Raw genomic sequence first — 72,089 nt, forward strand, 5'->3', positions numbered from 1 at the left:
GATTAAAATCAGTAGTCCAATTAATTTGTTCCAAAGTTGACTTCTCTGCACCGGCGGCTGATCATTCCGCGTTGCAAGCGGCACCCATACAGTGCAACCCTTTGGGACACACTGTGATACCTCGCTCCGATCTACTAACCTACATCAGCAGTGGCGTTTGTCCAGTCAAGGTCACGTGCTATTCAATCGGAGTGATATTTTTGTTTATTGGAACTTTTCAAGTTCGCGAAAGCCCAAACCCTGTCTGACAGTCATACTTTAAACAGCCTCTATCGTGTGTCGCTGTTATACACTCACTCATCCGAATACATAATGAATCGGTACCACTGTATGGGAGGCACGTTCCGCCGACTCGAAATGCCGATGATGAATAGCGCTTTCGCATGCTACACACCCAATCAAGCATTTGACTTGATTTTGCCTTTTTGTCGCTCGAAAGTATTAAAGGCTACTCTCTAGAGCTTTTTACCTCTGTATTAAGTCAACACAAGAGTTTTGGTGGCGCACCCGACGCAGAACTATGTGGTCTTTATGGGTTCTCTTTTCTCAGTGATTGAGCGGGATGTCACTACGCCCTCCTCTAAATTGTTTGTATGGTGCTTGAAATCCGGGCAGGATCATTCATTTATGTCGTGATGTTATGTGAGCTACGTGTTTCGGAATATTAGTGTAATGTAATGATCTACATGGATACTTTTTTTTAATGCGTAATTACGTGTTTCTACACAAGATGTTATAAGTGAAAGAAGCTCTTTAAAATCTTGACTCGTGTGTGTATGAGTGTTTTTATGTATGTACAAAGTATTGGTATCTTTATAGTCCAATATATACAGAACACAATTATACTATTATGTACTATTCTCTTCCAGGTGAATATTCTAGTCTGTGCGCTAATAGATAGATAGATAGATAGATAGATAGATAGATAGATAGATAGATAGATAGATAGATAGATGGATGGATGGATGGATAGATAGATAAACAGGTATAGATAGATAGATAGATAGATAGATAGATAGATAGATAGATAGATAGATTGGGAGATAGATATAGATCGAGATCGAGATAGACAAATAGATAGACAAATATAAAAGATAGATAGATAGAGAGAGAGAGAGAGAGAGACAGACAGACAGACAGACAGACAGACAGATTGTATAGAGAGAGAGGGAAATTGGGGGAGAAATTATACACTTCAACTTGCTCTCAAAGTTTTTAAGGCAATTGGAAACCTACTTGAACTTATCTCTTTAAGAAATGACAAGCTGACATTACAACTTAAAGTAGATTGGAAGAATAATGTATATGTATGTGCGCAAAAAAATATTTGCAATCACATAGCCGTGTCCGTAGGAGTAGTATAGTGGTAGTAGCTGGCGGTACATTATTATCAAGGATTATGATGGGAGGAGTGGTAAGAGGCCTGAAATGATACAATAATTGATAATCGACCTGTGGAACTTTACTGTTTTGCTTTAATTGTTTCTAAATCTCCTCTATCATGCTTGTGTTTATAGCGGTCTTCTCATTAAAAAAAAGTAAGAAATGATATGTCAGTACCAACAAAACAAGGGAATCTGGCGTGAAAAACAGTCAATTTCGCAGTTCCCCAATGTGGATATAATATAATCACGTGCAGTTCTGCTCGAGGTTCCGTGGCGTCGTTGTTGTTGTATTTTTGTTAAGCAAGTTACCAGATGCATTCTAGCTAACTCGTCACTTATTGTGTACCAGCATACATATATATGTATATATATATATATATATATATATATATATATATATATATATATGTGTGTGTGTGTGTGTGTGTGTGTGTGTGTGTGTGTGTGTGTGTGTGTGTGTGTGTGTGTGTGTGTGTGTGTGTGTATGTTGCATCAGCTTGGATCATAACGAGCATTGATAGTTTTCCAGTGAACATGTCATTGGTAAAGTCCGGGAAATTAAAATATTAAATATACTTTGCATTTATTTTTTTGTTGTTGTTTTAGATACATTGAATTTCCTTGATCCTAACGATGTCAATCTTTCTCCAACATTCAGGATCAAAGACTTTTACGATGATTAGTGGCTATTGAAATTCAGTGTCAAATACGAGCTCTCAATCCATGATTCAGTGAGCAAACACAAACGCGATATCAGATACAACAATTTATTACTGATGAATAAAATCTTAACAAATACTAGTAATGATTACTGAGCGGAGATATCACGACACAAATAGCTATCTAATGGTGGGTGGGTACCATTTCTTTATTATGTAGTGTCAATACGAGCTCTCAATACATTCGTCGAAGGCAAACAAACATCCCGAAAGCAAAGTCACTGAGGAAAATCATCTTTATAATTACCACTCTAAGATTTATCACAGCAAAATAAAGTAAACATAACAATACATCACGAAAAGCTAGTTCTCTGTGGCAAAGGACTTACTCTTTGTTGTTGTTATTGTTGTTGTTGTTCTTGTTGTTGTTGTTGTTATTGTTGTTGCTTTCGCTTTCATGTTGGATGAGCATGGATCAGGAATGCGCGTTTTCAAACATTGCAATGTGAAGTTCATTTCGCTCATTCTCCCGCTATTACACAGGTATGATTTAAGGTATGATTTATAGACAGCACGATTGTAGATTCGCAATGAAAATGCTATTCCCATTTAGTTCTAGAAATGTATGAGCTACGTAACTCATGCAGGATGCAATGAAAGCAGTTTCCATGGCAACGATTTAAATGCTCGCAGCTGTTTGGTTGTTGCGTGGAAGCTGCCATGGTAACTAGTGTACAATATTCAGGGGCGGATACAGGAATTCTGTAAAGGGGGGCGCATCTAATATTTCTGGTGCCGCTTCCGGGTTTCATTTCAATTTTTTTTTCGTTTTATTTCTTCTGTTTTTGACAAAAATAAAAAGGGGGGCGTGCGCCGGTTGTGCCCCCTCTGGATCCGCCACTGATATTATTGCAGTTATCAAAAGGTGGCCTGTAGAAGCGGCCCCATAATGGTGTTGTTTTCCTCGAGTAGCTGGTTGGCGGTTTTCACAGTCACAAAGTCAACAGCCAAGCAGACGAGCCACGCCCATCCCTGGTGCTCATTCAGAATAGAATTTATGGGCGTTCACTCTGACGCGGCTGGACCAAGAAGGGGTAGGTGCACTTGATGAACCGAAGAGTGGCGGTTATGGATTTATGTCGTCACGTGCCGAAACCACAGGAATGTGACGTCATGATTCGTAAACATGGAAGGTGCTGCATTATGACATAGCTTGCCTCCAGGAGAGTACCGAATCTTGTGAAAAAAGAGTAACAAGAAATAAAGAAACAAAAAGACAAAGGTGATATCATTAATATGATAGTTGTACACACACACACACTATATATATATATATATATAAAAAAATATATATATAGAGAGAGAGAGGGAGAGAGAGAGAGAGAGAGAGATGGTAAACAATGGCATCTTCCTATTAGTGACCTTCAAAAATGTTGCAGGACAGAAATATACGCTATATCCACTTTTGTCACAAAATCGGAAAACATGTAAGTGAAAAAAAAAATTGAGCAAAGAAAATGGGATTCCATCGGGATTCGGAAACCGAGAATAGGAAAACAGTACCCTACGTTTATATGCCACAATATGTTTATAGTTGAATAGATAAGTGTTAATTTATAGTGGATAAGTAGATAGATACATGTAAATGAGAGAGAGAGAAGGACTACGTACTGGTGGGGAGGGACATGTACAGTGGAGAGATGTACATACCGATTTCTTCTATAAATAGAAACAAACAAAGCTCTTCAGACGCCCGCGTTGTAGGCTGAATTCCTATACAAAGCGGGACAAGGTAAACAGGGTCGCCAAGTCCGACTTTGGGCCGGGCTTTTTTGGCTATGCTCAGACCGGGGGGGGGGGGGGGGGGTGGATTCCGCCCCCCCCCCCCCCCCCCGAGATCTCGGCCATCGGTGGTGCGATCGCGATGAAATTTTGCATGCGTGAGACCCGCGTCATAATCTACAAAATTATGTCATAAGATTTTTTGAAACAATCAATTTCTAATTTTAATTAATTAACTATGCAAATTAAGCTCAAGGTGATATTTTAGCCTAATTAAAAGCAATGAGAGTCTAAATTTTAATTTGCAAATCTGTTTTAGCATATTCAACAATTGTACATCACAAAAACTTCCAAAACTCATTTCAATTATTATGTATTCTATTGTTTTCACAATTTCTTATGTATTTCTTTGTTTTTCAACTTTTTTTTTCTTTTTTTTTTCATTGGAAATTGTCACTGACCACTTTTCTACCATAATTAGCACAAAATTGATCAATGAAAGTGATTAATTGTAAAAATAATCAGGTTTTTATGACTTTCATGACAGAGCACTGTTTTCCATAGGAAATGTACACAAAACCACAAAATTGTGCCCGTTTTGGGGCGACATTCCGTTACAAAAATGGGCATGGCTTCGCAAAAGTATGTGCGGACGTTGCAAATTTGGTCTCAAAAGTTGCGCGAGACTTGAATGAAGAAAGTCAAGAAGCCTCGCGACGAGGCCTTCTCGCGTTACAGAATTATAGCGCGAAACGTTGAGGGGGGGGGGCGGATTCCGCCCCCCCCCCCTCCGGCCCTTTTAGGGTTAAATACTCCCTCACAGTGACTGTCTGATTGAATGGACTGCCGAGTGAGATTCAGTCTTGCATGACATTATTACAGTATATATGTATATCTGTCTGCCTCCGTGTCGTGACTGGTAAGGGGAGAGCGCCTTGGTGCGGCGGATAAAGGCACAGGGCCCTTGGATGGAAGGTCCCTGGTTCGCGTCCCGCGAGGAGCGTAAATCCCTAAGCCCTGGACGAGATGGTGGGTTACCCCGGACCGCCAACGTCTGCAGACCAAAATACGTATTTATTCATTTTATTTATTTATTCATTTTTTTGTTAAAACACTTTGGTCCAAAGATTATACAGTGGACTCCCGTTATGACGAAGTCGTCGAAACCGGCAGTTTTCTATTATTATTAAAGGCATAATTTACCATTTGCAGATGAAACAAAAACACAGCATTAGTGCTTTAAAATATTTCTCAAAATGTGAGTTAGGGATAGAAACAACCACTGTAAAAATTTGAATCCATATAATTGATGTTAATTATTTTTGAATACACAAAATGTGAACAATAGTTATAATAAAAATGTTTCCAGACTAAACCGTCTAGTTATGGTTTATTGAGAAAAATACTGATATCTCCTTATATTTTGAGCTTTATTGCGGAAATTTTATGTGGTAGGAAGTTTTGTGACACAACAGACCTACACATAAGAATCAAATGTAATATCTTGAAAAAAAAATAAATCACTGATCCCAAAGGTAAACAGGACCTTTAAAAGTTAACCGAAAAAATAAACAATGGAAAAGATAGAGTGGATAATGTTGCGGCCTGATTTTTTTTCCCTTGTAACCGGAATTTCCTTATAATTGTGTTCGTTATAACGGGAGTGCACTGTATTGTGCAAGAGTGAATCCACCCCGATTGGTAACCCATATTATCTGGTACTTCTTTGACGTAGGTTCACAAAGCCTGAAGCAATAATCGATGATGGCAAATTTTCAGGAGCAGACTACCCATGCTAACAAAACAATACCATCACTATGAACGTGATGATCACTTTTCATCGAGTGCATGAATAATAATAATGATAATAATAATAATAATAATAATAATAATAATAATAATAATAATAATAATAATAATAATAATGATAATAATAATAATAATAATGATAATAATAATAATGATAATAATAATAATAATAATAATAATAATAATAATAATAATAATAATAATAATAATAATAATAATAATAATAAATCAATTTATAAAGCGCAAAGCCGACAGACATATTCTTCTGCGCTGCAAAAGCTTCCGATGTACTTCACGATAATAAACGTGTGTTTTGAGTCGTGATGCAAAGACTGCTACAGTCGGGGACTTCCTGATTTCTAATGGTAGGTCATTCCAGAGTTTGGGAGCTGCACAGGCAAATGCTCTGTCTTCCAATGTTATTTTTGTTTTGCGTGTTGGAGTTTGTAAGAGAAGAGTGTCCTTGAAACTGCACAAATTATGAATGTGTTTATGAGATTTAAGCACTTATAATCCAGATTACATGATATGTAACTGGGGGCTTGACCGATGAGTGACTTAATATACAATCAACAAAATCTTTAAACAATATTCGTTTATGATTTATCGGGATAATTCTGCACGTACATTTTGATGTCTTGTTTTATGTCTAAATACAACACAACACAACACAACACACATACAGACATACACGTACACATCCACATGCATACATATACATGTATACAAATATGGAGATAGGTAAATAAGATATCACAAGCCAAGTACTGTTCTTAAACATACAAACAACATATGATTTCACTCATATTTATCAATAATAGATATATTTATTGCTTACCATGAACAAGCACAAGATCATACTCAATGCAAGGTGTACAGGTTCACAAATTACACCGGCTTCCTGTGTACTAAGGTCACAATGCAGGTTATCATCGACATAATAATACGAATATCACTTTCCATCCATTGAACACAAATGTATATATAACTCATTTTGAGAATCAGATTCAATTCAAAATCAAATGCCCCGACTTTTGGCATCACAGGACGAGAAGCACGGCCTAGAATGTGCGTTACTGTTTTACCATGGAGTCCGACAGGTTGGCATTTCACTACCCTTGTACCTCCACACACTGGCACAAGTTCACTAAAAACTTTGACACGCGTTCTCTGTGAGATTAATGAGAAATCATGCCCCAAGTTCTTAATGCACTCTGCCTTGCTTGTTTTTTGTTTTTTTTTAAGGTTTGTCAGCCATTCTGACTACCACTTCAAAACAAACCATGCACAATCAACCCTGCAAATGTTACTGCCACAGGCTGTACTCACGAGATCCATTTTTTCATCTTTTAAACTGCAAGAGAGCAAGAAAAAAAAACTTAGTATGCACTGTAGCATATCAGTCACCTTGGATGGATGCATAGTACATTTCATTTTCTGTTTGTGGCAACACATTATACTCACACTTCCACACTTACTCATATGATACAGCGTATATGCTTTTTTGTTCATTTCTGATAATTTACTTGAGTACCTCACAAATAAGAAGGCATGAGTACAGTGCAAACATATTATCCATTTGATAAACACAATACGTTTCACATTGCTATAACCAGAGGATGATATTGAAACATATTTTGCACAGGGTCGTTGACATTTTTCAACCATCAACATTGGGAGACTTTTCTTTACGTAATATCTTCTATAATAATAGTCTAGACATGATGACACATTAAAGTTTCTAGGAAGCCTCCAGCAGATATCGAGGGAACTTGGAAGCTCTATACAGAATCAATAGCTGACCAAAAAGAGAGACAAAAAGGTCTAGTTTCGAAGACCTGCTCTTCCAAGATAAATATATAATATCTACTACATTGAAGCTTACCTGGCACTGTCGTTCAGACCTTCCATACAACTTTTATGGTGCCAAAAAGTTCAGTACAAACAAAAAGGAAACTACATTAAAGACCCACAAAAAGAACACATCAAAACAAAACCTACCTCCAATGCAATATCAATTCTCCAGTGCACTAAATTATTAAGTCTTCTTACTGACTATAACCCTGTCCACAGGCAGTTAGTACTGGTCCTCCTTGCACAATTTACACCAAAATTTGGAATACCCATGGAATCACAAATATCATGTCGTCACCGATCTGTTGGTTCGAGGTCAAATGGTTCATGGAAATTACCGCAAATACCTGGTAGATTTACGTCAGAAGAAATCACACACGGTTGAGTGGGATGTAATCAAAAAAAAATATCTTCTGGTACGACAGCTACTCTATACTCAACAAAGATGTAGTTGCTGCTACTTCTACTACTGACACCATAACTACATGGCCAAGAAGCTAATCTGTTTTTGTCTAACCCGGGTAATCAATAGTTGCTTTTCACAAAATTCATAGAGACACAAACATAATGAGTATTTCTTACTCAAATTTGGGATTACCACCTATACATAGAGTATCTGATAGAATCAATAACTCTGGTCATTTTTGTCCAATGACAATGAGCAATGCATTTACACCACAAATTTAGCCGTACATCAAACCTTTATCAACACAAGATTGGAACATATTCACAATGTAAACACAAATACAATGTACAACTCATACATCACTTTGTGACACCACCTCCTCTTATTACTATGAAATATATAGTATATATGATCTAGACTGGAACCTCTATATATTCCAACACAAAGCCACAAGGACCACACAATATAAATGGGCAGCATATGGATCACACTTGGTAGACCTGTAATAATACATGTTTGTTTGTTTGTATGTTTTTAGATAGTTTGGAATCATTAGAAACAAAGCAGAGAGTACTTGATGATAGAGATAAAAAAATGTGTGATTCACTTTTGAATGATGTATAAGGATGTGCAGTACTAAAAGATTAACAGATGACAGTCTTATCACAATGATGGCTAACCCTTTTTGTGCCAGAGACTTTGAGCAAAGTGTACAACACTACAGGGTTTCCTGTATCAGTCGTCACGCAAAACACACAAAGGCTTAAAATTTCATCTGTTGCTGTTTTGTTTGGCAACCATGGTAACACATACCAATAGAGCCTTAAAAATACTTTGTGTATGTGTGTTAGTTATGTGTGTTCGAAAGATAAAGCTTTTTCTGTAACTGTTCATTTCCTTGTAACATTATTAACAAAACAGATAATATATCTGGTATATGGTACATACAACATTTAAAAAAATGGACTCAGCCACACTAAAGCCTAGATCTCATGATCCACATATTTCAAACTCAGCCCCTCTAGTATTTCAAGTTTCAAAAAAATAAAGTCCCTCAAGGTACGCAAGTCAGAATTTCTCAAGCACTGCACATACGTTCTGCATATGCTTCTCAGACACTTTAAATTCTTAGTCATGATTTAGAAAAAAAAGGCTATGGTTAGGTTCTTAAAAGGTTACAAGTTTCCAAATCAAGGTTATCTTATGACCTAAATAATGGCTGTAATGCTACATACTTCACAAAGTTCACACAAGGGGCTTTTCCTACTCTAATCATACTTGGTAGATTTTATCCAATGTCCTGATATACATATAATACTGGAAAATAAAAAAAATAATTTCAATTTCTGTATTTCTTGACAGCCTCAGCACCATGCAAGAAACAGGCCACATAATACCTTGGATAAAAACTTGAAATCCATTGCAATAAATGAAATGAAAATAGAGATGTTTGAGGCACAGTCTCAGTAAAGAAAAAAGTCACTCTTGGAGTTTTTCTAATGATGGCTCGGTTCAAATGTTATATAATCATCGAACCGCATTCACTCGTAGCTGCATCTTCCAAATCAAGAGACCAAATGACATCCAACAGATGTCACTAGTGTAGATCAAGAACAGAGAGACTTCTCACATACCGATGTAAACCAACATCATGCAGAACACAAAGGTCCTGACCGGAGGGAGACGGAACATTTCAAGACCTCCAAATTGTCACTACTGGAACCAGGGAATTGGCGTGCAGGACGGGGCTAGGTGTCTGTTTGGGAGTATTAGTGCCCAGTTTTGCTGCTTTTTAACACTATTACAAGGGACATTCACACTGCAATTGAAACATTGCAATGTTTCAAAAGAAAAAAAAAGCAACAACAAACAAACACACACATCAGTTTGGTGAAAGTTGCTGGCAAAGGGTGTGAATAATATCAAGACAACCCAAACATCCCTGTTGAAACTGCTGACTGAAGTGCAAAGTTTCCTGGGATAATTTGCAATGAGATCGCTCACTAAAATGAAACAGAAAATTGAAATGTTTTGTCACACAACATCAACTCTGCATTTGGATTCCTCCTTGCAGCCACATGCATACCTGTAGGCTAGCCACAAGACTATGATTCTGTCACAGAATTAGTTGCATACAGAGGACTACTGAGCTTGTTGAGCTCAGGCTGAGTACAGTAGCAAAATACTCATAACATTTCTAATGTTGCCTCTTGACAGCAGTGGCAGTGGGAAGCTAAGATGTCACAGTTTATGTTCCAAGTTTCCCAACTGAGATTGGAAAAAAAATGGCACAAAACAAACCTCTTTCATATTGCAAAATATACAATTCCTTGTGCAGTATGTTGAAGTTCAGACCATGCAGCTAAACTTGAACTTGACCAGGACGTGCCCATAATCCCCGAGGCACAATACTGCATTGGTTTGGATTTTCGTTTGTTTGTTCTTTTGCTCTGCGCAAAGCTGCATCTGCACTCTGTCGGCCACACCCTATGGCATAGCACTGGAAAACCAGGAAACTCGGCTCATATAAGACACAGAAAACAGCAAACCTTCACTGAGCATATTTCAGAGTGGACTGTAATTTTCATTTTTTTAAAGAGTTGCACTGCCTTGAGATTCAGTGTGATTATGTCTACAATGGTTCTGTTGAGCAAAATATAAAAGTCTCTGAAATTCAGCACATATCACGAGCACCATCACTTTGGCCAATGAATTGAAATCAAAAACAAAAACACCACCAACAACAACAAACTGTTAATATATTGCTTCATGACATTGTGCAATGTCCACGCATTACTGTTGCTCTATCATATACAGTCAATGAACGTTGTCACTTTCAAAATCAGACTTGCAACCACGGGAACATACACTTTTCACAGAGCAAGAGCCCAGAAGCTCTGTAACTGTCATCATTTTTAGCTGATAGCACCATCCAAACGCTCAACTCCTGCCCTGCCCTTTGCACGCTGTTAGAAACCTGCCCATCAGCAAACAATGCCACTTGCTAGACTTTTCTTTGCATGGCTACAACCATCATTCTGTTTACTTCATACTAGACTTTTGGGTGTGGGTGTGTGCTTGTGTGTGTGGTTTTTTTTTTTTAATGGGATGAGCATTGAGGTTTGTTTGTTTTTTGGTTTCCTTTAGCACTACATTTTCATGTGGTTAGCAAGTGTTAAAACAAGAGGCCTTAACCAGTTGAGGACGTGCTGATTAAAACATGCCCTTCCCCACAGACACCTGTCCAAGTTTATTCAGGGCTAGTCTTCAGTGGGTTAATAATCAGTATTTTCCATGAGGGGGAAAGCATTTGAACTACAGGTGTGGCTTCTCCTTGGCCCATTCTACCAGCTTGGCATCACCCACTTCCCCAACTAACATAATACCCAATCACCCATTGCATTCCCAAAGAGTCCATTCTTTTTCCCCGAAATCCTCATTCGATGTCCACAAGGAGGTCATCACCTTCCACCGGCGTTCCCTTCTTGACCGATATGGACTTCACCACACCCGAGATGGGGGCACTGACCACCATCTCCATCTTCATGGCACTCAGGACCACGAGGGGCACGCCCTTCTCCACTTTGTCCCCCTCCTGGACGCGGACGTCGATGACCTCTCCCGGCATCGGGGCGCCGACCGATCCCTTGACCGACCTCTGGGCCTTGGGGTGGACGTGCATCTCCTGAAGAGCGTCAAAAGAGAATTGGGTTGATATGTCAATGATTTTGTATTTCACATCATTGCCTGTTAAAATGAACCTGCAAACATACATGTATATATGATTCAGCAGACCAAAATCCCAGGCACCATCATGCCCAAGTTTACGACCTTCTGTAATGGAATCTTGTGTCCTTACGATGTAGAGTTACACACTGCTATCATGACAGCCAAACTTTAGAAATCCACAATAACTATCCCATAGCATACTCATCAGTGTTATGACATGTTTGATCAAATAACAATAATAATAATTGATTTTGTTTTATTGTTATTTCTAAAAATGTTATTAAAATTTGAAAAGTAATTTAGAAAGAAACCATTTCAATCCACACACATGGCCCATAATTACTCATTTTCGTCTGTGGACTGATAATGCATAGTGCAGTGGTACTGATCATGCTGCTGCTGAGTGCTGCTGTTGAGCTGCACATGCATGCACTGCCTACACAACTACTAAAGTGGCAAGGCGTTAGCATTATGATATATGATACTGTCATCAGAGAGAAGGAGAAAAAAAAAATAGATGAGGGATTTATGGTACTATCATTCATTAAGTTGATGTGATTACTAACACCAAATCTTCTTGCATAAAGCATTAAATATTACTATCACAACAAAATCTTCTTGCATATACGAAGCACTAAACATTACTATCACATTATAACACATTTTTGCTAACCAAGGGTAACCCCCTCCCCCCTCCCCCCCCCCCCCCCAAAAAAAAGTAATCATTTATCAAAATGGAGCACTTTTGTTTGGTTCTTTGGGATACCGAATACCACATCATGTGTCTCAATGAGAAAAAGAGTTTAATAGAGGAGGACAAACAAGAAGAGAAAGGGAAAAGAGGAGGAGAGGAAGATAATAAGAAGAGGTTGAGGAGCAAGGAGAACAGGAGAAAGAACAAGAGCTAAAGGAAAAGTGGAGAAAGGAAAAAGGAGAAAGATGAAGAGAAGAGGAGGAGCAGAGGTTCATTTCATGAAAGTCTTATGAAAAAGTTACTAGAGACAAATGTATGAGAGACTTCATGAAATGGATTTCACTTCTCTTTGAAAGACTCTCATAGCTACATATGAGTGACTGTGGCCTTTCTGAGATTGATGTAAAGACTTTTATGTGATGACTTCATGAAATGGACCCATGGAGGAGGAAGAATAAGAAAATGTCATCTCCTGACATCTCTTACCTTCATAGCGGCCTTGTCCTTGACCAGCACGGACCTGAGCTGACCGTTGAGCTCGAAGAAGACCTCCCTCTCTCCGGTCTTCTTGTTGAGGTCACCCATCGCCAGCAGGGTGATGTGGAGGGTCTTGCCCTTCTCAATCTCCACCTAGGAAGACAGCAGCACCAGGGGGTAGTACTCATGTTACATTTGTGACGGTCCACCTCGAAACCCACAAAAAGCAGGCCAAAATGAATTTCCACTTTTCCACATGCTTTAAAAGAGTAAGCTCTACAATTAAAAAAGATACATAACTTGCTGAAATTGGACCATTCTAACCTATTCAAAAAGTGGTTGAAATACGAGATATATACAAGGGGAAGTTTCACAGAAAAGGGAGAAAAGAGGATTTAAAGATGAGGGTCACTAAGGCTTGCTGTGCAGAAGTATTAATGAAAACATGTTTTATTTCCAAGAGAAAGCAGCACCTTTCAGAAATCTAGATATATCGCTACAGCGACTGATATGCCTCCGCCATAATGCATGGTTCTCCTAATAGGTCTATAGTACAATGTCTTGACAATGTGTGATGACAGTTTCACACAATTGGCAAAATATTAAAATGACAGGTTTGACACAAATGTGCTGAATGTTCACTTTCCTAGAACTAGGTTCAATTGGATGAATGATTAAAATGTCAGAGTGCAGGTATTTGGGGAACTGATGATTTTTACTTGACTTTGGTGACCCTTTTATAAGTTTATGCATTGAGTAATTTTCAAGGTATTGAGAAAAAGTATAATTTCAGTATCAAATGGGAAAATAGCATTATCTAAACCTGGCCTTTGACCTTTGACCTCACAGTTCCAAAGAGAATCACTGTTAGGTTGAACATGCATAAATATGTAAGTTTCATGATGATACCTTGAGTTACTTTTGAGATATGGAGGAAAAAGTGCAATTCAGTACTTTCACTTGACCTTTTAACCTTTTGACCTTTGACATTTTGGCAAGAAACTTCCCACAGAATATATATTGGGTAATACATGTATACATCAAGTTAAAAAAAACCTTCAGGCATTGCATAAATATAAGGAAAGTAGTGATATTTTGAGGAGTTGACCTTGACCTTTGACCCCCTGACCTTTGAACCATGACCCCCAACTTCCCTAGATAATCACTGCCCATTGGAACAAGCATATACTAAGTTCCATGAAGATACCTTGAACCATTTGCGAGATATGGAGAAAATCATGAAATTTCAACCTTTTTTCTCACAAAATAATCTGTGACCTTTGACCTTTGACCCCGTGACCCTAAAATCCAAACAAAGTATTATCCCCCCAGGATATACCCTCATACCAAGTTTGATGTAAAACCACCACACGGTTCTTGAGATATCGACAAAAACAAAACGGGACGGACGGACGGACGGACGACCCGAAAACATAATGCCTCTGGCCACTTCGTTGGCGGAGGCATAAAAACTATGGTCCACAAAAACTGCTAATATCTCTATTTTGGTTTCCTTTCACGCCCAAAATTTTAACAGCAGGGAGAGAAAAGATTACTCTCCCATATAAGACAAACCTTAAAAACTTGAATAGGTCAACCCAAAGGACTATTTGGTACGTAACAGAGAATCCTTATCTGTGACTTTTGGTAGGTTGTGAGCTGAAAGGTCACATTTACAACCATTCCCTCCTATCATCCACATTTAAAGTTTGTAGATCTCTTGATGCAAGAACTTTCTATCAACACCGAAGCCATGTGTCAATCTACCCAAATGTTTCAGCAATACGAAATAAAGGCGTTCCCCTTTTCCACATTTATTACAACTCTCCCCTCATATCTTACCAGTAACTTGCCTATTTCATTCATTTCCATAATTAGTGAAAATATGACAGATCCTTTTTTCAGCTATCATCCAAGTGAAATTAAAACAAAAAATCTGACCAAACAACCAGTTAGCCAACTGGACACACAGCAGACATATTACAATGCCTCTAACAATCGAAGTACCAACAATAAAAGTTGGTGAAGAAATCAAATAGCACACTCTATCTGGAGGTACAGTGACAACTTAATGGGCGAGAACCTTACATTGAATTCTTCTGCAATGTTCGGTCCAACCAAGAATATCTTGGTGTCCAGGCAGTCGACGGGGCCAAAGTCTTTCTTGAAGTTGGCAAAGTCGTCAAAGACCTTGGGGTAGAGGGCGGAGCTGACGACATCGACGTCCCGTATCCTGGGGCCGTGCCTCTCCACCAGCTCCTTCTTGTGAGTGTCGAAGTCAAAGGGGGACAGTGTCTCCCCCGGTCGGCCGTCGATGCGCACCTTGTCCTTAAGAACCTAGTCAAGGCATGAGGATACAGTTTTCCAACATAAACCATAGCCAAAAAAAAAATAAAAATGCAGCCAAGCCCTAACTTTGTACTTAAACAATGTATACATTGAGACCTATTTAAATGAACAGGTAAACGGAACTTCTTCAAACTGAATTATAATATTACATGATCAGCTAAAGCAGATGATTCTGAAAACATTAACCGACAAGTTCTTTTGCCAATTTGAAGATGGTAAATTACTATATACACATTTTTTTTAGGGAGTCTAATTTTTGTGAATCTGGACTTCCCAACAATTTCGCAAGTGGTTAAATTCACAATTGTGGAGTAAAGTACTGAATGAAGAAATATATGCGTGGACGACTCATTCATATTGGGATGAGAATTTATATTTTGGGGTGTTTTAATTTCACGAATAGCAACCGAATCGCGAAATTCGCGAAAAAAGACAACCTAGCAAAATATCTGACATATACAGTATTCTCCTCGAGACACTGCACGATGGGAGGAAATTGACGGAGAACTTATCATGAAAATACATCATGAAGTGGGGCTATGTACATACATACCGTAATAAACTTTGAATCAACATGACTGGTGGTTGATTTTGTCAATTACCAGCATTGCTCTTCTCTCTACTTTACCACCTCACTAGATCTCTCTCATCTTCGAAAGAGGAAAATATCACATAGATGCCTACATAGATGCTAGATCTAACCTTTGACCTTAGAGGTTCCGGGAAGCCCTGGTAGGGTTGTCCCAGGTATCCCTGCAGGAACTCCACCACAGACGACGGGAAGGAGAGCTCATCCGCTTTCTCCTCCACCTGCTCGGCTGTCAGGTTGTTCTGGACCATGAACTGGGCGAGGTCTCCCACCACCTTGGAGGATGGTGTTACCTTGACAACGAGACAACGCAACATCACAGGAGAGTGAAGACTTTTGTTGTATTCAATACGAGCAGGTAATGATCTCATTGTCAAACATCATTTTTGGCATGGCGATCATGAAGCTGAAATTCTGAGATGAGGTAAGGGCCTTTTCAAGAATTAACCCATTGAAGACGAGTCCCGAGTATACTCGGGCAAGTGTCTATGGGAAATGCGTGTTGCAGCAAAATCAGCCCGTCCCCAACGGGTTAAGATTACCCTTGAAATAAACTACTAATTCCTCGCTTTTGACATTGTCATCTTCATCTAAGCCATTATCTTACATGTAAGTATCTTACAGAACAATCTACAAATGACACAAGCAACCGAACATGATTTTAAAGACTTTGAATACATTCTTACTCTACTGTCGTTGTTGTTTTGTTCTTCCCAAGAGCACCTGTGTGTATTGGCAGGTGATGAAGTATTCACCTGGGATGATTACACACTTTGTCACTTGTACAAGCCTGTTGCATTAGGGTTCTTTTTATTTCAAGCATTTACCATAACTACATATATATCACATCATTGAATCCACAACCAGTCTCATAACACATAAATAAATAGGACAATTACCCCAGACCCTTCCCCTGACCTTAACCCTCATCCCAATCCTGAACCTAATCCAAATTCTAATTCTAAACTTAACCCTAACTCTAATCTTTACTCTCAACCTATCACTAACCAGTATTTAGTGGGGGGGGGGGGGGGGGGTTAATTGCCCTTTGGGGTAATTGTCTTCGGGGGTAATTGCCCTGATACGATTGGAGCCTCCAGCCCTAATCACTCACTTTGATCAGGTCCCCGAGCAGCCGGTTTGCCTGGACGTACGCCTTCTTCACCTCCTCAAACTGGTTGCCCAGCCCGAGACTGAAGGCCTGGAACTGGAGGTTGGTGTACTGCCCTCCTGGGATCTCGTTGCGGTAGATGTCGGCATTGCCACTCTTCATGGTCACGGTGCACTCGAAGGGGGCGTAGAGCTGGCGGGCCACCTCCCAGTAGGCGCTGTACTTGAAGACTTCTTCCAGGGGGACGCCTGTCAAGCAAGATCAATGCTCCAAATTTGTCTCATTCCACAGTAGGAGTGATTTACATACAAGTCGATTAGTTACCCATAGCACAACTCTTAATAATCAAAGTTATGAATCATTTTCTGTTTGTTGTTCTCCTTCATTCTTGATGATTATTGCAGATCTTCTCTTGAAGAGGACACCAGGCTTGTAGCCAAGGCATCCTGTTATGGTAAGTCCCTAACAAGCACATCGTAGCGAAGTGGTACTATCTGTGGTACTATTTTAGTTTAGCACACACTCATTAATCAATGCATGTTAATCTTAACACAAACATGACATACATACATGACAATGTCGAAAAATAGCAAAGTCTGACAACCAGAATTCAGGGCATCATGGCGGAAAGGTATATAAATGATTTCCATTTCACTCTCTTTCACATGATCCTTATTGGAAGACCACATTTTGATGACTTGATGACCTTCTGTATGACTAACAAAGCAACTAATGAGTCTCAGCATTATTGTGTAGGTGGAAATTTTGGCATAAGTAATTTTTTTGCGCTCGGTTAAGTAATATGAATTCTGCAGGTTTTTGATTTTTTACAGACGGTCACAACAACTGAGCAAGCACTTAAAACACCTCACTGCAGCCACTGTGGCTAAAGGATTTGGCAGGACTTATTACAGTAACAGACAACTGGGCAGCATCATGACAGTCAGGTCACTCACACTACACGACTAGCAAATATGAAGAAATCAAGTGATAACATTAGCAGCTTTATCCTATCAATGTACCTACATGTACCTTGAAATCAAAGATATAGAACAAAATTACATGTTATAACAAGCATAAAATTCAAGCGCTTCTATTCTTCCACTAGTTTCATGTTGTGCGAAATCGTGAAAATTTCCATCCCGTGAAAATTTCCATTTCCACAGTACTACAGTGGACTCCCGTTATAACGAAGTCCTCGGGACTGGCAGTTTTCTTTCATTTTATCAAAATTTCGTGATAACAAAACAAACAAACAATAAAAAAACATAGCGCAGATAATGTTGCAGCCTGAATTTTTACTTCGTTGTAACTAGAATTTCATTATAACAGGAGTGCACTGTACTTCACCTGATCCTGCCACTCACCGGTGTCCATGTCGGTGCCTTCCAGAGCGGCCACGACGGCACCCATGCTGGGCTGCGACGTCATCCCAGACATCGAGTCCACCGCCACGTCCACCACGTCGGCCCCCGCCTGTGCTGCTGCCAGCATGGCCGCCACTCCAGCACCGGACGTGTCGTGGGTGTGGATGTGGATGGGCATGTCGGGGAAGCGGTCTCTCAGAGCGGAGACAAGGATGGTGGCGGCCTTGGGTTTCAGGAGACCCGCCATATCCTGGGGTTTACAAACAAAGTTATAATTTCACGGTTTAGAGAGCAAATTGGTGTCACCCTGTTTTATGTTACAAACCTGCCCTCCTGGATCCATTGCAGTCGCATCTCTATTTATTTTGTTCCAATCATCTTCATACATACGGTTCAATAGCCTTGCCATGTTTCCTGATTTCCAAATCTGAACTATATTTTGGTACAGACAATCACTTCCTACAAGGAGTCCTGAAAGTTTATTTACACTATATTTGTCATCCAATTTCAGACCAGTGGTGACAACAACTTTGCAGCTCTGCAGGACATGCAAAAAACTAGTTATGTCAAAACATGTCAGAACATAACATAGAGAGGATCAGATACATAGTACACTTCTTAGTATTGATATGCATACCTCTTTGGGGTTTTCTTTTTAATCACCACAGCCCCTACAAGTATGAAATGAGATGTATTAACAAGAAATGGTACACACTAAAAACAACAAAATACACAACCTACATACAAAATTCACCACACACAAACAAACTCACACACACACACGCTCATGAACACAAATTTTCAGAAGCACAGTTGTAAAAAAGACTGAAACATGCACATAGCCACACATGTATATTTCTACCCACACACCAGACATAAACATGTATGCCCATTACGCACACACACACACACATTCACACATTCACATCCATACAGACACATTAACACACATTCATAAATACACACACACACACACACACACACACACACACACACACACACACACAAAGAAAAACTGTTTACATCCAACACAGGTACCTTAATGCACAGAATGTGGGTTCCAGCTTTGACCAGCTCCGTGGCGAGATCAAGGTAGTAGTCCAAGGTGTACTTGCTCTTGGTGGGGTCCGACACGTCACCGCTGTACGAGATGGCTGCCTCCACCACCCCACCAGATGCACCGGCAGCCTCCATGCCAAGGATCAGGTTGGGGAGGTAGTTCAGACAGTCAAAGACACGGAAAATGTCCATCCCGCTCTTGTGGGCCACTTCGCAGAACCTGCAAACAGGAAATAAAAAAATTCAACATCACTTACTTTAAATCTTGTCATGCACTATTTACAAGAGATATTCACCAAAATTTGAAAAAGACCATGGGGGGGGGGGGGGGGTAGGCTTACTTTAAATAGAAGCGCTGACTAAAAAACAATGAATTTAGTGGGGTGGCTTAGTGACAAATATACTGATAATCGTGACACGCCGGACAAAAGTGTCATTTTTTCCTCAGACATTTGTATATATATAAAGATCAAAATTAGGGGGTGCTCCAAGAAATCCGCTAACAGAAAAAATGAGAAAACGCCCTTAATTTGTACATAACAATAATGTCTGAATTCAAAGACTATACACAGGACATTCGCCACGTTTCTGTACAATGCAATGCAATGTACATGGTTGCTAGTCTTAAAATTCAGACCCATAATACGACATATTATGTGCATGTTTACAGTAATACACCATTTTTACTGGTTTTCCTATGGTAACAGGTGGTTAGTCTGTGTTGCAGACCTGAGGGAGGTGTGTTGGAATAGTCCAGTTTTCTTAAGCACCTTTTCATTAAATAATTTGATATAATTTCTGGTAAAGGATTTTTTTAGTACTGTCTACCTCCTGTAGAGAAATGGCAAAGAGTGACATGTGACTCTGGCTCAGATACTTTAAATCTTGGGCAATGACTTAGCCAGGTGTAGGACTATGTCACAGCTCATTTTTTCTCCCAGTACCACTACTAGTTCACCAGTAGAAGAGCTGCATATTCCATTGAGAACTTAAGGTTTTGGGTATTGCCATACATATTTCCTAACAAATTTAACCCGTTTCCTCCAAGATTGTGTGAATTCCATAGGTTTAGCGCAGGGATTACCTGGTTCCCGTAAGCAATTTTTATTGTCCGCACTTCCCCTCTCTATATGTTTCTTATTTCTTATGGGGGTTATTCAAATGTTTAAAAAGGTTAAAAGTTTGTTTTCATAGATGAAGTTGAATTTAGACAATTTGAATATTTTTAAAAATATATTGATATTTGTAATTTCACTCATAAAGACTTAAAGCGGTTTGAATATTTTTGGTCTGATAGCTATGTATAGACATGTTATTAAAAAGTAAAAGCAATGTTTGATTGGTTCACATTATCCAAAGAGGGTGGGATGTAGTTGGCTGGTGAACAAAGTCTATGGGAAGTTTAAAAAGTTGATAGAAATAAAACAAAATCGGTATAGAGCAGAATCTAAATCACAATATAATATGACAAAATTCCCGACCCCAAAGGCGGTTGATTCTATGATGCTTTATGTCAAAATACATTTCACCAAAATACATGTGATTGATAGGAGGAAAAAGTATAGTACATTAAAAACAATATAGTTCAACTAACCCCATTAGTCCAGCAGCATAATGAAATGATTGTTAAGTTTTTTGCCTTGTCAATTGAAGATGATGTTACATAATGACAATTATCAAAGTCAGCTAGATCTAGTATATCAAGAAACCAAAAAGAAGGGGTGGGGTGGGGAGAGAAGAATGAAGTAAGTTATTAGTATCTGTAGTTTTGGTTTTCAGTATATTCATTTTAATTTCCTTAATTTCTGTTAGGTCATCATGGATTGGAGCATTTGTGTACTAGTAATCTGCCAGGAACAAAAACAAGAAAAACTTAAAGGTCCTATACACTTTTGGGAGAGTGACTTGAAAAAAATGTTCAGGATATCACATTTTATGCATAATATGTGTAGGTCTGGGGGCATTTCATGAAGCATTTTGTCTGACAAGTTGTCGGACAAATTTGCTCTCTGCCAATCAGATGCAAGGATTTCTGTAGTTTGTAACAGTTTGTCAGAAAAATATCTGACCAAACTGCTTCATGAAATGCCCCCCCCCCCTGTTGTATCACAAGACATCCTACCATAATTTTTATACAGTTTTTGCAATCAAAGCAAACATATAAAGAGATATCAGTATTTTTCTCATTAAAGCATAAATGCGGACGGTTTAGTCTGGAAACATGTTATCATAGAAATATTGTTCACATTTTGTGTTATCAACAATACTTAACATTGATTATACAGATTCATTTTTACAGAGGTTCTTTCTATCCGTAACTCACACTTAAGAACAATTTTCAAGCACTAATTTTGGGTTTTTGCCTTTAATTATCCACAAAAAGGAGGACTCAATGCATAAAAGGTGTATGCTTTATTTTTGGAAAATGTTGAGGAGATCAGGAAAATTATATATATTGATGTAGATTTTGGACCTGAAGGAGCAGTTGAAGCATTTTTAAGAAACAATGCCTTGTGGCATCGTTCTTATCATCAAAAATTAATAATGACAAACTCAAATGAAAATTGGAGGGGGGGGGGGGGGGGGAGAAAAGACGAACATATTGACATGAGACAGCTTGGTAAAGATTAAACGCTATAATAGACAATGCAGCCTCTTTTCTCAGTTCATACTTATCCAGAGTGTGTGCTTTCTTTCCAGTACCGGTATTATTATTTAGATAGGTTAGGAGAATCCCTTTGAATTGTGTGATACATCATTTTAAAGCTTACAGTCTGCTCTTTCAGAATCTGTCCTTAAAGGACAAGTCCACCTTCATGCACACATGGATTCAGTGAATACAACAATATTAGTAGGACACATCACAGAAAGCTTGGAAAAAATCGTATAATCCGTTCAAAAGTTATGATTTTTTCAGGTATCTGCACAGTCGCGGCTGGATGAAAAGACTACCACAGTGTATGATGTCACATGCGCACATTCTAAGGAAAATAAAATAAGAATTTCACAAAACCATACTTTTTGAATAAAGTTCACATAGTTTCTTTGACTTGCTACTGACGTATGTCAAGGGTAATATTATTCCCCCTGCCTTCTGAAAGAGAAGTCGAGTATCCTTTTGTAAGCGAAAATAATTTATGTTGAATTTTCTTTATTCATTCTTTATATCGTTGTACACATGTGACATTACAAGGTATAGTAGTCTTCTCATCCAGCCTCGACTGCATGAGCAGAAACTTCAAAAATGCATTACTTTAGAACGGATTGTCCAATTTTCCTCAAACTCTCACTGATGTGTTCTACTATTGTTGCTGCATTCACTCAACCCACATGCTATAAAGGTGACAAATCTTTGTCTGGCGACTTTTTTGTTGATCAATTATACCAACCCTGATGGAAATCTCTTCAAATTCATAAGTTCTGAAGTCTCCTTTAAGTTTAACCAAAATCTATATATATAGTTGCCATGGCAACATACCACTTAACACTAATGAAAAGTATTTCAAACCTCTATACATCCCGTCGATCAGTTGTACCTATTCAAATGGAATCTCTTCCAAACTGGAAAATAGCCTCCTGTAACTAACTTCAATAAAAACCCTAGTTTTGGGTTGCCATGGCAACGCACAAATCAACAATTATATTTGACCCCTGGTTTATACTCTTGGTACCTTCTATACAACGTTCATATCAAATTTTGTGAAAATTGAATCTTCCTCCCTCGAGAAATAAACAAAAACATGATTTTTAGAAAAAGTTCATTGACCTTTGACCTTTTACCTTTGGAAAATTCACTCCAAATTCAATCAAAATATTTTACTTGTTCTCAATATTCTTCCTGCCAAGTTTTATCCAGATTGGATATTCCTGACCTGAGAAATAGTCAAAAAACCAATTTCACAAATAAAGGTCATTGACCTTTGACCTCTGACCTCCTTCCCAGCATCAATTTTCTTGGAGCACCCTATTTTTTGAGAAGATACATCATGAAGTACCTTTGGTGAAAAAATCATGCTTTTGTCCGCCGTGTCACGATAATTTCACTAAGCCACCCCACTAATTGGGGTGAAAATGTGCCCAAGCATCTGATATATATGATGTCACAGCTCCAGAGGTGCCACAGTCAGAGAACTAGCATGGTGTGACATTACGCAGATGCGTACTCTCAAGGGTATATGAGGGTCTTATCTCCACTCCCATGGTCAGGAGCTTTGGCATTTTTAATCTGTAAATTGTGTAATCTTGCGTACACTACAGCTGTATACATAATATTTAGGCTTATTCTGATAAGAACAATATTTCTCAAAACGTAAATATATTGGTGGTTGGAAATCCTTGTTTTTGTATTTTGAGGGTCTTTTGTGAAGAGAAGCGAGTAACGGCTTGTTAGGCATGTGAGCATTAGAAAGACTCTTGAGGTATGAGTCTCAATGTAAGGCATGAGACTAGGTTGGTCTGAAGCTCAACTCACACAGCATTCTATGGGCAGCTCAACCCTTCCTTCTTGGTCATGTGACTGTCCCATCACTTGATTAGAACTCATCCTTTGCTTTCATCACAGAGAGAATGACTTATTATTCTCTTTGAAATTCGCATCAACAGAATTTTTTTACAAATGGACATACTGTCTTTGGAGGATGTATAAGAGAGCAGTGTGTTTCTCACATCCAAGAGCAGAGTCACGCAGAAAATATTTCGGACAGCAGAAAGTCCATTTCGAAGATTTTATGCCCTCTCAAACTCAGTACTCATGCCTGAATGCAGCTTGACAAACACGTACAAAAACACAGGAAAAACAAGAACTGCACAACACATATCAAAGAGATGCTCAACAGTGAGCAAATACTCTTTTCTTGCAACCAACAACTGCACTTAAACAGAAACAGCAAACAGCAATACTCATTAAAAAGCTTTTTCAAATGATATTTTCATTCTACAAATTCAACATTTTGTTGTTTTGGTTGGTTTGGAATCATGTTGCTATTAAACAATAAAAAAAAGGGGGAGGGGGTAAAGTGCTCTTGAACTGACATACTTCTCATTCTCTTGTGCCAATTTTGTTCTTTCCTCCTAACTTTCTTGTTCTGGAACCTTCTGCCTTGGGAGTTCAATGAGCACTGACTATGTGGGAACTACTTACTTGTAGACCACATTATCTGGGTAGCTGGTGTAGCCAACAGCGTTCGCCCCCCTGAGCAGCATCTGGAACGGTATGTTGGGGACGAGTTTTCGCAGGGTCTCCAGTCGTTCCCACGGACACTCGTGGAGGAATCGCATCGCTACGTCAAAAGTGGCACCTGCAAAAGGATCACCCGTTATCATCATCTTATTATTAGCATTGTCTCAAGACAAATTCTATGGAGTATTCAGATTCACAGGATTATGATTGAAAAGTTACTCTCAGCATCATATTAATTCAAAGTGACATTGTTTAAGTATGATATTTGATGGAGAGTGCCTGGAACCATTCCTAACCCCTATCCTCATATCATGACACTTTGACCTTTGTATATTTTTTTTAACTTACTTTGGAGAACATCTCACAGACTCAAAGGAATATCCAGGTGAAATGGCAATACAGCAATTAATTCAATCTTGTTTTGCAAAACATGAATGTTTGTGCATTTTGTCTCTTTTTCATTTCCAGGAAAAATCTGTACTTTTGTAAGTTTTTATTGTCAATATTGGTTGTAACACCTTCCAGGATCCTATAAAATTTGAGCATATTGTCCACATAAATGGGACACAGTACAGATTTCAACATTTACCATTCTGCATCACACACAAACACTGAAGTAAAGCAAGGGTGTGGCACCCCCCCCTCCCCCCCCCCCCCAAACCAAAACAAAACAAAACAAAACCAAAGATCATTTTCACCATCAGACAGAATATCAAGACATCATTACTGATATCCAAAAGACAAATTCACCTCCCCAATTCTCCAAGCTGAAGAGGTTCTGGAAGTTGTGGGCCACAAAGGGTGAGATGTTCTTCAGGTCGTAGGTCCTGACGCGGGTTGCCAGTAGCGACTGGTGGGCATCCCTATAGGTGGTGTCCATGAGCATGAGGCCGGGATTGTTTCGCACCGCCTTGGCAAAGGCTTCTGGCCCCTCCCTCAGCAGAATGTCTCGGTGACCCGTGGGCGGGCTCTGGTCTAAGGTGGGGGCAGTACCAGGTGATTAGATACATGTTATATTTCTGTAACGCCAGACATCATTTACAAATTTCACGGTTGTCATGATTGATCAAGATTGTTAAGTGACAAAATCGGTTGCCAGAAAGGTTTGCTAAGAGCACATTGTTATAATACTTTTACCTGAAACAGTTACAAACCATGCCTCCAGCTATATTTACATCAAAGACCATTGGCAAGATTTTAGGAATGCATGACATATAACAGAAAGCAATACAACCAATAGCTGATCAAAGAATATTATGCATAATCAAGTGTATATCGAGAAAGACACAGCTATCCAAAGACCAGTGAGTCAGCTGTAAAGAGGATGCTCTTCTGAAAGAATCATAATGCAGCTATCTTGGTCACATGACTGTGAGTCTCCATAATATGTCTGTGTCCAATGTTATTTTTTTCATACTCAAGTGAAAGCATGCTTCAAGCATGTTTATCTCTGGTAATCTACCTAAGATAGTCAAATATGGTGTCAAATTTGTCTTTAATTCGATCCATGTCAAGGAAAGTCAGTCTCCCCACTAGCTTCACAAGATACACATTAGCGACATTATGCTGTTAGGTATCATCTTGATTGTGAACACTTATCAACAAATTCTCTCTTTGGTGAAGATTTCCCATCACCTGCTCTTTTTTTTTTTAGGGGGGTGGGGGGGGGGAGGGGGGAAGGGGGGGCAGTACCATCACATAACTTTCTCCCAAAAGAAGTTTATCTATAACATCAGGAAAGAGGACACGTTCAAAATGCTCTCAGAATCTGCAAAGTCAGACTTCAATATCTTGGGAGTTTGTCGTTTTCTACTTAAAGGGCACTTATACTAAAGGCAAAAATACAGATTGATGGAAGAGAATCTACCTGCTTTTGTACGACTTGAGGGCTGCATATAAGAATGTTTCAACAATTACTCCAACTTTATACTCATAACTCTTCACAATGACAAAGAGGACAGCACATGTTTTGTTTAATAATTTTGTTGTTGTTGTTGCTGCTGCTATATAGAATGCAAAGGCTGCGTAAGCCCTTGTTCCCTTTAAATCCATGTTTGCATGATTGGTACACTAACGGTCAGTCATGTGGGGTCACATGAATGGCTGTTAGATCAGAGTTTGTTGACCCCTACTCAAGAGATAAAGGAACAGCATTGCACAGGTATATGCATAAAAGGCATGGCAGATTAGGAAACAGGTTCAGCCCCCCTTTCACAGCACTAATAGGAGACTACAGACAGAAGGCAGCCATGCATAACCACAGCTTTCAGTGCATTGCTATTAGGATCTGAAGAGAGAATACAAGTACATAATGTCTGTCCATGCGTGACCACAGATAACGCTGCACTGCTAAGGATCTGAAGAGAGAATATATGTCTGTCTAAGCATGACCACAGATAACGCTGCATTGCTAAGGATCTGAAGAGAGAATATACAATGTATTTCCATGCATGACCACAGTTATCATTGCACTGCTCAGGATCTAAGAAGAGAATACACATTATGTCTAGTTAAAAATAGGCAGAATGGGTCTGTCCCAAAGAGCAGAGCAGAGTAGAGCAGAGCAGTGACCAGGTTGGCTGCCAAGATGGATTAAAGTCTACACCAGCACTCAAAATACCCACTGGCCATCGGCAATTTGCCGTACATTATTCAACTGGTTGTTGGTAGACAATACTTTTTGTGCAAAAGAGTTGAAACTGAAACAAAAGAAATACACATGGCATATATATGTACTCCTTGCTCAGGATAATTCAGTTAAATGCTATGTAGCTAACTAAAGCACTAGTCCAAATAATGAGGAATAGATATGAATCTTAAGACTATTCAATATTTTTACCTACAAGTGACTACAATGTAGTAAAAATTAACAGATAGATAATACATATACATAATTATTCAGAACTTGGAGAGAGACTGACAGCAAATGAATCAGAGTGCACAGGTGGCATGAATAATAAACTGACATCCAAATGCCAGACTGTCAGCTAGTAGTGCTAGATGCTCAGCAAACTAAATTAACTAACATGTTAAGTGCAAGAGAGTGAAACACCAGAAGTGCCGACAGAATGCATCAGCTCATCAATATTAGAATGTACCTTTGCAAGAGTTTTCCCCTACACAGTAACTGAATTTGCTCATCTGTTTAATGCCTCAAATAATGCCTGAACAGTTTCCCTAAGTCTGAAGTTGTTACAGCAATGCTGAAGTCTCGTCCATATTGTTGTGAATTCAAGTGTCACCGTGCCCCTGATGAAAGTTGACCCACTTAACCACTGAGGACGGTTTGATTTTGCTACAACACGCATTTCCCATAGATGCTTGCCCGAGTATACTCGGGACTTGTCCTCAAGGGGTTAATATCTGATGTCTATGGAGACATGGCAAGAGATATTTCTCCTCTTTTTACCCTACCTAACAAGGCATTGCTGCTGGACAGTGGAAAGCCATGGCGTAATATGAAACATCACATTTTTCAGATATCATTTTCCAATGTATGTAGGAATTCTGTCACTTTTTGATGGCATTAACCTAGTGGAAAATGTCGCGTGCAGTTGCATGCAAAAAAAAAAAACAATACACGAGTAAAAGTCACAAAAGTAGGAGCATGTCCATTAAAAAGTAATTATCACAACCAAAGTATTTTAGTGCTACCATTGATGTAGGCCTCACAGATGTTGCCAATTCCTCATATTTTGCCTGGTTTTTATAAGGCAAAAGGTAAGAAATTGTCAAAAACACAAATCTGTGAAACAGTAAAAGCAAATTCAGTTAACTGTGTCAATCAGCTCCCATAGAATAGCAGAAAAAAAGAGTCAGCCAAAGTCAGAACAAACAGTATTAGGTATTACGGCAACATCATTGCATAACTCACCAAAGCCATGTCGACCTGTAATACAGCGGAAACAAATATTTACGTTTGCAAAGTGAGCAAACTATCATACCTCTTGAGTGCATGGTGTGGATTTTTTTTTTCTGCTCTACAATTTCTTGTGCCTGTTAAATGTAATCAAAGTTAATATTAGTTTTGAGCAACTCGGTATCAAATGTAGCCTAAGCTCACAAGCTACTGGCTTTGTACAAGAAGCCTGAAAGATTGATGACACACTGGTCGAACTTGTGCAGAGACTGGTTCAGATTAATAATACCTCACTATACTGTCTCATTTGCAACAGAGAAAAATGGCTGCAACTTGAAGGTGTTAGGCATGATTCAGACAGGGAACACATACACATTCTCAAACTACCATAGTCTCCAACACTACTTGCCTTTCTGTATTTACCACAACAACTTGGTGAATCATGAGTAACAATTACAAGACTTCGAACTGGTACTCATGACAAACATTTTGTTGTTGTTCTGTTAATGAAGAAGAGTGCCACACAATCCATTGAGTTCACTGTTACCACTCATACGATTAGGAGAAACTTTCACACCACAGCATTTTCAATTAGAGTTTAGCATTATAGAGTACCAATTTGATGATGTCAGTCTTTTGCTATAGCTTGGGGTGGAATCAGGTGCGCGCATGAACAATTGTGCCAGGTGAGGTTGTTTTAACCAGTAAGTTTCCATGGCAATGAATGGCTATGACATCACATTGGTACTCTATTATGACTTGGTAGTCTCCACAAACCACAGAGAGCAGGTACAATCTCACAAGAACTCACTACTAGGGCAAAGCAGGGTGTCTAAAAAAAGGAAAATACAATCACAAACTTATTAACCCCAAACAAAAAACGACAGCTACCAACCAAGCACAGAACAGAACAAAAACACAACAACACGAAGAAAAGAGGTCTAAGGCGTGACTTACTGAAGGGAACTTCTGGGATGGGAGGGGCCACGTTGGCTGGGCGGAGCCCGGTAGCCAGGGGCGTGGTGGAACCGTTGACCAGGAGGTTGCTGAAGTAGTAGAGGAGCTTCTGGGCCCGGTTCTGGCTGGGGATAAACTCCTGGGTGAGGCTGGGGTTCTCGTCGATGAAGGACGTGTTGACCTGCCCTGACACAAACTGCTCGTGCCTCAGTACGTTCTCCAGAAATGGAATGTTTGTCTGCCAAAGAAAATAATTTACTGAGAGAGTGAATGACAACACCAATGTTCCAGAGAGACAACACTTACAGGTCTCCTTGAAAAACTACCTCGTTATCCAAATTTATATTGCACTTTTCCCCCACGCTTTCAGTTTTTCTATTATTTTTTCTCTTTTTGCACAGAGTGAATGTCTGCCTTTGATATCTCCAAGATTAAGTCCATACAGATGATTATAAAGAAAGAAAACATTTTCTGTGTTCTATTAGTAGTTCAAATTGAAGTCATTTTATTTCTTCTCCATCTCAATAACATATATGCAAAATTTACATGAAAGTAGAAAAACATCAACATAAAAATGTAAGTAATCTATTAACAAATAACTTCTCAAAATTGTATGAAATGTACACATCATGCAATCTACATCATTAATTCCTTTCTATGCAAGGAAATACTGCTTTCATAATATCAGCTCCTACACACTAAATAAGATACATGTCCCAATTTAGTAACTTTCTGGGAGATCCATCGTTGAGTCATAAAAGTGTCCACTGCTGATTCAAATCCTCAAGCCCATATTGACATGTATGCATGTGCATTGCATTGATCACCATACAAATAAACATAAACTTTGTAATGTTCAACAAAGGACAAAGGTCCTGCATTCACACAAATGCCCCTCCCCTCTTTTTTTTTCCTCACCTTGACTCCTCGGATCCTAAACTCTGCCAGCGCCCTCAACATCTTGCGCACCGAGCTCTGGTGGTCCCTCGACCTTGAGATGAGCTTGACGAGGAGCGAGTCGTAGTGAGGAGACACCATGGCACCAGCAAACGCCAGAGCACTGTCGATACGTATCCCCATGCCCTCACCGCTCCGGAATACCTAGGAATACATGCAGTTTCAGGTAATTCATGTATAACAAGCATGTAAAGTTTTGAGATGGATTCATCCATCACATAGAAGTATCATAGACGAAAGGCGACATATCAACTCCCAGAGGTACGTTTTTTTTTTTTTTTTTTTTTTTTTTTTTTATACAATGATATCGGTTATAAAAATATCCAATACCCTTATCAAGCTTAGCAAATTTCCCCCAAGATATCCCTGATAAACCTGGGAGATCTTGCAGTATGAAAGATCTTGCAGGTGAAATCCTGGGTGAAATGCCAGGTGACAGCGCAGAAATTTTACCCTGAACCATCCCTGGTAAACTAGAGTGTCCTTAGGAACTCACAGGTGACCCTGTAGAGTGAAAAACTTCCAGTGAAAAGCACACATCAGCATACCACCATGTCATGTGGGCTGTCGCGTCGTAACATACTTCCACTGCAGAAGAGCAGACAAGAGAAATTGAATGGGAAGCTCATTCGCTAGTTTGATGAAAATTTATCATGGATGTTCTACATCTGAATCCCTGTCGAATAACCTGGGTAACCCCAACTGACTGGTGTAAAAGGGGTATGAGACTGGTGTAAAAGGGGTATGAGTTGCATAGCGCTATGTGCTCCCAGTGTCTTTGATAATGTGTTTAAATGAAGCTATGAAAAAATAAAAGCGATTTTAAAAAAAACTAGATATATCGCTACGGCTACTGATATGCCTCCGCCATAATGCATGGTTCTCCTAATAGGTCTATAGTACAATGTCTTGACAATGTGTGATGACAGTTTCAAACAATTGGCAAAATATTAAAATGACAGGTTTGACACAAATGTGCTGAATGTTCACTTTCCTAGAACTAGGTTCAATTGGATGAATGATTAAAATGTCAGAGTGCAGGTATTTAGGGAACTGATGATTTTTACTTGACTTTTGACCCTTTTATAAGTCTATGCATTGAGTAATTTTGAAGGTATTGAGAAAAAGTATAATTTCAGTATCAAATGGGAAAATAGCATTATCTAAATCTGGCCTTTGACCTTTGACCTCACAGTTCCAAAGAGAATCACTGTTAGGTTGAACATGCATAAATATGTAAGTTTCATGATGATACCTTGAGTTACTTTCAAGATATGGAGGAAAAAGTGCAATTTAGCACTTCCACTTGACCTTTTACCTTTTGACCTTTGACCTTTTGGCAAGAAACTTCCCCCAAAATGTATATTGGGTAATACATGCCATACATCAAGTTAAAAAAAAAAAAAAACCTTCAGGCATATTGCATTTTAAAGGACAAGTTCACCTTCATAAACATAAGGATTGAGAGAATGCAACAATATTAGTAGAACACATCAGTGAAAGTTTGAGGAAAATTGGACAATCGATGCAAAAGTTATGAATTTTTAAAATTTTTGTGTTGGAACCGCTGGATGAGGAGACTACTACAGCTTGTGAGTCATACGCGTACAACAGTATAAAGAAAATGTAAAAGAAAATTCAACATATTTTCACTTTTTTCGCATAATAAAAGAGCTCTTGACTTGCCTCTTTCTAAAGGCAGGGGGAATAATATTGCCCATAACATCTGTCGGTAACGAGACAGGGGAATGTGTACTTTTTTCAAAAGATGGAATTTTGTGAAATTCTCTTTATATTTTCCTTATATTGTTGTACGCAAGTTATTCATACACTGCAGTAGTCTTCTCATCCAGCGGTTGCTGCACAAAATATTTTAAAAATTCATAACTTTTGAACGGATTGTCTGATTTTCCTCAAACTTTCAATGATGTGTTCTACTAATATTGCTACATTCTCTCAATCCTTATGTTTATAAAGGTGAACTTGTCCTTTAAGGAAAGTGGTAATATTTTGAGGAGATGACCTTGACCTTTGACCCCCTGACCTTTGACCCATGACCCCCAACTTCCCTAGATAATCACTGCCCATCGGTACAAGCATATATACTAAGTTCCATGAAGATACCTTGAACCATTTGTAAGATATGGAGAAAAACATGAAATTTCATTTTTTTTCACAAAATAACCTGTGACCTTTGACCTTTGACCCTGTGACCCTAAAATCCACACAAAGTATTATCCCCTAAGGATATACCCTCATACCAAGTTTGATGTAAAACCACCACATGGTTCTTGAGATATCGACAAAAACAAAACGGGACGGACGGACGTACGGACGGACGGACGGACGGACGGACGGACGGACGGACGGACGGACGGACGACCCGAAAACATAATGCCTCCGGCCACTTCGTTGCGGAGGCATAAAAATTGCCCTTACATGATTTAAAGAGTGAAATTTGTGAGTGGCCAGATTGGCTATACTATATTACTTTTAGTGTTGGGAAAAACTGCTCAGCATGCTAGAATAATTAAGTTCCTCTTTTTGAGAACATGCCAAAATGCAAACCTTTTGGGCATAAGGAAGTCTTTAACCTGCCTCATCTGATTACCACCATCAAATTCACATTTTTGCAACAAATGAATGTTCCAACATTTTACAAGGCACATCAGTTTCATAAGGCTTGACAGACACCGTCCGCCTCTCACCTCTATGCGGCCAGTGTCCGGCTGAAAGTTCTTGGCGGGGTCCTCAGTCGTGATGCGGCACTGCATGGCGCTGCCTTGGACATGGACATCATCCTGCGAGAGGCCCAGCTCAGGAAGACTGTAGCCTTCGGCAATCTTGATCTGAGACTGTACCAGATCAACCCTAGGTGCACACGAAATGCCAAAAGTCTGTGGTCAGATTGAAAAGCAACATGAGCATGCAATAGGGAAAAAAATAATACCTGGTCTAAAATCACCCGAGGTTGTTGTCATGCAACACAAGCTGCTGTGCATGAGGAAGTAGCCTTATGGTAGGCTGACAGACATCTGATGCACTGAGGACATAATCAATGGTGATGTGCTGACAGTAATAGCCCCCCCCCCCCTCGTTTTTATAGCATTTTGAGTTACAGGAAGCCCAACCCATTATCATCGGCTGAGAATGAGAAGGGTGTTAAGTTGCCTCGAACACCATGGGCTGAGTGGCAACTTCACGCCCTTATCATTCTCACCCAATGTCATGCAATATGTACGGGGATAGAGCCTTCTCTTCTGTTGCACCATGTCTGTGGAACTCTCTACCAGTCCAGCTTTGCAATTGCAGCAGCCTCAATACATTCAAGTCTGCACTGAAGACTTATCTTTTCCAGCAACTTTGGGAATGATGTGTGACACTTTTTGGGAGCTGGGCGCCTTTGAATGTTTCTACATAGAAATGGCGCCATACAAATGCTGTTTCATCATCATCATCATCATCATCAATATTTCTCTCCTTTCATCCAACATCATCAAGCCAATCTTCATTAGGTTCATGACTAACTTTTCTTCAAACAAATGGCTTCAGAATCAAAACTGTATACATCACAAAGTTGACTGCGCATGAGTATGACATGCAAGTCCTCATGATGATAAACTGCACAATCATCCACAGTGGTTTGTGGCATGGTGCGATTGAAGTGTGGAAAAACACTGCCCCCTTCACAATGATGCTTGAGGTGTCAAAGACAGCCTGACCCTCTTACCCTGTGATCTCCTCCGTGACGGTGTGCTCCACCTGAAGCCGAGCGTTGACCTCGATGAAGTAGTGGTTGCCTTCCTGGTCCAGCAGGAACTCCACCGTTCCTGCGTTCTCATAGTTGACTGATTGGCAGAGCTTGACAGCGTCTGAGGTCATCTTGTCCCGCAGGACGGGGTCCAGGAGGGGGGCCGGGGCCAGTTCGACCAGCTTTTGATGCCTCCGCTGGACGGAGCAGTCACGCTCATACAGGTGAATCACATTGCCATATTTGTCCCCTATGTAAAGGACACAGAGACCAGGCAGGATTACAAAAATTGTGTGGACCGACAGTCATGACTTCTGTTGTTTGAATGACAGCTTAATCTTTGTAAGCAATGAATTAATTTCCAACAGTTTTTTAAATGGTGTCCTTTATCACAGAACTTATCTAGTTACACAAAATTTCTGCTGGCATCAACAATATCATCATACAATGTAACATGCTTGTTCTATGCTTCTGACAATGTCCAACTACTATTACATTTGGAGCATGCAGGATTCAGTTAAACAATTATTTACTAAACTAGCAGCACCCGTGGAAATCCACGGGTCTGAGGGGTTTTATTTTTTTTTTCCTCATAATATGATGTTGCACATTTTTATTGAAGAAATAAAAAGAAAAGTCTTCTCATTCTTTCGTTAATTGTGCTGTCTTCTAAATGACCACCCCTCCCAGAAATTTTATAATACATTTTTGTAGTATATGCCAGGCGATCCGGTCCATTGGTAGGGATCATTCCCGCCACTACTTGCTTTTATTATAGAACTTGAGTTTCGAGGGGTTATTTGCACCCGTTGAAGTCCAACAGTTGTCTTGTTGCCACTCACCCCTCCCCCCTCCCCCCTCACGCACACACACATTTCCACCTCCGCAGGGCAAAAAACAAAAACATTCAGGGAAAAATTACCAAAAACGCAAATGAGATTCCCCGAAAGTTCTGCCCACAGGTTGTTCCCGTCGAAACGGGAAGATATTAACACTATGACTTTGATTACCCCCTGCTCTTGCATCCACGCGGGCACCCGCGGGAATCCACGGCTGGTCTCAAGGCCTCGGTTTGTTTTGTGTTTTTTTTTTTCATGTTTCTTTTCCCCACGTTATGACAGAAAAATAAGATATTTTCGTCTTCATAATTTTGCTCCCTCCTTGTTTTTTTTATCACCAAAACTTGGCTTGATATATGATATTAATATAGAACTACATCTGCTTCAGATTGTACATTATCATAATTAATATTAGGCCTACAATTTTTGCTCCTATTATTGTTATTATTATATCATTATTATCATTATCCTTATCATTATTAGTATTATTATTATTATTATTATCATCATTGTTATTATTTGGGGAGGGGGAGATCATAGTCATCAGGTTTAATAGGCACCCGTGGGAGTAGGTTCTCACGACCTCGTATTTTTTTTCTTTAATATTTTTCCCATGTTATGGAAGAAAGAAGAATATATACATCACTGCATTCGTCTTCATTTGCTCCCTCTTTTTTTTTTTGTCACCAAAACTTGGTTTGATAGACCATAGAACCACACATTCTATTTCCACTTGCAATTTTAAAAATAGGCGGTCGGCAAAGCGAGGTTTTCCTCTACGTCCGCTCATCTTATGAATATGTATGATTACAGCAGCTCTGCAGTAAACGAATGGACACAGCTGCGCGTGTAATCTGATATGTAAGGGTACGATCGGCAAATATATTTAGCCGCGTCCTAAACAGTCTGCGTACAATGACACCGGACTTGAGAGCAAACGGCGAGCAAACTAAATGACGTACCTGAGCTGCATATAGTATTCTGCAGTTGTGCAAAGTACAATTACATAACCAACGTTCGTTGTTTTCATTTGGGGACGCCAATAATGGCGAACTGTACGTAAATGCCCTTGTAGTCCATATCACGCACACACAGATTCGTGTAACCATCGTCAATACATTCAGTACACGTAACAGGCGGAGGCAAAGGTACATCACAGAACTATATACACACAGTGTTATATGTAGAGTGTGTATAGAGTTCTGCGAGGTACATTGTGTGTGTGCGTGCGCGTCCGCCGTAAGATGTCAGAGATTTCGCTGCACCATCATCTTTAGTATCCCCCAGTGTCTCTGCAAGCTAAAAGATGGAAGATCGAGAAAGCAGGAGGCCAGCGCAGGTTACGTGAATATTGAAACGCTCGGCTCTTTCGTCACGCACAAAAATGCATTATGCATGTAGCTAATTAATTTTTCTTTTTCGTCCTCGACGTCGACACGGAGGCGGAGAGGGGACGAAACCCACGCCATTCGATGTAGGATACTCTCCTGCGGCCGACGGCACCGGTCGCAACTGCCCGGAGCCGACGGCTCGGGAGGAGATAGAGAAACCAGCAACGCCGAAATAAAACAGGAAATACATAAGGCCGCGACAACAACAACAACTTCGAGTATTATAGTATAGGATTCTGGGATTTACCAAGTCACATAACATCCTGTTTAATGAAGAACATAATATCTCGGATTGACAGGACTACATTTAATGAACACTCCACCAGAAATGGAAAAACCATGACAAAACTGGAATCAATGCAATCATGCTGTTAAACTTTATCAACACTGGAATCTATGAAATCATGCTATGAAGTTATAAAGAAGCTCATAACGTTTTGGTTGATTTTGACCAATCTTGTTTTTTATACACAAGCCTCAAATAAGAAAGAACAGTCCCTTGCTGTCCACTCTAAACATCATACCTAGCACCTGGACCTCAATGTGTCTTGGCTTTTCGATGAACCTCTCTATGAACATGGAGCCATCACCGAATGCTGCCAGGGCTTCCGAAGACGCCCTTTCAAAATTCTCGGTCACTTCCTGTGAAACAAAACAGGGGAGAGGTTCAGTGAGGACTATGAGCCAATTGTGAGTGAAAAAATAGAAATACGCAATGCCAAATCAAACATTTTTTTAATACACAAACAAAGTTTTGACTAGTTTAGAGTTCATCCTTACCACATATCTCATACACACAATGTTTCAGTGAGACTAAAATTGAACTTGGTTACTTTAAATATACTGAAACTGAACACTTAACCCAAAGTATATATACAAGAAAATGACTGTCTGTAATAAAATACAGATGATTCCAATCTTGCAACAATGGTATAGTAGAAAAGTCTTGTTGCCTTCCTTTCAACAATGAATTTACATTCCCGACCTACACCACATCCATACATCAAAATATGACTAAATTGACCAAACAATGGCCGGTGACATACTTTGCTTTGCAAGCATACTTTATATACATCTCGTCTGAGGTCTGGGCCTTGTTCTCCATGACCCAAATCAAACTCCTGAATATCCCACTTTCTGGACCTTTTTCTCTATTAGACCCGTGACTATTGCAACTCATGAGCAACCCCCTTCCATGGATTAATAGTTGGAAGAAGTTGGAGTCACACACTCACATCCATGGAGCGCACCACCCTCATTCCTCTACCGCCCCCTCCGTAGGCAGCCTTGAGGATGATGGGGAAGCCGTGCTGCTCGCAGAACTCTCTCACTTCCTGTGATGTCGTGACAGGGCCATCTGTGCCTGGTACGACTGGCACACCTGAGACGGGGATTTTAATCAAAACAATTATATGTACAGATTTTGATTAGCATTTTCTCCAATGAAAAGCCCCCCCCAAAAAAAAAAAAATAAAATAAAATAAAATAAAATAAATAAATAAATAATAATAATAATAAATAAATAAATAAACAAATAAATGAATAAATAAACAGTGTAAGATTTGAAAAAAAATTCCCAAGAGCACACATTACACTGTAAGGACATATCCAACAAACCACAAAACATTCTTGTGCCAATTATTTGAATTTCATTTCAACAAATGAGCCAAGAATATTTTTGAGCTTGCCCTATTAATTAAAAAAGTGATGTCAGATAATCCCATAACAAGTAAAAAAGACTTGAATAATAAAAGGACATTCATTCATCCTTTATAAAATACTTTGTATTGTTCATAACATTATCTACAGTAATAAACATTCTTTTAGATATTTGCATGCTTTGCAAGTGTTTGTCGTGATTAGTACCAGTGGCTTCTAGCGATTTTTTTTCTTAAATGAGGATTCCATACATCTCGCTTTCATACCATGCACTGCCTACGTATATTTTGTTTTCATGACTGATCGTCCAATGTTGTAAACTGTGTATATGTTGCTGTGTCGTAAAAAGAAAATAAATCAAATTCAGGCAATTGACTCAAATGTTTCCTCTAGCACAGAAAAACAAGATGGCTCTTCTGGTGAGAAGAGGGTCACACTGTCAAGTCAAGTGCCCATTCATCTTTACTTGCCCATCTGTGCTTTCTATTTGCCCTGGGTAATTGGGCCTCCGGGCTAGTAGCACCCTACTATTAACAGAAGGATAAAGCAGTTTCGTAAAGTTGATTAGTTATGTTTTGTTTGGTTTTTGTTTATATTTCTTGGTTTCTGGTGGTATTTTTTTTTTCCCAAGAGAGAAAGGGAGACAGTGGCAAGTGGGTCCTCCCTTCCTTTCCATCCGAAGAATAAAACTCTATGAAAATAGGTCTGTGTGCCATCTAGGAGGGCATGTACATATACCTGCTTCTATGGCGATCTGTCTGGCTTCCACCTTGTCCCCCATCTGGTGGACCACCTTGGGGGCGGGGCCAATGAACTTGATGCCTGCTTCGGTGCAGGCTTTGGCAAAGTCGGCCCTCTCGGAGAGAAACCCGTAGCCTGGGTGAATGGCATCTACCTTGTTTTTCTGAAGGGTCAAGTCATGAACATTAACATCATTATCATCATCATCATCTCAGTAATCTCAGTTTCATCACAAAAGTCATAAAATAAAAGTTATAATACAGTCAAGTGAGAATGAAAATGTGCCCTTGAAGACATTCAGTCAATATCAAACACTACAACAATATGGCATAAAAACTTTACCCGTTGAATTTCAAAGTATCCTTTAGACACGCGCTTCTGAACCACTGGGCCGCAACATCATCCAAAAATGAAATAAAAAAGATTAATATGCTACTGGGCCTCAAAAAAAAAATTGTAGGAGCCAAAGAGTTGAGGCCAATGGCTTTAGACTTTGAAATTTGCTATTGAAAAATTTCAATTACTGAAAAAATCAAAACAACTAATTTTGCTACATAACTACATGTTTGCAGGTTTTTGGTGTTGTTGGGGTTTTTTTCTTTCTTTTCAGTATAAAAGCCATCAATATTATCTTGGTAAAATGCTGGAAGGTCACATGCATGTTTTAATGCCTGAGTTTGACAGGTGGTTATCTGATACAAATCATCATATTTCGTGGACATCTGATGAGTAGACTGACAGACAACACTGTACTCTCTCTGGGTTCTGCCAAGTGGACGGGCTGCCAGCCTTTTCGAGCATGCATACAGTACGCGCAATAGAAAACGCCCGACGAAAGCGCGTCCAAATTTCGTCCCAACGCTTTTAGCGTTGTTGATTTCGCCCCGGACGTTTTCAACGCTTTTTGCGTCCAGACTTCATGGACGGATTTTGGACGAATTCAACGAATTCAACGAAATCCCCGAACGCTTTTCCGAAGCTGTGGACGCTTTCAACGCTTTCAATGCTTTCAACGCTTTCAACGCTTTCAACCCTTTGTACACGCGATCACACACACAGCTACAGTGTATACAAAGTTAGCTCTAATCGCGAATCGCTAGCTCTTCTTTCGTCAAAGTTCTCTAGGTTTCCCATCCATTTCTCTCATTTTCTCTCTTTTGCTTCCGTATCATTGTATCCCTTTCTTTTCAGAGTACAATCATACTTCTGAGAGTGTTTTTTTCTCATTTTTATTAAGTGATTACCCTGTTTGCCACAATTTGGGGTGAGTTTTTGTTCGAGTGTTTGTTGAGTTTTTCGATTGAACGATGTGTCGATTATCTCCATGTGTGTGCGAGAAAATCGTACCCACTCGTTTGTTTCCGTGTAAGTATTTTTACCGCAAAGTGTCTTCATCGTTCATCTTCACGCATCGGGTTTTCACCCTAGTTTTCCTCATCGTAGTTTTCCACATCCATTTTTTTTCCGGTGCAAGATACTCTGTGTATTTTCTGCTACGGTAAAATGCCATCGTCGATAGTTTTTGTGTATTCATTGTAGTTTTTCACCTCCATTTCATTTTTGTGTGCAAGATGTGTAGCTAGGTCTGCGATGTCTGAATCGTTTACAGATGTGTTTTGTGAGAGTATTAACCACGATGATTTTGAGGATTTTGAGGGTTTCGCTTTGGATGAGATTGACTGGAATGATAGTGATAATGATAATGATTCTACTATCTAGTGGTGTTAATATAAGAGCTCTTATGATGATGCAATTTATTTCGTGTGACCGACCATCATGACGTTGGCGATGACGAGTACGAAACGAGTAGCCTATACATGTACAATGTAGGCCTGTATGATCTAAGACGAGAGTGACACTGACGACATGGCCTGGCCCTGGGGGCTGTTTTAGTGTTGCTCGCTCGATCGTGCACTGGAGTGGTCTAAGAGACCTGCATTTTATTTTTTCACTTAATTGTATCCTTTTGCTTGTTCACTCTGGTTTACTGCTACCAAAATTTATGTCTCTGAAGAAACTCAACCAGAAGCTAGACAATATGTTTGCATCAGGTCCAAGTCTGTAAATTGCGACGTTCCTACAGGCCTACTCCTATTGAACTCGAAATCCCATTTTCTTTGCTCATTTTTCCACTGATAAATTATTTAGAACTGTACTGCATTTCTGATGAATTGCTTTTGCGTTATATCAAGAGCCTGCTGAGTAGGTGTTTCATTCTATCCCTTAAATTATCCTTCTATCACTTTCTTCTTTTGACCCTGGATGGAAAAAAAAAAAAACCCTATCTTGCCATGTAAAGACAGAACACATACCATCATGAAATATGACATTACGAAAGTAATAAAAGAAATAGGTAAGCGATGAAAATTCTTGTTTGTAAAATCATAAATCAAAGGTGATTTCATATGAACCAGCTCTTTGAAATGTATTTATTTTGCCTATTGATACTTGCTTTGCAAGTATACATTTTCTCTCCCATGGACTTTGTGTCCCCCCCTTTTTTTTATGTGCTTTAATGATTATTATTCTAATTTGTTTTGTCAATATCATCATTATTACCGTATTAATATTACCATACTTTGATATGGTTAATTGCATTTGTTGATTGACTCTCACTTTCATTTTGTTGCCTCCTCTTGGTACTTGTACAGATCCTTTCTAGGGCTTGCTGTTTGCTCACACCCCCCCCCCCCCCCTTTGCTGTTGCTATTTCACTCTTTACCTTTCTTTATCTCTCTGTTGTTCCTTAACTTGTTTGATGTTGCCTCCATATTCATCCTTTTCCTTCAATGGTTGCCCCCTGGCCCTCATGGCGATCATTACTAACATTCCCCTGCCTTTTGTCTGTCCATCCTCCTGCTCTAATCCCCCTCCCTTTACCTGTTGGGCTCCTTGCCCATGACTTCCTACCCTCTCCTTTTGTTTTCTTTGTTCCGTGTCCCTTTGCCTGTTCCTGACTGTTCTTGTTGTGTGAAGTCGCTTTACATGTGTGTGGTTGCTTTTTCTGCCTATTTGCCATTTTGCTTCTGACGAAGATTCTGCTATGATCGAAAGCTTAGGTCCCTTTTGACTCTATCCTAAAAACATTCATGTACACTCCCAAAACTTGCTGGGCTAGTAATGAAAACTGCCATTATCTAGCAGGGGAGGGGGAATGCTTTCATTTTCTCAAGAGAGCTTTTGTGTGAGAGAATGCAAAACTTGATTGAGTGTTGCCAAGTTGTTTTCAAACTCCTTCATTTTATTTGATCTTAAGCATAATCACTTTCGTCCGTACATGTACAGTATTACGATTTCTTCTCCCCCGACTGTAATCGGAAAGTTTGCCATAACGACGATCGCTAATGTGTTTGGATGTGCCGATATGCGAAACACGTGGTTCAAAGGAATGCACCATGTGCTACTTACTGCCTTAGAGGTTACTGCAAGTTGAATGGATCGAATGCGCCATAGGCTTAGTTACGGTAAACAGTTTACGTTCGATGCGATAATTATTACGTCTTTCACGATCGAGGAATAATACACACAAAACATGCAAACAAACAAATCCACGAACGAGTGTTGATAACCAAAATTCATATGAAAAGTAATAGGCACTTTTGGTGAGCGTGAAATTTTACTGTCATGATTTTGCTGTTTAATCGGGTGGTGGCTGCATCTCACATAGGACATCTCAGTGAATTTGTCTAGGCATATGAGACCTTTCATAATCTGTGATTGCATTTTTGAGTGATTAATCAATTCCTTTTTACAGCTCGGGAACATATAAATACATTGTACTTAGATCAAGTACACAATAATCGACTGTTCGATGTATGCGCCTAAAGAAAGGCGAAAGAATCGGCACATCTTTGCAATGATTCCTTTAACTCAACTCACCAGCGAGTTCTTCGATCGATATACTACACCAGTACGCGCATTCTTTCATCTGGCACCTGGGGTCTGGCACGCACCTGGTTTTGTGGAAATTTCCACAAAGGGATCCGAGGGTGGGGTTTTTCCAATCCCAAGAGACCGCATTATACACAAGAAGACAATCTCGTCGCTTCTATCATTTTCCGTCACTCGTGTTTTCCCCTTATTCTTTGCTAAAAATGAACGTTTCGATTGAACTTAACGATGGTTGTTCACACGTGGTTCCTTTTGTTGTGAGGTGTAGGTACATTGTATTTTCTTTTTTTATCATTCTTGGGAGGGGAAAGAAGAGTAAAAGAGGGAAAACTTATTTAAATAAACGAAGGGCACGTATAAACGCTCAGCATCCACAGCAAGCCGTCTTTTACATCAGCATCGTTGATTATCATCACCTGCACTATCATCAGGCATCACTCAGATAATGTTGTCCTTTTTTTATAAACATTTAGAAACACGATCACCATCACTCGAGATAAACACGTAGCAGTGGCAGATCCAGAGGGGGCGCATGAGGCGCACGCCCCCTTTATTTATTGTGAAAAAAAAATAGAAGTGAAACCCGGAAGTGGCACCAGAAATATAAGTTGCGCCCCTCCCCCCTCCTGTACAGAATTCCTGGATCCGCCCCTGCCTGTACGAAAATAAATGTCAACAGACAAAGTATCAACAACCTCCCCGACAACTACATAAACATTACCACAGAGCACACCGAAGCGGCTGGCATCAAACACCCTTCGAAATACTGCAGCAAAGCGGGAAATCGCCGTTACGAAAATGCATACAGTGCGAGGCAATTGAAAGAATTACCTTTAGATATTTCAGAATATGAAGGGAACAAATAAAGTGATATGAAACGAAAGAAATCGTACACCAAACGAGAGGTATAACGACCTCCAATAGGCCCTTAGCCGCAGCATATCAATAAACATGACGTATAAATAAGCACACAGAATATGCGTGTTTCGGATTCCTCCCTCCTATTTCTTTCCTGAACTATTCCCAATGCCCGAATAAAATAATGACTAGTTTGTCACTCTGATTTCTTCTTCTGAGGAAAGGAAGTTCGTTCATCCGAAAACAAAAGGATTGACACTCCGAAGGTTTGCTAATCGGGCAATGCCCCCCCCCAAAAAAAAAAAAAAAAACAAACAAACAAACAAACAAACAAACAAACAAACAAACAAACAGCCCACAAAATGCTCGTTAATCAAAATATTAGTTGATAGTGTTAAAGACGATAATAATAATAACAATGAAAAAAAATAATAATAATATAACAATAGACAGAAATAAAACAATATATGGCCCTATAGCAATCACCCGCAGCATGATTACATTTTCGAATCCATGGATAGGCACAAGGAATATGCGTGTTTCGGATTCGAAATAACGCCGTAACCATCGGAATAGCGCACCCGTTTTCTTTTTCGGAATAATGAACACCAAGGAAATCAATAAATGATTTCAAACTAAGAATCCATCGTAATTCTTGCCTTAAAGATTTTCCTCCCTTCTATGTTTCTTTCCTGAACTATTCTCAATGCCCGAATAAAATAATGACTAGTTTGTTACTGTGAAAGTGGTGTTGTGAGTTAAGGAAGTTCGTTTATCCGAAAACGAAAGGATTGACACTCCGAAGGTTTGCTAATCGAACAATGGGGAAAAAAATAATAATAGTAATACATTTTATTTTCACACTAGGTAGGAACATCTACAAGGTGTATGGAATTTGCGTGTTACGGAACATTTTATCACTTTCGCATCAGCGAACTTTACGTGCAGTGGGTACTACAAAAATGCCTCCCCCCTAAAAAAATAAAAATGTATACACCAACACTTGAGCATAACAACAAACAAGCAAGCAAACAAACAAATAAACAACTTAAGATTTAATCTCATAGCTGCTTTGAATATTTCACGTTCCGTCTGTATACTTCTTTTCAGAATTATCTCTCGCTTCCCGCTTCACAACTAGGAAATAAACGATGTCAAACTATAATAAGAATTAAACTTAATGTCTTGCTCTGAATATAAAATTCATTATTCCAAAAGTTCGTTTATCCGTGAATACAACAGGCTCGATACTACAGTACTCCGAAGGTTTGCTAATCCGACAATAACGCACCTATCCAATCACAAACATTCGTGCATTTTCGGATTATGAATCATAATTTGACTATCACATTTTAAAATATACGAACATCTATTTTTCGTGTAGGGAAGTCGCGTGTATCTGAATGTTTCATTTTCGTACTAACGAACCTTATGGGTGCATGGGTACAACGAACATGACCCTCAACCCCCCACCCCCCCCCCCCCCCAAAAAAAAAAGAAAGAAAGAAAGAAAGAAAGAAAGAGCCAAGTCAAACTAAGAATCAGTCTGAATTAGTCGCTTTGAAAATTCCACGTACCGTCTGAATTATCTCTCCGTCCAATAAAGAAATAAACGATATCAAACTAAGAATTAAACGTATTGTCTTGTTTTGAATATTTTTTTTTTTTTGCTTTTCTGGGGCCCGTTGCATAAAACTTACCATTGAATTTCAATGGTAACTACCATCAAAATTAGGCATCACAGCCAATCAGCATCAAGGATTATAAAATTTACCGCTGATTTGAAGACTTACCGCTAGAAAGGAGCGGTAAGTCCAGCGGTAAGGGTTTTATGCAACAGGGCCCTGAAGCAATAAAAAAACGGGCAATGTAACGCGCAATTGCTGAAGAAAGAAAATATATTTAATGACCAAATAATGGCGAACAAATCCTTCTAATTTCTTTTTTCCTCTTTTTGGGGGTTGATTTTCTTTCTATACTCAAATGGATTTTACGTACACGCAATTTTAGTGAAACCATTTTCTTTTTGGTCGGCATTCTACGATAAGGTTCCTGTGGGTTCCTGTGGGTTCACCCTCGCCAAAATTGCGTGATTTCTCTTAAATACTATGAACCCGAATGATCTCTGATTGGTAATTTAGTCTATTTCATGATCAACAGTTGTTTATTTTCTGCTTGTAAAAAAACAAAACAAAACACGTGAACTACTACATCGTATAACATCTCTGTTTCGTTCAGCCGAGCGAGCCATGCCATAGCAATGGCGACGCACATACGGCGCACTCGCCTTTCCCACACGTGCACATTCCCTGGTTACATGCAGCCCGCATACCACCATGTGATGTATCAGGTGACTTTCACTAAATGCAGTGAAAAATCTGCTAACGGTGCCGTACTTACAGCTAGGGTAAGGGAAACTAACACTTTTACAAATTGCTTCAATGAAAACGGCATCGATATATGTATACATGTTACCATTTTTAATATTATTATGTGTATCAGGTGAATTCCACGCCTGTCTACTGTTCTCATTCCCGACCGCTGTGCTACTTGTTGAGTCTAATCTTGCAGTGATTCTTGCCGGCTAGCGGCTGTGGATGTGGCCACTACACACACACGTGTGTACTGTATTCCATGTGCGCCTTGGATCACGGACGCTTCTAACGAAATTTGGACGAAACTGCCGAGCTCCTAATACGCATTTTCCGAATGAGCAACGCATTTGCCGAACGGAATTGAGCGGGCGGTCGTGCGTGAAATGCGTCCACAAAGCGTCAGAATCGTTGCTACTGGATCGATAACGAAATTTCGTCCAAATTTCGTCCAGATTTCGTTGCTACTCGATCGATAACGAACTTTCGTTGGAAAACGAAATTGACGGAGGCGTTTCTTATTGCGCGTACTGTACATACATACATACATACCTTGGCGATCTCTATGATTTCTGGCACAGACAGGTATGCTGCCACCGGGGGCAGACCCTGGCCAATGAGGTAGGCCTCGTCCGCCTTGCCGCGGTGCATGTTGGCCTTGTCCTGCTCCGAATAGATAGCAACGGTACGGATGCCCAGCTCTGTGCATGCTCGGAACACGCGGATAGCAATCTCTCCTACAGAGGAACACAATCGTTACAAGTGATGTTACGACTTTTGCTGTCACGTGGGCCACTATCTTTGCTAAGTCAACAAATACGAAATCGGGGGAAGTCTACCCAAATATATGTGAATTGAGTGAATGCAGCAATATTAGTAGAACACATAAGTGAAGTTTGAGGAAAATCAGACAATCCGTTCAAAAGTTATGACTTTTAAAGTTTAGTTGAACTTGTAGCCACTGCCGGATGAGAACCAGCCCATAGGAAGCAAAATAAACCTAAGTTGCTTCTCAGGTAAACATCACGCACTATCAAAATCAATATCCGGGCCCTCTTCTGAAACAAAAAAAGCCATGAACCTGGAAATGTTTGACCTTCATACATTGAAGATTGCTAAACCATACGTCCACTACTATTACTTGAAAATTGTAAGGAAACAATAACACCTCCCAATACAGAAGCTTATCCAACACATCCTACGATGATCACTTTGGACTTACTGCAGTACTCACATATTCTGTTATGCTAGTCTAAGCTCTTTAGACTTTAAATAATTGTACACACAATCTCCCTGCATTGGGAAACCAACTTAAAATTCCCAATGTCGTAAGTTGAGCGTCGTAAGTAGAGTTGATCGGTGTGCTCCTATATCTATACATGTACATAATGTATGTGTATGTGTGGATTAAATGATTGTTTGAACTGCTGTTTTCCTGTGAAAACCGTTTACAGTATGCATGACTTGGCATTTCAGATCTAGAGGTACATGTACAGTACATTGAAACAAATACATGTACCTGCATACCAACCCTGATAAAAAGAGGCCGTAATTTCCTGTTTTCCCAAGCTTCATGATAAAAACAGAGTAAGTGTAATAATGAAATAATAAGCTTCTTTATGAACTTTGTTAGCATGTACAGTATAGATAAGAATGTGCAGTTCAAAACTGGTGAAAGTACAGCTTTTTTTGGGGGGGGGGAGGGGAGTGGCATGCAGAAAGTTGACCTTGGCACTCTAGTACTTACAAGTAGCTAGCTAGCAGCATTTCCATCATATTTATTTTAATTCCTTTTTTTCCTGATTCAATTCAAACATGTCTTTCAATTTAACAAATCCAATTAAAAATGAAAGAATGCTGGACTCCTGAGCACAATCTCTTAATATCTTAAAATATACTGGTACCCACAAACTAATGGATGGCACAAGGTACTGTAATTGGATCAAAACTACTGTACTTGAACAATGTCTCCAATTATGCTATGATTGTATCAAACAACATTTAATCATATCAATTATTGACATCTTTTAAAGTCTTTAAATACAAAAAGACCTTGAAACTGTAATAGTATAGATGTGTACACATGCCTGGGAAAGCTTGTTACATCAATGGCTGATTAGTATAACTGAGGCAGAGAATCAGACAATGCCCATCTCCCCAATAGTCAGTAGAAGCATTTGGTCACATGTAGATGTAGTCAATAGCCTTTGATTGATGGCATGAGTATTCAAGACTCCTTAAATACATGCAAATGAAAATGGCAAAGGGGGCATTATAGCCACGTAACACCCGCACCGCAGAGTTCTGCACACAACACACACTGCACACACGTGGATAGTCTTGTGCAATTGATTATGCATTCTGGTGGGCCATTAAATATACCCCGGACAATCGTTGTGTTTAAAGAATGGCAATGGTGTCTTAAAAGGTCTGACTGCCTCGAGTTAACTGTTCGAATCAAAAGCTGTGTGTCTTTATTGAAAGTCAGCTGAGCCAGGAGTATGGCTGGTTGGCTGGTGTTGTGAGTCAGGTGTAGAATCATAGTGCCAAACAGGAAGACTGCCACATTATCAATTCTTGTCAGCGGATTTACCGTTAGACATATAGCAGGTTTATCTGTGATATGCATGAGGGCATTTGCTACGAGAGTCTGTCACACTTCTACGCACCTGTTTAGCTTTTTCTGCCTGACTTAATTCAATCATTCAATGCAGTCGGATACAGACCCAAAACGTTACAATCAGAGCAAATTCTTCCACGAAATCACACCTTCCCATCATATACACTGAAAAAAAAGTAATATCATGGTAGCTGCATCTATCCAAAGATAACTCAATTATGATATCAAAATGACAACAATGTCTCTAGCTGATATTTGAAAGTACCAGGTACAGTAACAGTAATATGTTCAGTTTATTGTGCCTGTTTATATATTAACTTGTTTCATGATACCACAGTGAAAACAGTTTGTGAATATTCATGTATTCTAAAAAGACCACAAAAACCAAAATGCCCCCCTCCTAGGCTGACAGTGAAAACAGAATCAAAAACAGGCCCTTGCAAAATAACAGTAAACCTAGGCTACCAGATGAAATATTTGGTAGATATTAGATGAATATGATTTAATAAAAAATACTGAAAAGCATGGCTTACATTATGCAGCAATACATTGTGCATGTGGTGTCGTTTTTCTGAAGCTAGATTTGTAGGGAAGGGATACTCACAAAGGCCTTGATACAGTCACATCAGCTATTCTGTTTACAAACGTCACATGACTACGTGCAAGAAGAAGCGTCAATGCATCAATGAGAAGATCACATGACTGATCCCTTTGCTTTTACATGACCTTTCAGAACCTTGGGCTGCATTCACACGTGTATCAGTTTTTGCAATCCCAGCGTAGCGAACTGCATTATACATGTAGGACTACAGAAACTGAGTTTCCTTTCAAGTCTGTTCACACACACTGTGCAGGGTACATTAAAGTGAGACTTCTAATAACAATCATGCTGAACTGACTTTTGCATTTGGTGATAAATATTTTAAGATTGATTTTGTGTGTGTGTGTGTGTGTGTGTGTGTGTGTGTGTGTGTGTGTGTGTGTGTGTGTGTGTCCACACAAAAGAATTCATGTTTTCACATCGCTTTGCAAAACTCAAATCCTTACAGAATTTAAAAAAAAAAAAAATGTTAAAAAAATGTTGATTTTGGGTTTGTGTGCATGAATGCAGACGGCACTGCAGATGCACTTGATGCCAACAAAAAACTTCTGTCTCCTGTCTCACCTCTGTTCGCCACCATGAGCTTGTTAATTTTCCCCTTTTCCGCCACCTTCTCCTCTGCCAGCGTGGACTTGAAACGGTAGCCATGGAGACCGCTCAGAGACTGCACCACACAGGAGGGCGTGGCCCGCTTCTGCAGCTGCTTCAGCTGCCATGCCAGACGCGTGGCGTGGGACGCCCGTACCTTAAACATGGTCCCGCCGGGTGCTCAGTAACATCCAACAGTTTCAGCCTCCCTAGTTGCCATGGAAACAAAAAAAAAAATTAATTGAAAATCACATACTACAATCAATCAAATACAAAGAGCAGTTTCAGCAAGCAAAATATTTCTCAACTACAAGAGCAATACCATAAAACGCTTAAGTCCAGAACAATTACTTGCACCGACAAAAATTTGCTTTAAAAAGTTGTTTAATTACTCATATATGACACAGAATTATGTTGCATGCTCTCAAAATTTCATATAATCTAGTCAACACATAAATCATGCATTTCATTTATCAAGATATTTAATTTGATTTTCAGGGACAGAGAATATTCAAGTTTGAAAGTAATGAATTAATCATTCTTAAATGATTAATAATTTCATCAATCTATTGCTACAAACAGGTTACAGGCAGTGGGATGCCAACCTTGAAAACAGCATTGCAGTATTCTGAGGGCTGAAAAGGCACATTTTTGGTGGAAAAACAATATTTCTACCTCTCCTATAATTGACATACAGTGCTGCAATATGGGGAAAATAGTATTTTCCATGAAACCTGCAGTATATTTGGCAAACATACAAAATCCTGCCAAAAAATAGAAGTAACAGACCAATGGCATCTCTGTCACTGGTATGCAGACTAAGAGACACAGAATGTACAAAGAGCTCAGATACTACACAATGCATTTGTTAACCATGATTCTAATAGATGTAAATTGTCCAGTTTTCAGTCACATAAAATCTATGGCATAATCTGATTGACGTGATCTATCTCATAGACCAAGCTGGAGTGTGTTGTATGTCACATTGCCAAACCAACATTTCTGAGTGATCCTTTTTCACTCGGGCTCCCGTCAGGTGATCTCAGTAAATGGTATGCCCGATAGGAACTGCTACAGCTCAGATTCAAGTCACTAGACGAAGTGAAAAGGGGCAAAGCAGCATGACCAAATTCGGTGGAGCGCCAGAACATGTGGAACTAGATTTCACATAAAATACACACACACTGTTCTAAAGGTACAGTACAAAGACAGACTTACCTCTCGGTGATGTTAAAGGTACTTATCAATACCAAGCACTGATTTGTAAAATCAAGGAAAAAAGAGATGCTTTTCAGGGTGGATAAGGTTTCACGCTTACCTAAGCTTTACCATGAGGTAGAACTTGTCACAACCTTATTGTGGTGGTCCAACAAGAATTTGCCACAAAGTACAATGTACCTACTGCCTAATAAGTAGCATAGTATACCAGGTAGTACACATTTGTATACAGTACATGTACATAACAGTTTAAAGGGTACAGAGTATCACTCTATGTTTAAGAGCTCTCTATAATAATCATAGATAAAATATACAAGTACATGTATTCACAATGCATACACATACATGTGGATAAATAGATAAAAATGGGGATAGATACATCTAGAAAGGTGTGTGTGTATGTGTGTGTGCAAGAGCCTTAAACCCACATGTAGCTATATCGAAACAACTTAGAAAAAAATAAGTCATTTCCATCAAGTTGTTGCAATTAGTTTGTACAGTGTAGTTCAAACTTTTTAATATCTCGTAGAATGGGGATTTGCATTACATTTTAGCCACGTTCACTATGACTAAAATTGGTACACGTGTATGAAAATCTAACCTATGGTATTCTCCCAAACTTTTTAAAAGCTGTGGCTTTTTGTAGAGGTTATAAGTTCTACACTGTTCATAGGGCACACTGTTCATATATAGGGCATACTGTACTTTCAAAGATATTTAATATGCAGAGGCATCAATAAAGAATGGATATTGTATACAATGCTTCATTTTGCAGAATTTCTAGGAATTTTGCTACTCAACTGATATTCATGAAATTGACAACTCCCCAAACTATTGCATCCAGTAACACAAACGCATTGTGTACTGTACCTTACATGTAGGAAACTGCTAATTCCTCTCTTGATAAGTGCTGATTTTGCTGCTTTCTGAAAGATATGGTGGACGTAAGCTAGCTGCAGGTTTTGAAAAAGTGCATTTACACATGTACAATTAACACGTTAATTCTTGTGATGAAATTACAGATAAGATATATTAATAATGTGATATCTCGCATGACAGACATTGGCAAATGTCCGCAGCTTAAAATTCACAATGGTTTCAGTATCATTAGGGTATGATAGCCACATGGCTTGAATACCCGTACACTAGACAGCTCAACCAACCACTCTACTCTGCTTGGGCAGCTGTGTACACTGGATGTCTGAAAGTGACATTCAGGCGACACACAAGACTGTCCTATGCATATTGCACAGACACACCCTCGACAATCCACCAATCAGGGGAGCTGCCGTTGTCCTCCGTTTGCTCAGGACTCAAAATACTAGCATGTGCGTAGGGACAGGTAAACACAATCCACCCACGCCATCTAAAATTCCTCAGAAACATGCGCTGTATACAGAAACTGTTACACGTACTCACGCAAAGCTGCACAAAGCACCTGTCTTTGAAACTCCCCACCACAAACTGAATCAGCAGCACAATAAAGTGCAATCTGCTTACGTGTATGGGGTGTATGTGATGTAATGCAAAGTGACAGTTAGCACAAGAATTCTGTTTACTACCATATCACCTCATACAATCATTGTCAATCTACAGTCAAAAAACCGATAAAAGTTTCCAGCATTAGCGCAGCAATCTCTTTTCTCCCTTTGCTTCGCTACTCCCTGTATGGTTTTCTCTGTAATTAAAAAGACTGTAACAAAGATATATCGCCCTGAAGATGACTTTGAGCAAAGTACACATCCATTGCAAGCAACCCTTAACAGTTGGCAAGCATGTATGAAAAATTGCTCAATCTCTGCCAAGATGCCTTATGACTTTGTCAACATTGTCATTGCAATGATCACTGTAGCATGACTAGGTACATTAGATGCAGACTGTGACATTAAAACCTTCTGTCAATTTGCCTATCTATCTTTCTCTTTTGTTGACATCTTTCTTTCATACCTCCATCTGAAACACAAAATGAATCTTTTCACTGAATTCAGACTGCTAAATACATAAAAAACTGTATCACACTCAAATGTTTTTCAAGGTGACACTTGTTTCAAAACCCCAAATGGTTGGCAAGCATGCACGAAAAATTGCTCAATATCTGCCAAGATGCCTTGACTTTGTTGTCATTGCCAGTGCAATAATCATTGTAGCATGACTACATTAAATGCAGACTGTGATATTAAACCTGTTTGTCAATTTGTCTCTGTATCCTTCTCTTTCATTGACGTCTTTCTTAAAGGACAAGTCCACCTTCATATAAGGATTAAGAGAATGCAGCAATATTAGTAGAACACATCAGTGAAAGTTTGAGGAAAATTGGACAATCCGTTCAAAAGTTACGAATTTTTTAAGTATCTGTGCAGTCACTGCTGGAAGACAAGACTACTACAGTGTATGATGTCACATGCGTACAACTATGTAAGGAAAATAAAAAGAAAATTTCACAAAACTTTACTTTTTTAATAAAGTGCACATTTCTTCGACTTGCTACTGACGTATGTTAAGGGTAATATTTTTCCTCCTGCCTTCTGAAAGAGTGAAGTCGAGTGTTCTTTTGTTATGCGAGAAAAATGGAAATATGTTGAATTTTCTTTATTCTTTCTTTATATCGTTGTACTCATGTGACACCACAAGCTGTAGTAGTCTTTTCATCCAGCCATGACTGAGCAGAAACTTCAAAAGTTCATAACTTTTGCACGGATTTTCTGATTTTGCTCAAACTCTCACTGATGTGTTCTACTAATATTGCTGCATTCACTCAACCCACATGTCTATGAAGATGGACTTGTCCTTTAATTCCATTTATGAAATACATGTACAATGACATTTTTCATTTGATACACACTGCTTAAAATTACACCTCGCTCCAATGTCTCAATTTTGTTTTTCAGGGTGCCATTTCTGTTTTGATACATCCACTGCAAGAAATCCCAAATGATTGGCAAGCATGCATGATGAATATCTTGTTTTCTGCCAAGATGCCTTGTAACCTTGTTGTCATTGTGACTATTGTCATTGCAACACTTATTGTTGTCTGACTGCATTAGATGCAGACTGTCATATCAAATCTTTCTGGCTATTGGATTCTATCTCTCTAGCTTTTTTTTTTTCTCTATGCTTGCTGTTTGTGCTATTCTATTATGTATTTATTCCTTTTTCTTTTTCTTTTCTTTTCTTTTTTTTTTTTTTTGGGGGGGGGGGGGGGGGAGGGGTCAGGCAGACATTTCTGCTTTCTGCTTTGCTATTGTTGTCTAGTTTGCAGGCACAAACCCTTGTTGGTCATAAAGGAGTATGTACCAAAGCATCTTTTTCATATTTACTTGCTGTTCACCATGTAGGTGCTCCAAGAGGCTATAATACAGGGCCTGTGGAATGGTTGGTACGGACTCCTTTACAACCAACAAGGGTTTGGCCTGCAAATTAATTGTTGCCTTCCCCGTGTTCTGTCTGTTCGTGCAGTCCTTCAATTGTTTGCTGCAATCTAAAATTTTCACAGTAATTCAACTTGTAAGGCCTGCTGGCTTTTATCCACATAATCTGTTTTCATTGCCAAGAATAAAAGTGGTTTTGATTATTTTGTCGATATACAACAAAAACAGCAAAACATACATCTACACGTACAACATATGAAACTCAACAGATATAGGCTAGAAAATTGTTATCCATGAATGGCCATTCCAAGACTCAGACAATCCAGAGACTAGGGTAAATTATGCACTATAAACAAGAGCACAGTAAACAAGTTTTGGATATTAACCCGTTGAGGATGAGTCCCGAGTACACTCTGGCAGGAGTCTATGGGAAATGCGTGTTAACGGGTTAAAGATGACATTCTTTCTCCGAACAGCAGAATGTAAAGCATGAATCAAGAGTGCTTCATTTCAGATCATGTCAGAACACATCAAAATGTGACGGATAAATCATCTTTTTGACCCAATGTCTTCTTGTTGTTTCATTCACTACTATCCTCCACACATTCATTATACTTCTTGAATCTGCCAAGTCAGAAAAAAAACCCACCTAATTTCTGTGGATTGGTGTTGTATCTTTTTTATCATGATTTTTCAATGTTATTCACTCATTATGGTTCCATAAGATAAGACTGAAATATTTTCTCTCTTTTGAGCCCTCTGTTGCTCATTATATGATTCTTTGTTTCAGCAGCAGAATGGCTGCTTCTTAAACTGGCAACATGCTTTAAAAATTATAAAATCTGCCAGTGCTGATTGGATAAATGTACCAGGTAAGCACCTCCATTCACTCTTTCTCCAATACAAGATAGTAAATGCAACAGAATTCAGAGTTTACAAATTTAACGACATGATTTCAGCAGCAAAATTACGCCAAAAATATGGTGGGAAAGCACTGTCATACAAAACAACAATACATTTTACCTCCACATAATACCAATGACATACAGAATGAGTCCTTTGCCTACTTTTAATTAGTCTACAGATTGTATGCCTACGAAAAGAGAGACCGAGAGAGACAAAAAATAATAATAATTATTACAACTCCTGCAACATTCACTCATCAAAATAGGGGAGATTAAAAAAAGCAATCCAATTACAGCAGATATCATTGTGTTACAGGTATTCCAATGGGCAAAGGTAATTCCTAACTCAGATTTTAATTTTCTCTTCTCCAGGTATGAAGAGATATTGAAGTTTTGCAGGAGGCCTCTGGTGCAATAAGAGAGACTTGGCAGCTCTGTAATTATGAATCAGCAAAATTTATTTTAAAAAATGAAGAAATAATTAATCAAATTAGATGTGACATCATAGCACAGTGGTTAACAAGTACCGTATACCCACTGGTACAATTACTGTAAAAATAACAATTTTCACACATTTAAAGCAGCATAAACCTAGCCCAAGATAATAAAAGTCACTTTAGGTGCACATATTTTTTGCTTGTTATATCATATGATTTTACAATGTGTATATTTCAAGGTACACTTTGTACCTGCTTACAGTTGTATATTGTAGGGGTATGTAATTGCTATGATATTCATAGTTTTCTTCATGTTCACCAGTCCTCTGTGGAGTGAGTGAATTTGCCGTCGTAATGCAGACCAGTTACCTTTTACCATGGTACATAGTACGGGCTGCCAGAACCAACAGCAGCAGTGAGCTATTTGAAGTGCTTAAGTTCAATCGTAGTGACATCTGCAAAGTTTAAAATATGCGACATTCAAACCTTACCTGATGGGGCAACAATTTTCACTTTGACAGTATCTAATTACATCACTTTTTTTTTTCTATTTTCATAAGACTGAAAACCAACAGGAAGCTATCCCTGCCAAACAACCCCAATGTGAACATATTGGTTGCAAAGTATTAGTGCTATTAAACACTCTCATGTAATAAGATCCTATCCATGACCAGATCATTCTGTTTGTTTTGGGGTCCTAACTCATCCTCCCAAAGAGTAGCAAGAGGTGAGCAGCAACACCAAGTGGCTTCATACCAGCATGTGACTGGTTACAGCACTTCCTGTCACAGAAAAAGGGTGCCAGCATATCACAAGCCACCTACTGTAGGAGTACACACAGTGTGTGTGGCGAGTCCACCTCGACACTTACAAAGTCACACACAGTTACACACATTATCTCATTTGATATTTCTGGGCAGAGTACAACATAAAATCAGCACTTTCAATATGAAACAAAAATAGGGGCAGGTTATTGAAGTACAATGACTACTAACAAAAATCTGCCAAAATTTACAGAGGTGATTAAAGCAACAGTGATACTTTGCCAAATTGGGTTTCCAATAGATACATTGTATTCATTCCAAGCCTGCACTTTTAAAAACACATGTTCAGCTGGTCAAATCCTATTATTTTTATCATATTTTGATCAACAACAAAAAATGAACACCTGCTTTTAAAAATATCAATCAATTCAAATTACTGATGACACAGGAATGAAAGAATAGTGGGAACTGGCTTAGCTTGAGACATTCCCCCCCCCCCCCAAAAAAAAAGGAAAAAGAAAAGAGAAAAATGTATAACCTTTTCACTATTCACACTATTGTATACATAGTAACTTTTTATTACGAGTCTGCAACTGGAATTTAAATGAGGGAAGGCGATCTTCAGTTATACACAAGTTAGTATTGCACTTTCCAAAGATCTATGATGCACAATTTATTACGAAGAATTCCATTCACTGTGATTTGCACAGCATCACAAAATTATAGATAGCGATCAATGACTAAATACTAACAATAATAATAATAATAATAATAAAGATAATAATAATAATACTTATTATTATCATTATCAATATTATTATTATTATTATTATTATTATTATTATTATTATCAATATCATTACTATTATCATTATCATCATCATTTGCGTTCTCACTGGCTTTCTTAGCACTTTCGATAGAGACTCCGACTCTCCTGCTCCCTGTGGGAGATCTCCCACTCGAGTTTGAATCTCTCTGGCTCAAGCTGTGTGTCTCCTGCTTCAGACATATTTCATCCAGTTTGAAAATATAGCTTTCTCCCACCCAACTTTAGATTTGTCACTGGCGCATACATCAAAATATAGGGCTAAGGTAGCAAGAGAAAGTGTCTACCCTAGAGCATCCCGGATCCAGGATCCAGGCCCCGAATGCTAGCAGCAAAGGCCATTGCGCACTCATGGTGTGCACATGTTCATGAGATCATAGTCTCCAGTCAGCCTGAGGGTCAAGGAAGAAGAATCTTCCCTTTCCAAGAGGATCTTGGGGTTGGAGTCTCTTGCTTTCAATTTAGTACTCAGCACTACAGTTGCAGTGCTAACCCAATAAATAAATTTGTGGTGCTAGGAAGTCCTGCTCTTTTGGTAGGACTACTGTAGCCCACTATACAAAGCACCAATTAGAACAGAAGCAGAGCTAAGCTTGACCCTGGGAAATTGGTTGGGCTAACAAGGCAAGTGCCAAATTGTGTCTCGCCCATTCACGTACAAGAAATTAATATTTTTCTAACTCCCACAAGTTCAATGACCCGCCTATGACCTTTGACCTTGTGGTGACCTTCAACTCCCCAAGGGACATTTACCATCCAAATTTGGTCACAAACGGACAAAGGGATCAAAAGTTACGTTGTATGAGCCATAATCGAAACGCGCCATAAAAACTTACCAATGGGCCCTAAAAATGTGTTGTCCCCTTTCTGTGACCTTTGACCTTGTGATGACCTTTAATTCCCCAAGGGACATCTACTGTCCAAGTTTGGTCACAAACGGACATAGGGATCAAAAGTTATGAACCACAATCGAAAAGCGCCCTAAAAACTTAACATTGGGCCCTAAAAGTTTGTTGACCTCTGTATGTGACCTTTGACCTTGTGATGGCCTTCACCTCCCCAAGGGACATCTACCATCCAAGTTTGGTCACAAACAGACAAAGGGATCAAAAGTTATGAGCCATAACAGGGTTCGAAATTGGCGATGGTCCGCTGGCCATTGGCCACCCAAAATCATGTTGGGACTAGCTAAAAATCATAAAATTCTGAAGTAACTAGTCTGTCTGGCTAGCCAAAATATTGCTTCAGTGTCAAAATTGATTCTAAGTAGTCCGCCTGGCTAGTTAAAAAAAAGTTAAGTGCGACCCCTGCATAATCAAAATGCGCCATAAAAACTTAACATTGGGCCCTAAAAGTTTGTTGACCCCTGTCTGTGACCTTTGACCTTATGCTAACCTTCAACTTCCCAAGGGACATCCTACCATCTAAGTTTGGTCACAAACAGACAGATACATCAAAAGTTACAAGCCATAAACGAAACGCGCCCTAAAAACTTAACATTGGGCCCTAAAGTTCATTGACCTCTGCCTGTGACCTTTGACCTTGAGGTGCCCTTCATGTTTGGTAAAATGTGTAACTTTGTATAACCACTCTTCCCTCCAAGTTTGATTGAAATTTAAATCCTCAGTAGAGAGTTATTAAAGTTTTTGTAGCGTTACGGACAGACGACGGACGGACGACCGACGGACGGACGACGGACGGACAATGGACGGACAGACGCCGCAGACGATCCCTTAGTCTCCCAACACCTCTGATGGGCTCGACAAAAAGGGGTGGGGTAGCTTAGCCCAGCAAATTACCAGGGTTAAGCAAAATATTTACAAGTGAGGAAAGACCTTCATATTCTGTGACCTCAACATTGGCACGCTGCCATAATTCTTATTCTACAACCTAGTACAGTTGAACCTCTCTTATCCGGACAAGTCGGGACCGGGGCTCATCCAGATAAGGGATTTGGCCGTATACGGGAGACTCAATGCTTTATAATGTAAGATATGTACATACACATGTACTGATGTAGCCCATTGTAGTACCACATGTAGTAATGTGTATACTGCAACCTTTTCATTGTTACATTTGGGGATGTTTGGGGATGTTAAAATGTCTGAAGGTAAGCAATTTGGAAGGAAATTTGATGTAATGTATGTTAATCATGTTGGAAGTAATATGTAATTCATGTGTGTTTGTGTAGGAGTTCTCAAGGAGTTGGGAATCCCTCTTCTCTCCCGTAATTATTATTATTTTTTTTTAATCACGGCGAGATTGCGTCCGTATAATAGAGAGATCCGGATAAAGGGAGGCCGGATAAGAGAGGTTCAACTGTACTTTAGAAGTGAGGGACTACACACACACATACAAACGCACTGTAAAAACCTCTGTGTACAATGTATAGTGAACAGTATTTGCATGGTGGTTGAAGTCACATGTATCACACTATCTGGCTGGCATATAACTGAACACTGAACAACAATACCCTTACATCTCAGATTCTGTTTACGTAGTTCAAGCAGTGTCTGAGTGCGATCAATGATGATACCATTACCCAGCTATCACAGGTGTGATTCACACAGCACCTGGCATTTTCACGGTGATGAATACAGTTGTAGTCTACCATTATTATAACAATATAAACAGTTCCAGTTTTACTGCTTTTTTGTTATATGTGAGGTGGGGGAAGGGTAATGGTTTTTGTTCATCCTTGCTCTAGAAATTAATGACTTTTTTATATATCAAAATCATCAAGGGCTAATAAAATGCCCAAAGTGTAAGGGAAGTTTGCAATAGCCTCACATTTTTCTTGCATGTGTTCAGAGATGTTGTGGATATACACTGTATTCATCATATGAAATATTTTACAAACACTGGTATTACTTCGTTCAGTGGGACTTCTAGGACAGTTTAGCCAGTGGCTACTTTATACTCAAGAGAAGCAGTGAACATGAGAATTCAATATCCATTTTCAGAAGAAAGGCCAGTGATTTCCTTACTTGGATATGATATACATGTACAGCGTATTTATAGTAGCAGAGCCAATACAATGTATTTTGGCCAATTGTTCATTTGGAAAAAAAAAAAGAAAAAGAAGAAAAAAGACCTACAAAATTTGCATGGAAAAAAAATGCTGCAAAATACCGCATAATGTATGCTCCTACCTACATGTATATAATTACAAAGGAGCTGAAAATTTTGCACTGGTAGCTAAATGACAAATTGCCATATTTGGAATTTCACATCAGTATGGGAAACACAAGAACATTATGTGCTCAGAAATTTGATTTTTTTTTTTTTTGATAAAAAAAAATCACATTGGTTGGATGAGGTAGAGATATGTTTAATATAATGAATGAAAGACAAATTAGATTATTGCATTATCATATAAAATATGTCACAAGAACAATACAAATCTAAAGTGAGTTCACATACAAAATTTCATGAATTTACGTTAGACCCTTTACAGGGGAAATCTAGTGCAGACGAAAGCTAGACTGAAAAGAAGGAGTTCTCAGCAAAACAACGAAAATCTGATCAAAATCAGATGAAAAATAGGGAAGTTATAACATTTTAAAGCTTCGCTAATTCTTAAGAAAACTGTTCTTGAACAGTCAATATTCGACATCCAAATAGTGAAGTGCTGATGTTATCCCCTCATAACTTGCCATACTATACAGTATGTCCCATAAAAAATTACAATCAGATTTTTGCATTGATAACACCCAATATGATTAAACCTTCTACAGAATTGTACATGCTACTTCAAGGTCTTAAAATATAACATCTTAGCTCTATTTTGCAGAAAATCCCATTCAATTTGGGTAAGCGGTCACAGAGAAATGTGGATTGTTGTAAAGCATGTCATGAGTCTGATTCTTCCAAGTTCTGCACTTGGATGCTCTTGGAACTGCTTTTAATATTAATGTGTACCGGTAAACACAATAGACAGAACTTAGAGGGAAGGGATTCCTGACATGCTCTACAAAAATTCTCATTTCTCTTTGACCACAGAAGCAAACTAAATGGGGTTTTCTGTAAGATGTGGGCAATGAGTTACAGTTTCATACCCTGAAATTGTGTTTGGATTGATTCACTATCTTTAAAGAACTCATTGCGGAGGGTACCATTGTCATTTTTTGGGGGGACATGTGGTATAGTTTGTACACATATAAAATTTTGAAATTTAAAGTTTTTCATTAAAACACAATTACGCCGGTCTCAAATTTAAATGAATCTAACAGATCATTATTCTGAAGTTATTCAACCTGTTAACATCAAGTGTTACACTTAACAGATCAAATATTGAATTCTCATTATTTTTTTTATTTTTATTTTTTTTTGGGGGGGGGACACAATGGATGGAAAATTGTAAGATGAAATCATCAGCTCACTCATTTGTATGTGCATATCAATTGTACAAGGACAGTTCTGCAGAAATTTGTGACTTCCCTAATTTTTATCAGATTTTTATTAGATGTTCACAGTTATACTCATGAGATTTACAAACACTCTTTTTTCTCTGACTAACTTATAACTGGACTGGAATTAATTAAATTAAAGGATGACATGTGTTCTACTAGCATGCACACACACACACACACACACACACTCTCTCTCTCTCTCTCACACACACAACACTGCATGGGAGAGGTAAACTACGGTAATTAAACAAATTTCCAAATCTAAAATACAAAAATGTACTTTCAGGGAGGTCACCTCCCTGATACTTTCTATCCATTGTATCATGTAACATTATTAAATTTACTTCAATAACAACCTCACAAACTTTGGATGACCTTAAACCTTGACCTTTCACCCCTGCTATTTCAGCTAATTACTTATTTCCTCGTATCCTTCTACCAGATAATACTTCCACTGAACATTCCTACCCAATTACAGCTGGCAACCACAGTTCAGAGACCTTTGACCTTTAACCTATTGCAACTAGCATGTGCATGCTTGATTGTCAATTTATTCTTACTTTGTCTATCAACTTGAATCACTACTTGTTTCAAATCAGCACATCTACAGGTGTGCCATTGTGCCATTATCAATTTTCCTGTAAGTTTCACCCATATTCATTCACAACTTTTTTAAGAGTTATTTTGCAAAAAGACAAACAAACAAACCAACGCCGACAAAAACATAACCTCCTTGGCAGAGGTATAAATGCAAGGTAAAAATCCATTCATCCAAATATGCCCTCGGGCAAACCAAAGGTAACAGAATCTGAATAGCAGGATGGATGTTGAATTATGCGACTGTCTAGCTGTCTAACTATGTTAGAACAAGCGCAATGAATAACAATGTGTGTATAATGATCGGGGGGGGGGGGGGGGGGGGGTTTCATCAAGTTAGTCAGCGCTGACAAGTTGTCAGTCTCTGACAATCACCATAGTAAGTCAGTGACCAGAGCATCTCAGCCAATCAAAACCAAGGATTTTGCTAAAATTGTCAGCACTAACTAAATTGATGAAACACCCCCCCCCCCCCCCCCCCCCCCCCCCTTGGTGTCGGCTTCGCTGCAAGCATGTACATTGTACACTGACACTGCACTGTTGCCATCTGCTAGGACTGTATGGTGTAATAAGAAGAATAATCTGGTCCACGAATCTCCATCTATACATCTTCAGGATAGAAAAGGAAAGCAGTAGTGGAACCAGCAGAAGTTGATGCCATTTTATAACCTGCCACCTGGGTCTGCTGAATAAATTTTTATTTGATTTGGGAACTGTCACGGGAACTATCACCACACAGCCTCAGGTACACTGCTGTAAAATATTCTAGTTAATGTGCCAAAAACAACTGAAAGAGAGAATAGTGACGCAAATAGGGAAATTTGAAGCCCCTGGGCTTTTCGGAGAACGGCCCAGCGCCCCTGCATGACTCCGATCCAGAGCTCCTGGCCTGGGATCGATAACATGGGATGGGATGGAAGGGAGCTTCCGAATGAAACAACATCACCGCAACTAAAACAAGCTGCCGCCGCTGGGCAAGGGTAAGAGCGCATGATGCACATGGATGCTGGTGACTGAGCAAGTGGAAACAACATGTCAACAACATTGCATAAATTCGGCAAATACCATGGTTTTCCCAAAGCACTTCCACTAATATTCACTCACCGTTGTTATGAAATCCTAGCTCATGAATACTATGTTTATGGACGGTCGGAGTCAGCTCCTAACGGTTTGCTCTCTCACTTAGCTCTCTCCTGCTTGATCCGCATCCGGCCGCGCTGTTAACTGTGTATGCATGCTATGATGGTGGAGGTACTGGTGCTGCTGCGCTGGGCCATGGAACGCAGGGCATATGCAGGGGTGTGGGATGGGCACTCTCTGGCGCCGCAGCATGCACTCTCAGACTGGCGCCGCATGCACTGAACACGTGTGCATTTCGAAATCAGTCGCGAGTGCAAATAATACACTGTACGAAAGATGGCGCTCTTTGAGAACACATGTTTGAGGATAGAATTTTCTGCATTTTGTCTCCCTCTCACAAACGACATTTTCCGACGTGTTTGTGAAATATTACAAATCAGCAGTAAGAGTTGCGATCTTACAAATTTCATTTGTTAGAAGGAGACAAACTGAAGAAAATTCAAACCTCAACCTCAACCCTCTACTTAAAGGACAAGTTCACCTTCATAAACATAAGGATTGAGAAAATGCAACAATATAGTAGAACACATCAGTGAAAGTTTGAGGAAAATTGGACAATCGATGCAAAAGTTATGATTTTTTTTAATTTTTGTGTTGGAACCGCTGGATGAGGAGACTACTACAGCTTGTGAGTCATATGCGTACAATAATATAAAGAAAATGTAAAAGAAATTCAACATATTTTCATTTTTTTTTCGCATAATAAAAGAGCACTTGACTTGCCTCTTTCTAAAGGCAGGGGGAATAATATTACCCATAACATTTGTCGGTAACGAGTCAGGGGAATGTGTACTTTTTTCAAAAGATGGAATTTTGTGAAATTCCCTTTATATTTTCCTTATATTGTTGTACGCATGTGACATCTAAGTTATTCATACACTGCAGTAGTCTTCTCATCCAGCGGGTACTGCACAAAAACTTCAAAAATTCATAACTTTTGAACGGATTGTCTGATTTTCCTCAAACTTTCAATGATGTGTTCTACTAATATTGCTACATTCTCTCAATCCTTATGTTTATGAAGGTGAACTTGTCCTTTAATTATTATTCTCTAGCACATACCGTACAAGTTTGGACTAATCTGAGATGAACCGAACGAACAGAGCCATCGAGTTGGGGAGAGAGGAAGGTAGGAGGCGGCAGAAACATCTACGCGAAAACCATTTCATTTGCTTTCTTGGTAGAAAAGTTGATCGCAGTTACTTACATCAACTCGTTTTAATGAATCCTTTTTTTTAATCATAAGAAGATGGAAATCTCTTGTTGTTGTTTTTTTCTAGACTAATCATCTCTTAATGATTTAAAGGGATGATATAGTTTTGGTTGAGACGGAGCTTCAGGTTTCCAACTCTCTGTGAGATGATCAGAAACCTCTTCTGAAATATTGAAGAGCATACAATAGGCCTAATTAAAGGTTTATTTGAACAAAATCGGTCTTGAAATGGCTAAGATATCTAAAAACAAAGAGATACTAATAAAAAGGTGGAACCCTTCTTTTATTAGGACCACTTTGTTTACTTTGTTTTTGTTTTGTTTTTGTTTTGGTTGTTTTTTTTTGTATACATATCAGCCATATCTTGCAAAAAGTTTAAATGTCTGAATCCCCATGTCAACCAAAACTATACACCATTCCTTTAAGTCTGGAAACTCTTTTCTACATGACATTCCAGTGATCAGTCAATGACATGCTCTGGACGGCAATATACTTTTGTTTGATATTCATCTATAGATATTCAATCACACTAAATGTAAGGTTATTGATGTCAGATTCTTTCAGCACAACTCTTTTTCGTCTTAGTGTGGGTTTCTCTGAAGTTTTTTTTTTCTTACTTTCTTTCACTTCTAAGGAAGACACCATGTTTAAAATGATTCACAAAAACTAAGTTATAGTAAACAAAAGACAAAATGAGTTTTATTGATCAAGACTTATTGGTACTTATTGTTCTTCAGGTTCCTTGAAGATTTTGCAGAATTCTTTGTACCTTTTTTCCCTTCCTTGCTTCTTTTGTTACTAGGGTTCTCTTTCATTTCTTCATAGCTTTAGAATTTAGTGCTTCAGCATTTAAACAATTAATTTGTTGCTCAGAAATTTTGAAAGCTGCTGTAAGTCTCGGGTTCTCTCAGCTCTCTAGCACTCATCACATGTACACCAACAGCAGACTACAGCAGCACACATCGTTAGTGGTACCTGCACTGTTAGAAAAAAATCAACAAGGTTGTTTAAAATTTTAAACAACCACAAGTTAACCGGTGAATCGCTCAACTGTTGTTTAAAAATTAAACAACACGTAGTTGTTTAAACTTTTAACCCTTTGTTGTTTAAAAATTCTAAACAACTGTTGTTTAAAAGAAATTTAAACAACTGGGTTGTTTAAAAAAGTTGTTTAAAAATTTAAACAACTGTTGTTTAAAAGTCATTTTATACAACTGGGTTGTTTAAAAAAAGTTGTTTAAAAGTCTAAACAACTGTTGTTTAAATGTAATTTTATACAACTGAGTTGTTTAAAAAAAGTTGTTTAAAACTCTAAACAACTGTTGTTTAAAAGTCATTTTATACAACCGGGTTGTTTAAAAGTAATTTTATACAACTAGGTTGTTTAAAGCAAATATTAAATATTCATGTTTAGAATTTAAACAGTTCTTAATCCCATATTACTGTACAACTCACTTGTATATAAGCACAATAACACAAATGTTTATCTTTTTGGCCAATTATATATTTCAGCACATTTTCACTGTTTATATCACTGACAGCGTATCATTAGAAAACCTTCAATCGGTCAATCTGTCCATCGATGTGCAAACTTATTACAAATAACAAATTGAGCCAATCAAGAACTGTCTCATCCATTTTCAGAATATATACAGAGTAATAATTATTTTTATACAGTTAACCTTTGATAAGTCGAAGTTCTCGAGAACCGAGAAAAATGTGTCGACTTGCGCGGATTTAGTAAAAATATGCAGTTTGACTGCAGAGGAAAAATCACGAGCTTTTGTTATGCTTGAGTTAAGTGATTTCCCAGCTGAATTGACCTCGACTCATCTAAAGCTTAGTGTATTGTCACATGTACATTTTGATTCCACTTACATACAAATGGGGCGCTTAACGCCGTAAAAATCACATTTCACAATATTTCAACTAAACTGCAATGGCAAATTGAATTTGAAACATGCAATAATTAAAGAATGAATTATCATGCATAACATGGATGTGTTCAGCTTGAGATTATCTATACCTGTGCCACATTGAATATTTTGTTGCTTCATTTCTCATATTGTGTGGGTGCATGGGGACCATCAGTTGTCCTCAGATGGGTCCAAAAGGGCTAACTGAATGAACAGTACACAGAGAATGTAATTTTTCAGAATGCTTTTACAGTCCAATGCACACCTTACAGACACATTATCCAGTTTTATAGTGATCATACCCTGACAAGACAAGATAAATCTTGAATGAGTCTTATTTCCTGGAATAATCATCTGATTTTCTTTGAACCACTGACTTTGTTCTTGAAGTGTTTGTCACTATAACATGCACTTGGAAATCTCATAAGCGAAGCATACGGGAATGGCCTCTAAGGATTTGCTTTTCTGTCCCAATACTGTACTTTGTTGCCCCACTAAGAAAATATTACTGAAGGTATTGCACTACACAGCTTCTCTATTAACTAGATCATTTTTAACAATGTTCAATTTGATGTAACAACATTTTGAATCATTTCAGTTGCAATGCTTTTGGGGAACATCTGCAATAGTAAGTCAGGGGTTATTAGATTATATTTCCTTGACAGTACAATGATGACTGTAAATATACTGCAGATGGAGAAACCATTCACATTAAGAAATAAGTTTTATCTCTTGTGAAAATTCTACTCCATACCTATATCCAGCATATCTGAACAGACCAAATAACATATACAGCACTTTGTAATTATAATGAAACTTACTCCTGTTTAGTCATACCTGCTACCATGAACACATACAATTTTTTTTTTCATAACTGTTATGTGCCAAGTACAGCACATCTGTCCAGCAAAGATCATCTCTGTCACTCCTGTGATAGAGATGGCAGTAATGAAAGTTACTCTATATACAATGAAATAAATTCATAATGGAAATATACATTCTACGAAACAGTTCATCTTGAATTTTATGAAGGCCACATTCAGTACAGAGTGTCACCTCCATTATGCTCAACAGATATGAGGTTTTAATTTCACAATTGCTATATTTCTGAAAATTGACTGTCATGCTTCAGTATAAACCTGTGAAGATCTTGCCCAATATTTCATTAAGTCACTACTATGCAAAATACTCTTTTTAATTCATTTCTAGCCCATTTTTATCACAAGTTTTCAAGGGCCAACATTACCCACTAATAGAACAATCTTCTCATGACCTTTGATCTTTCCATGTGACATGTATCCATTACTTATTGAGTTATAAACAAATAAAACATAGATACCAAACCTTTGCTTTGATGAATGACCTAAAAGTCAACTTTGTCAATTAAACTTCTGATGACCATGAAAATCTCATTCTACGCATCTAATCTTCCTGATTTGAAGAGTTCAGGTATGTCCTGATCTCTCTCACAGAATTGGACGTCACTTTACCAGGCATTTTGTACACAACTGTCTCCAAGAACTGCCAGGCAGCAAAACATTGAGCCTGGTACTCTACATCTAGGACATAATGCACTTTGAATGCACAGTCCACAGCCTTTGTCAAAGTTGGAAACAAGAATCCCTGTCTCTCTACAATAGGGAGTTTTCGCACGACGCGGCCTGGAGTTAAGCGTGTCATGTGCGATATTTGCTTCTGCACATGGTCAAATCCGAGGAACGTCCTGTCCGGGGGAAAACGAGTACGGTACTTGGCCAAAATAGCGTTCGGTCCCGATGCTGGGCAGGAGTGAGCCAGCCAATCAGCCAACCAATCAGCGATCTTGTCCCCACGCCTCCGTCCTGCACAGGAAAGCGAAACTGCATAGATATGGGGACGGGAATCAGAGTACGGGGACTGTCACAAGTGATCGCTTCCTCGTATTCTCGGTCTTCGTGTCGTGTAGCCAAAACTTCCTAATGACAAAGGTTTGCAGTGGCTTCTTCCAGGATCCTCCCATCAGCAAGATGAAGGGCTGTGGTCTCTGCTTCCTGTCAATTTGTCCAATGTAGAAAGCCAAGTCTGTGCCCTCCTGTAAAATGAAATGGAATTGGAAAAGAAACATGCATAACTATACATCTCGATAAAATCTTGAAATAATCTACGCAGAAGTGTTGGGTTGAGGCATTGGTATAATGAGGTCCATCAGAACAGATATATTTCCCACACCTCTCCAATGTTCAAGGTAGAGTTTATAATAAAGTGCCTGGCCAAATTCTGCAACATTTCATTTGCAAACATATACCCTAAATTGGGTATTTTATGTAGTATATAACATCCATGTATTACATTTTCTATTCTTGCAAGGGCTAACCATGACCTGGCTGAATGAATTTTCAACTGTGTGGCCTATGGGAACTTCTGAAAGGCAATTAATTTTATTGCTGGCAAGCCCAGGCAAAAAGTATTATCAAACAAAAACTACTTCTGAATTGCATTTCATTACTTTGGCCATGGGTAAGTTACTCTTTCCAATACTAGTAGTATAGCAATTTTGTCCACTTACATTGTAGGAACATGAAGGAGTATGCGAGGTCTTTTTCCTTTTTGGTATGGGGGGGGGGGGGGGGGGAGAGACACCCTGTATCACATTGGATGTATATGAGTGGTACGTGATATATTTCCAGCATCTTGCTGAATATAATGATACCATAGGTCAAGTGCAATATTTATTGACGAATGGAATATTCCTTATTGGCGACATTTGGGACCAATTTTGCATTTCATGCGAATTTTTTCCCCTTTTTATCAAAATGAAAAGGACATATTGATATTGGACAAGTGTGTAATTGAGCAGTCAGGCACAAAATAAAGTAAATATGTATGTTGACTATGTAATATAAGATTTTTTTTTTTCATTAAAAAAAATTATTGTTATTCACAGCATACATTAGCAACATAGTAAATTTGCATAAATATGTAGAATCCATGGACTAAACTAACAAATGAAACAGCATAAAATGGGAATTTCTGTAACTATGGACCACAGCTTGATGATTTTTATATTTTGTATTGCAATGTCAAAGTCCATCTCATCATTTTAATAAGAGGGCAACACATCACTTGTTTTGGAAGATTAGCCTCCGAACAGTTAGGTACTTACAGGTTGAAAGTCGTAGAATAACTCCCAAACACTCCTGAAAGGAGCACTTGCCCCACACCCTCGCAGTCCAGCCTCGGCAAACTAGCGGCAGCATGCTGAATGCAAGCGTCTCTTTTTCCTCTGTGGAGCAAAATGTATGACACAGGGGGAGTATTTTTAATGATAAGTACAAATATACCCTTTAAAAATATTAACACAATCAAGGCTGTGAAAGAGAAATGCTGACAAGTATCAGCTCATATTCAGATGCTGGCTTATGTACTTATATTGTACTTGATTGCAGCCGCGATTACTAACTGTGGGGGGGGGGGGGGCTATTTTAAAGTTTTTTGGAGGGTATTGTAGAAAATAATACACATTTTGAATGAGGGACTAATTCTGGCAACGGCATTTACTACCAAGACGGGCAAGTAATTGTGGATGAGTAGAGCCAAACTTGCAAGGCCAAGCATTAGAATTATTATGCTGTAATAATCATCATGCTATTCTACAAAGCAGAAATCAGAGTTACCATGAACTTGGATGAAAGAAAGTTGAATAGTGTTGACAGCCAGTGCCTTAATAAGAATAATCTTGCACTACTGTTAAGTGCTTAACAAAGACTATTGCAATACGAATGACATTTGGGCTTTTGCAGGAGGTTCATGTCATATTCTGGCATTGCATAAAGCAAGATCAGCTAATATGCATATATCTTAATTAGATTAGCAAGAGCAAGGGATGTTCAAGGTCCAGTGATTTTTATTCCAAGTAGTAGGAAAAAGAATGCAAAAACTTTAATAGTTCATAAAAGACTTCTCTGTTAATGTTATCCTATAATGACAAAAGCTTGATTATCATGTGAGTTGATCAGGCAGTGGAGAAGAAAAGGGGAATGGTAGATGAAGGAGGCAAGGACAAACCGTCCAGAAGCTTCAGCGTACTACTGTGGCCGTGGGGTGCTATAATGTGAGAGAGGGGCAGGAGACAGCCTCTCCCAAATAATTGTCCAAGCTGTAGTTACAGTCATTAAAGCTGCACTACCGCATGTGATACAAGGAGCGAAAGAAGCTTGTATGAGCACAATTAAAGATGTTCTGAATCCACATGTCATCTCTTGAGGATTCAGTTCCAGCAGGACGAGGTCCAACATGAGCTAAGGAGGGACAATCTCTGCCTGACTGGCCTGCCAGAGGGGGCTGAGGAGACAGAGGAAGAGCTTACTGAGGGCGAGTCAAATGTTGCCAAGGAAGTTGGCTTAGACATTTGGAAAGAGGACATCTCATCTTCATGATCTTGTCATCATCATGGGGAAAAGGCAAGAAGGAAAGAGCAGGCAGATCAAAGTCCACTTTATTGCAAACAAAAGGAACAAACTGTATTCTGGGCATTCTAGTCTGAAAGGAAAAGAGAACATGAAAAGTGTGTACATCAATGAAGATCTAAAGGCATGCAATGTGTCACTCGATCAGTGCATGATAAATGCCAAGGAAGCTCCTGATGTCAAATCGGCAACAAAACCAAATACGGGAACATGACATGCAAGTTGAATGATGGACAAAGCAGAGTCATCAAGAGCCCGGATGATCTCTTTGATATTGGCTTTGAAATTACAGATCCACTTCAGTTTTTGCAGGTTTTTGCGAAAGTCTTAGAAATTAATTAACAAGCATTGAATGAATTTCTCGGTCTAACATTTTTTTTTTTAATAGTCATGTACATACTGTAAGTATTTTGTTAATGTTGTTAATAAATTCACCTCAACTCAAATGCAAAAAAGGAAAGGGTGGTACTGGGGCTGTAGATTAGAATCTCTACACAGAGCAATACTATTTAAAATGTACCTTGGGAAAGGCCATCGGTGTCACCCATATGACGAATAAGCAGCATTTGCTACGATGGACATCTTGATTCCCCATACTAGAGTACTTTGTCAGCATACATGGCCATGCTGCAAACATCCTGTCTTCAGCCATGATCTCCTGGCTGAATTAAGTCTTGCTTGATCTGTACAAATTAGGGAACAAGATTGCATTTGTAATCATACTAAGGGTGGCCCAGAAAGAATGCTATAAACCACATGGAAAAAAATATAATACTCAAGTTCATAACAAAAACATAAATGATGGAGTGAATTATGCATGATCATTAGCTTCTGCAAAAATGTTCATTCTATAAACATTTTTCTCACAAGTTTGTGTGAATTTGCACAATCTGCTTCGTTTGGCATGGAAATCTTGACAGACTGAGAAGAAAGCTCCTAATCTTTGCACAGAAACTTATTCGAAAGTGACAAAAGTGCCAAAATTTGGTTCCAAACCACCTACCTACACGAAACAAATAGAACTCTACTATTAAAGGTGGTATATTATTACTACAGGCATTAAGTTTACGTGTGGTGCATAGACTATATTGTGCGTTAAACACCACAATCTGTTTTCTGTCTTTATCTTCATTTTCTATTATGGGTTCTAGGCCTTTTTTTCTACTGGAAGCCTACGTAGACCTTAATTCATCGAGCATCATTGATGGCAATGATGCTCAGTAAAGAATGAATTGCTCGAGCAAAAGTAGCAGAACTTAACTTGCACTTTAGTATTGGATTTTAGGGGGTTCATTATGTTTACAGTAGATTTTGG

At 38.9% G+C, this 72,089-nt stretch overlaps 1 protein-coding gene across 1 annotated transcript; it reads right to left on the reverse strand.

Annotated features, from left to right (window-relative positions):
* Nucleotides 1-9,832: 9,832 nt before the first annotated feature.
* Nucleotides 9,833-49,718, reverse strand: LOC139711931 (pyruvate carboxylase, mitochondrial-like). The gene is made up of 19 exons (XM_071623777.1): nucleotides 49,510-49,718; nucleotides 46,277-46,461; nucleotides 38,601-38,766; nucleotides 37,439-37,584; nucleotides 36,728-36,845; nucleotides 33,953-34,223; nucleotides 32,931-33,093; nucleotides 30,184-30,366; nucleotides 29,266-29,503; nucleotides 28,324-28,338; nucleotides 25,200-25,424; nucleotides 24,411-24,567; nucleotides 19,250-19,490; nucleotides 18,212-18,461; nucleotides 16,848-17,092; nucleotides 15,847-16,026; nucleotides 14,884-15,132; nucleotides 12,805-12,948; nucleotides 9,833-11,580 (listed from the first exon to the last, which is right to left on the reverse strand). Exons 1-19 carry the CDS (start codon nucleotides 49,697-49,699, stop codon nucleotides 11,332-11,334), a joined length of 3,615 nt encoding a protein of 1,204 aa, XP_071479878.1. The 5' UTR covers nucleotides 49,700-49,718; the 3' UTR covers nucleotides 9,833-11,331.
* Nucleotides 49,719-72,089: the final 22,371 nt, after the last annotated feature.

Source organism: Diadema antillarum, unplaced genomic scaffold (genome assembly GCF_040938485.1).
Source record: "Diadema antillarum isolate AM-2024a unplaced genomic scaffold, OU_Dant_1.0 seq00001734_RagTag, whole genome shotgun sequence".
Classification (NCBI taxonomy): domain Eukaryota; kingdom Metazoa; phylum Echinodermata; class Echinoidea; order Diadematoida; family Diadematidae; genus Diadema; species Diadema antillarum.

Bases quoted from the DNA above. Each gene is read 5' to 3' on its own strand.
- LOC139711931 (XM_071623777.1), bottom strand. From the start codon at position 49,699: ATGTTTAAGGTACGGGCGTCCCACGCCACGCGTCTGGCATGGCAGCTG. The intron at 16,027-16,847 runs GTGAGTGATTAG...CTCGTTGTCAAG, and splicing joins TGCTCGGGGACCTGATCAAA to GTAACACCATCCTCCAAGGT. The intron at 11,581-12,804 runs GTAAGAGATGTC...GACGCTCTTCAG, and splicing joins AGGACAAGGCCGCTATGAAG to GAGATGCACGTCCACCCCAA.